Source organism: Hevea brasiliensis, chromosome 8 (genome assembly GCF_030052815.1).
Source record: "Hevea brasiliensis isolate MT/VB/25A 57/8 chromosome 8, ASM3005281v1, whole genome shotgun sequence".
In the NCBI taxonomy this organism is placed as follows: Eukaryota; Viridiplantae; Streptophyta; class Magnoliopsida; order Malpighiales; family Euphorbiaceae; genus Hevea; species Hevea brasiliensis.
This window is the reverse complement of record NC_079500.1, coordinates 67,773,020-67,845,108: the sequence shown is the minus strand read 5'-3', so window position 1 is coordinate 67,845,108 and position 72,089 is coordinate 67,773,020.

The window sequence follows — 72,089 nt, the reverse complement described above, 5'->3', positions numbered from 1 at the left end:
CTTTCCAATAAAAAAAACTTTATCTTATCATAACTGTACCAAAATAGATGCCGTTTGCAACTATTCTTATTCTTGTGTACTATTGGGTAGTATGTAGCTCTACACAATAAATCCCAAGTCAGTACTGTAATCTGCAGCTTACAGCACAAACATCAAGAATATTGCATAGTTACTATGATACATCCCAATAGAACAAACTTCCCTATATCTTATTTCTTTTGAGTTCACTAATATCTTGAACTTATTTTGATTATGTTACCCACTGACATCTATCAGCACTAACACCCTTACCCACATCTAAGGTAGCTATATTACTATAACTTACATTTAGGTTCTATTTCCTTACATAATTAGGCATACTAATTAACTTTACAAATTCTTGTGTGCTAGCAAATACTTTTCATTGACAAACTCTTCCAAAATTAATTTTAAAAAGACTAGTCACTAACATATCAAAATTGATTTTTTTTTTTTTTACACATATACATATCTCAGTTAAGAATTGAGAAAATACCAGCAACCATATGAGAAGTCTCATCCTTGTCCCTCTGTTGCACAGTGTATACTCTCACTGGAGCATCACCTTGTCCTGGTTGATTCACAGTGCTCTAACTTCCAGGTGTACTACCCCTACCTCTGCCTCTGCCTCTACCAACTGTTGGTAAACTCTTTGGGGTAGAAACTTGGGCTGATCCTTCTGCCGTGGTAAATGATCCATAACGGCATGGACTTATGCAATCCTTAGCAAAATAACCAGTCCCTCCACAAATGAAACATGCTCCTATAGCTCTATAACATACACCACTAAGAGGTTTACCACAAGTCTCACAAAGTCGATCCGATAGCACATTTCTGCCTCTCTGTTGAGTTTGCTAATCAGATTGGGATGGTTTCTCTCTAGAAGATATAACTCTACCTGATTCGCGCGACCCAAATCCTCCAAAATGTTTTCTTTTCCTAAAGTCACTCTCAGTAGCTTGACCAGTAACCTTTTCAGTTTCTCTTTCTCTTATGTACTCTTTTTCACTGCCCATTCTGATTCTATCCTTTCCAGTTTTAGGGCTTGTGAAATCAATTCAGAAAAATTCTAGTGTCGGAACCCTACCACTTGAAAGTCTTACGATCATATAGAAAGGAGAAATAAACGTATGACTATTGTAAGATGGCTACTGGGTAAAAATTTCGTGGACGAAATTTATTTAAGGGGGGGAGAATTGTAACACCCCTAAGTTCGGTAGTGCGTTCTCACATTGCTCAGTGAATCAGCCGACCGGACAGCTAGGATGCCTAGAACCACACTTCAATGAGAGTGAGGAGACATAAAATAATGAAATAAAAGAAAAGAAAGTACAAGAAAAACAAAGGAAAAATGATAGCAAAGAAATGTGATCAAGTTAAACGAGCCGGGAAACCTAACGATGGGTGACCGCACTGGGAAGTCACGGCGTGGACCGTTGATCGGCTCGATCATGGAACCCCGGAAAACATTTTTGGGAGATATATAGACCCTTGTTGAAGAATAAATATCATTAGAAATATCAAAGAAAAATTAAATAATTAGTACTAAGAAAAGTGAGAAATCGAAAAAGCAGACAAAACCCTAATACTGAAAAATCAGAATGCCACCCGAGCAGGCATTATGGTCATTTGACATCCCAAGTGTCTTTTGACCTAAATTTCCATTAAAAATAAATAATATTACACTTAGAAAATGAAATGAAAAATTAAATTGGTGGTACCTAAAGTAAATAGTGAGAATTAAGGGTTTAATGTGGGATTAAGTGAAAGTAACTTATAATATGAATTAATTAGAGTAAGTGGACCACTAAGAGAATAAAATAAACACATTATGGGGCTGATGTAAGTCCACTATGTCCAGCAGCCACTTCATCTTCTTCATTTACCATCCAAGCCGTGAATGAAGGGAGAGAAAACTCCATGGACATTTTCATGCAAGCTTGATCCCTCCTTCCATTTCAACTCCAAACACTTGAGTTCCTTCATTAAACTTTGTCTACACATCACAAGGAAGATATTGACACCCAATTTGAGAAGTTTGGTGAAGGTTTAGCAAGTTACAAATAAAGGTAAGTTTGCATTTTTGAGAAATCCTTTGTTAAAGTTTTTGTGCATGTTATGGGTATTAGTTTGGTGAAGGAAAATTTTAAGTTTGAAAGGTTATTGTTATTTTCATTTTGGACAGCCATGGGTCACGTTTATGATGAGGTATTTGTGCATATAATTGATGGGAAAGAATGTTAATAATGGTGATTTAGTAACTTAGTGAGTTATTGCATGTTTATATGGTGAATTATGCACTTTGATGGGAATTGGCATATGGTACGGCAATGTGATGTTGATGAATGTTTTGTGGCAGCTTGTGGACACTTGAGAAATGGTGTATATTGAAGGAAGAGTGGGCAGAATATTGACCTAGAAGGATTGATGATATGTATGTGAATGAATGTTGTAAAGTGTATGTAAAGTTTGTAATGTTTAGGTGTGGTTGTAATGGTATTTAGAAATTGTAATTGTGAATGATATTTGGTGTGTTGAGGGTGATTGGAATCTGCCCAAAATAATGCTAATGTAATGTAGAAAATGTTTTTGGTAATGTGCCAAAACAGTTTGGTAGGGTATGGAAGTAAACCTTGCAAGGTGAGTATGTGTTTGAAGTTGGGGTGTGAAATGCATATTGAGGGCAGTGAATATTTTAGCCTATAACCTTGAATGTGTAACCTCAATTGGTATGAGACCAATTTGGGGTGAAACTAGGCACAAAATGTGCCAACTTTCATTGAGAAACCATGCCAAAATTCTGCTTGCAAGGTGACCTAAAAAAATGACCAATTCGGATTAGGTGCAATTAGGACCTGAAAAATGACCAATTGGGCAGCAGTGAGTGTTTAGGCCATAACTCACTCAAACCAGGTCCAATTGACCTGAAATTTTAACCAAGAATAGTTAAGACCCATACCTACAAGTCTTATGAAGACACCAAATCCCAGAAATGACCATAAGCAAGTCAAACAACTTGCGCAAGTTCGGGTCCAAAAACTGGCCGAACCAGAATTGACCAATTTGACCTAAAATTGACCTAAAATGGTACCATTTGACCAGCAAGAGTGTAATGACCATAACTCGGTCTACTTAACTCGGATTGACCTGAAATTTTGCACCGCGGTCCATAAGACCTAAATCTACAAGTTTGTAGTTTCGACCGAGACCTGAAAACCGAGGGAACTAGATCGTCCGGTTAGGTCAAACCAGTGTCCCGGAATCCAGCAATTTGCATTAAAATGCACTAAGCAAGGAAATGACTTTGGTAAAACATACCAAACCTAAAACCCTATCAAATGTGACATATTAACGACGCTAAAACCTAATTTACCTAAAACGCAACGAGGGTCGGTATATTAGGTGATTAAGTGAATAATTGAGTTCAGTGCATTATTTACCAAACACCATCGATAGAGACAGTTTAAATTAGTACTGAAACACTTCAAATTGTGTTTCGCTACCAAAGACTCGTGAAAAGGGAAGGAAACACTGAGTCCGGATCGTGGGGATACCATCGAGGTTTGTGCACAACAACTGTTTCTTTTGAATTATTTTCAATGGAAATAAATATTGACTATTTGCATATCATTGTTTTAAATTGTGGAAATGTGTTTGGTGGACACTTATTGATTGAAAAACATTGTGAATGGTTTGAAACTGTGAAAAATTGTTTGAATGGTATTTGATGGATACTTATTGATTGAAAAGCAATCGTAAATGGTTTTGTGGAAATTGAATTGAATTACGAATTGTGTTGCCATTTTGTGAATGAAATTATAACTTTGGAAATTTATTGGATTCTTACGGATCATTTGAATAAAATGTTTGGAATTGTTTTGACTCACAATTGGCATGACACTGATAATATGTTCCTCCTCCATTAATGGGGTGAGTGTGATTATTCCTCCCTCTTTGACTTATTAGTCTGGGGTGAGTATGATTATGTTCCTCCCTCTTTGACTTCCCAGACTGAGGTGAGTATGGATGAGTTCTCATTATATAGCTAGCTTCCTCCCTCATTGATTTCGATTATTGGGGTGAGCATGTCTTGTCGTGGTGTACAACACGGCATATATGGAAAAATTGTGTCATGGCCTAAATTGTGTTATAGATTGGCAACACTGTATTCTTGATTATTTGATCGAATTGTGTTATTATGTATTGTGAGATTGTGAAATTGATTTAAACTCTTATTGACATATACTGTCTATTGAATTCAACCATGATCTGACTTATTGAAAATTATTGTGATATTAACAAATGGAGTTTAAATTCTTGTTGACATTTATTGTCTTGAATTTAACTATGGTTTTAAGTATCCACTATTGATATGATTTATGAATTGTGATTTAAAATTTGTATTTGGTAAATGTTGTGCACCATCGAGACATTGTCTCAAATGATAGCTTTTATTGCCGTCGCAGTAGAGAGACAGACAGGCGTGAGGCTAGGTCGCTAGTATCGCCAGTGAGAGAATTTTGGGTATAGTGATTATACCACAAGTGGCATTTTGTACTGAAATGTATATTCACTGTATGTATATTTTGTTCTTGGTTTTGAGCAGTTGTAAATTTAAGTTGTACAGTAAAGTTGTAAAATAATTATGAGTTATTTGGCTTGTAAAAATTGTGTTATATCTTTGTATCTTAGTCTTTGAAAATCACTGTGGATTTGACTTGAGAAATGTGTTGTGTTGATAAAAATGTTGGAGTTGAGATTTGAAAATATATTGAAGTGCTTTTTACAGGTTTTCTGAAGAACTGTTTTGTCCAAAATACAAATGGCACCTTGCCAAAATTTTTACAGATATTCCAAATAAATCAAATGAGTTAGTTGTTTCACTTTAGTTCACCAAAGTCTTTCACACCTGTAAATAGTGCTCACCACTGTAAAAGAAGTAAGAAAAGTTTTTAAAATCCCTTGTAGTGTATTTAATGGATTATCAGTAGACGGAGTTGGTAATTCATTAGGTATACTACGGGATCATGTTATGCCTTACAGAGGGGTAGGGTGTGACATGTTTTAGTGGTATCAGAGCAAAGTTTTTAAATTCTGTTTTCACCTGTCATTTGAATATTCTTTCTTCACAATACAACTGCTCAATATCATTATTTGATACATACAGTACATTACATTATAAATATGCACTAACGGGAGGAAATCTCCTTGTGTTATTGGTTTAGGAGATCTAAAATCCTCGCATTGACTATGGAAGAGGGTGATCGTTCAGTCGATCAATCTATTGAGGCTGAGGTGCAAGGGGATGCCCCATGCCTACATAATGTCAGTGGTTCAGTAGCACCAGCCCCTGCAGTACCGCAGTTCTCTGCTCAGTTCGCTCAGCAGACGGCTGCAATGTTCCAACAAATGGATGGTAATGTGCCTACTCAAGTCCCAATACAGACACCGGTGGTACAACCAGTCTTCTGCTAGACAATATGACAAATTGATGAAGTATGGGGCTACAGATTTCAAGGGACATAGATCCTCTAGAGGCGTAACAATGGTTAGAGAGGATGGATAGGGTATTCAAGAAACGCATTGTACAGAGGAGCTTAGATTTGAGTACTCAGATCTTTGCTATATGGTGATGCTTATGACTGGTGGAAAACCATCCCCCACAGTCTGATAGAACCTGCAGTGCTAACATGGAATGACTTCCTCAGGGAATTCAGGCAAAAATATGTCCCTGATGCTTATGTAGACCAGAAGCTGCAAGAATTCCTAAGTCTGAAACAGGGGGGCAGATCAGTGGCTGAGTATGAAAGGGAATTCTCCCGCCTAAGCCATTATGCAGTAAGTCTACTTTCTACCAGCAGGGAGAGATGTAAGAGGTTTGAAACCGGCTTGAAGCCTAGTATCAGATTACAAGTGGTCGGATTCAAACATAACAACTTCTCTGAACTTATTTCTCAAGCACTAGAATTAGAAAGAATTGAATCTGAAGCGGCTCTTGAGAAAAAGAAATCAGAGAAGGCAGAAAAAGAGGGAAAGTCAGCAGAACAGAGTTCTAGTGGTCCTACTGGAAAGAGGAAAAACTTTGGGGGATACGACAGAGATAGTAAGAAGTCCGGTAGAGATAGATCTTTTGGACAGAAACCACCTCGATCCGATCAGCCAACTCAACAGAAACCCAGAAATGCGCTGTCAGATCGACTTTGTGAAACTTGTGGTAAACCACATAGTGGGGTATGTTATAGAGCCGTAGGAGCATGCTTTAATTGTGGAGACTGGTCATTTTGCTAAGGATTGTGTAAATCCAGTCGCTCGATCATTTACTACACCAAAGGGATCAACCCAAGTTTCTACCCCAAAGAGTTCACCATCGCTAGTAGAGGCTAAGGTATAGGTAGGGGTAGTACACGTAGAAGTCGACTCATCGTGAATCAGCCAAAACAGGTGATGCTTCAACGAGTATATGCTATACGACAAAAAGAGACGAGACTTTTGACATCATTGTGGTAATTTCTCAATTAGCATCGAAGATATATATATGTATTGTTTGACCTGGAATTTTCATATTTTTACATTAGTGTTAGAACTATATGTTCTGTTGTTATTCGTTTACAGAGGAATAAATTTTGACGCATTAGTGATTAGCCCTTAAGATAAGGATTGTGATAATAAGTGAAATTAGTTTTGAAAGAGTTTATCGTAAAAGTATTTTCTAACACACCATAAATTATAAAGCTAATTAGTGAGCCTACTTAATGTAAGGCAAGAGGACGTAAAAGTAAGATGCAAGAATGGAATTGCTCTTGATAAGGGCAAGGAGGTTATCATAGAAATTGCAAATGGATATTGTAATCGTAATAAGATTCGAATATCGTTGAATTCAAAAAGAATAAAAGATAACAAAGTTTGATCTATTGGGATGTATCGTAGTAACTATGCAATGTTCTTGATGTTTATACCGTAGTCGCAGATTACATGCACTAACTTGAGATTATTGTGTAGAGCTACGTACTAACCGATAGTACACCTAGATGAGAATAGTTGCCAACGATCTGCTTTGGCATAGTTATGCCGTGACGTAATTTAATTGTTAGAAATAAGTTTGAAAATCCTACTTAGGGATCTAAAACTCAAAAGTTAAAATATCGAAAGGTTATAGTTCAGTAAAAAAGGAAGTAAGTTATAGAATATTGACAGATAAAAAGAGTTATGAAAGTAGAGAATTGAACAGTTGATTCATGTGTAACAAAGAAATATTACAAATGTGAGGAAGACTATGGACTAGAATGGTCAGAGGACCAATGACTGATGAATGATTCTAACATGATCTCAAGGGTCATTCAAGGAGCAACGTGAACTAAAATATTAGACAGCATAATAGTAAGAGGATATTGGTTTTATCCAAACAAATTAAACATTGTATTAGATTGTTGAAAGTCTTACGATCATACAGAAAGGAGAAATAAACGTATGACTATTGTAAGATGGCTACTGGGTAAAAATTTCGTGGACGAAATTTATTTAAGGGGGGGAGAATTGTAACACCCCTAAGTTCGGTAGTGCGTTCTCATTGCTCCTGAACTGCCGACCGGACAGCTAGGATGCCTAGAACCACACTTCAATGAGAGTGAGGAGACATAAAATAATGAAATAAAAGAAAAGAAAGTACAAGAAAAACAAAGGAAAAATGATAGCAAAGAAATGTGATCAAGTTAAATGAGCCGGGAAACCTAACGATGGGTGACCGCACTGGGAAGTCACGGCGTGGACCGTTGGATCGCCTGATCATGGAACCCTGAAAACATTTTTGGGACATAAATAGACCCTTGTTGAAGAATAAATATCATTAGAAATATCAAAGAAAAATTAAATAATTAGTACAAAGAAAAGTGAGAAATCGAAAAACAGACAAAACCCTAGAATACTGAAAAATCGTGAATGCCACCCGAGCAGGGCATTATGGTCATTTGACATCCCGAAGTGTCTTTTGACCTAAATTTCCATTAAAAATAAATAATATTACACTTAGAAAATGAAATGAAAAATTAAATTGGTGGTACCTAAAGTAAATAGTGAGAATTAAGGGTTTAATGTGGGATTAAGTGAAAGTAACTTATAATATGAATTAATTAGAGTAAGTGGACCACTAAGAGAATAAAATAAACACATTATGGGGCTGATGTAAGTCCACTATGTCCAGCAGCCACTTCATCTTCTTCATTTACCATCCAAGCCGTGAATGAAGGGAGAGAAAACTCCATGGACATTTTCATGCAAGCTTGATCCCTCCTTCCATTTCAACTCCAAACACTTGAGTTCCTTCATTAAACTTTGTCTACACATCACAAGGAAGATATTGACACCCAATTTGAGAAGTTTGGTGAAGGTTTAGCAAGTTACAAATAAAGGTAAGTTTGCATTTTTGAGAAATCCTTTGTTAAAGTTTTTGTGCATGTTATGGGTATTAGTTTGGTGAAGGAAAATTTTAAGTTTGAAAGGTTATTGTTATTTTCATTTTGGACAGCCATGGGTCACGTTTATGATGAGGTATTTGTGCATATAATTGATGGGAAAGAATGTTAATAATGGTGATTTAGTAACTTAGTGAGTTATTGCATGTTTATATGGTGAATTATGCACTTTGATGGGAATTGGCATATGGTACGGCAATGTGATGTTGATGAATGTTTTGTGGCAGCTTGTGGACACTTGAGAAATGGTGTATATTGAAGGAAGAGTGGGCAGAATATTGACCTAGAAGGATTGATGATATGTATGTGAATGAATGTTGTAAAGTGTATGTAAAGTTTGTAATGTTTAGGTGTGGTTGTAATGGTATTTAGAAATTGTAATTGTGAATGATATTTGGTGTGTTGAGGGTGATTGGAATCTGCCCAAAATAATGCTAATGTAATGTAGAAAATGTTTTTGGTAATGTGCCAAAACAGTTTGGTAGGGTATGGAAGTAAACCTTGCAAGGTGAGTATGTGTTTGAAGTTGGGGTGTGAAATGCATATTGAGGGCAGTGAATATTTTAGCCTATAACCTTGAATGTGTAACCTCAATTGGTATGAGACCAATTTGGGTGAAACTAGGCACAAAATGTGCCAACTTTCATTGAGAAACCATGCCAAAATTCTGCTTGCAAGGTGACCTAAAAATGACCAATTCGGATTAGGTGCAATTAGGACCTGAAAAATGACCAATTGGGCAGCAGTGAGTGTTTAGGCCATAACTCACTCAAACCAGGTCCAATTGACCTGAAATTTTAACCAAGAATAGTTAAGACCCATACCTACAAGTCTTATGAAGACACCAAATCCCAGAAATGACCATAAGCAAGTCAAACAACTTGCGCAAGTTCGGGTCCAAAAACTGGCCGAACCAGAATTGACCAATTTGACCTAAAATTGACCTAAAATGGTACCATTTGACCAGCAAGAGTGTAATGACCATAACTCGGTCTACTTAACTCGGATTGACCTGAAATTTTGCACCGCGGTCCATAAGACCTAAATCTACAAGTTTGTAGTTTCGACCGAGACCTGAAAACCGAGGGAACTAGATCTTCCGGTTAGGTCAAACCAGTGTCCCGGAATCCAAAGAATTTGCATTAAAATGCACTAAGCAAGGAAATGACTTTGGTAAAACATACCAAACCTAAAACCCTATCAAATGTGACATATTAACGACGCTAAAACCTAATTTACCTAAAACGCAACGAGGGTCGGTATATTAGGTGATTAAGTGAATAATTGAGTTCAGTGCATTATTTACCAAACACCATCGATAGAGACAGTTTAAATTAGTACTGAAACACTTCAAATTTTGTTTCTCGCTACCAAAGACTCGTGAAAAGGGAAGGAAACACTGAGTCCAGATCGTGGGGATCATCGAGGTTTGTGCACAACAACTGTTTCTTTTGAATTATTTTCAATGGAAATAAATATTGACTATTTGCATATCATTGTTTTAAATTGTGGAAATGTGTTTGGTGGACACTTATTGATTGAAAAACATTGTGAATGGTTTGAAACTGTGAAAAATTGTTTGAATGGTATTTGATGGATACTTATTGATTGAAAAGCACTGTCCAGGGAGTTTGTGGAAATTGAAGTGAATTACGAATTGTGTTGCCATTTTGTGAATGAAATTATAACTTTGGAAATTTATTGGATTCTTACGGATCATTTGAATAAAATGTTTGGAATTGTTTTGACTCACAATTGGCATGACACTGATAATATGTTCCTCCTCCATTAATGGGGTGAGTGTGATTATTCCTCCCTCTTTGACTTATTAGTCTGGGGTGAGTATGATTATGTTCCTCCCTCTTTGACTTACAATTCTTATGTGAGTATGGATGATTTCTCATTATATAGCTAGCTTCCTCCCTCATTGATTTCGATTATTGGTGTGATTATGTCTTGTCGTGGTGTACAACACGGCATATATGGAAAAAATTGTGTCATGGCCTAAATTGTGTTATAGATTGGCAACCTGTATTCTTGATTATTTGATCGAATTGTGTTATTATGTATTGTGAGATTGTGAAATTGATTTAAACTCTTATTGACATATACTGCTATTGAATTCAACCATGATCGACTTATTGAAAATTATTGTGATATTAACAAATGGAGTTTAAATTCTTGTTGACATTTATTGTCTTGAATTTAACTATGGTTTTAAGTATCCACTATTGATATGATTTATGAATTGTGATTTAAAATTTGTATTTGGTAAATGTTGTGCACCACTGAGACATTGTCTCAGCGATAGCTTTTTATTGCTATCGCAGGTAGAGAGACAGAGCGTGAGCTAGAGGCTGCTAGTATCGCCAGCGAGAGATTTTTGGGTATAGTGAGTATACCACATGTGGCATTTTGTACTGTAATGTATATTCACTGTATGTATATTTTGTTCTTGGTTTTGAGCAGTTGTAAATTTAAGTTGTACAGTAAAGTTGTAAAATAATTATGAGTTATTTGGCTTGTAAAAATTGTGTTATATCTTTGTATCTTAGTCTTTGAAAATCACTGTGGATTTGACTTGAGAAATGTGTTGTGTTGATAAAAATGTTGGAGTTGAGATTTGAAAATATATTGAAGTGCTTTTTCTGAGTTTTACAAGAACTGCTTTGTCCAAAATACAAATGGCACCTTGCCAAAATTTTCTGAGATATTCCAAATAAATCAAATGAGTTAGTTGTTTCACTTGATTCACCAAAGTCTTTCACACCTTTAAATAGTGCTCACCACTGTAAAAGAAGTAAGAAAAGTTTTAAAATCCCTTGTAGTGTATTTAATGGATTATCAGTAGACGGAGTTGGTAATTCATTAGGTATACTACGGGATCATGTTATGCCTTACAGAGGGGTAGGGTGTGACATGTTTTAGTGGTATCAGAGCAAAGTTTTTAAATTCTGTTTTCACCTGTCATTTGAATATTCTTTCTTCACAGTACAACTGCTCAATATCATTGTTTGATACATACAGTACATTACATTATAAATATGCACTAATGGGAGGAAATCTCCTTGTGTTATTGGTTTAGGAGATCTAAAATCCTCGCATTGACTATGGAAGAGGGTGATCGTTCAGTCGATCAATCTATTGAGGCTGAGGTGCAAGGGGATGCCCCATGCCTACATAATGTCAGTGGTTCAGTAGCACCAGCCCCTGCAGTACTGCATTCTACCTTTCGATTCGCTCGTGACGGTGCAATGTTCCAACAAATGGATGGTAATGTGCCTACTCAAGTCCCAATACGGACAGGTGGTACAACCACGATCTTACGCTAGACAATATGACAAATTGATGAAGTATGGGGCTCAGAGTTCAAGGGGACGATAGATCCTCTAGAGGCGAACAATGGTTAGAGAGGATGGATAGGGTATTCAAGAAAGCGCATTGTGCAGAGGAGCTTAGATTTGAGTACTCAGTATCTTTGCTACGGGGATGCTTATGGTGGTGGAAAACCATCCCCACGATCGATAGAACCTGCAGTGCTAACATGGAATGACTTCCTCAGGGAATTCAGGCAAAAATATGTCCCTGATGCTTATGTAGACCAGAAGCTGCAAGAATTCCTAAGTCTGAAACAGGGGGGCAGATCAGTGGCTGAGTATGAAAGGGAATTCTCCCGCCTAAGCCATTATGCAGTAAGTCTACTTTCTACCAATAGGGAGAGATGTAAGAGGTTTGAAACCGGCTTGAAGCCTAGTATCAGATTACAAGTGGTCGGATTCAAACATAACAACTTCTCTGAACTTATTTCTCAAGCACTAGAATTAGAAAGAATTGAATCAAGCGGCTCTTGAGAAAAAGAAATCGGAGAAGGCGAAAAGAGGAAAGTCGGAGAAACGAGTTCTAGTGGTCCCTCTTGGAAGAGGAAAAACTTTGGGGATACTGACAGAGATAGTAAGAAGTCCGTAGAGATAGATCTTTTGGACAGAAACCACCTCGATCCGATCACCAACTCAACAGAAACCCGTAAATGCGCTGCGGATCGACTTTGTGAAACTTGTGGTAAACCACATAGTGGGGTATGTTATAGAGCCGTAGGAGCATGCTTTAATTGTGGAGAGACTGGTCATTTTGCTAAGGATTGTGTAAATCCAGGTCGTTCTGGATCATTTACTACACCAAAGGGATCAACCCAAGTTTCTACCCCAAAGAGTTCACCATCAGTTAGTAGAGGCAAAGGTAGAGGTAGGGTAGTACACCTAGAAGTCAGACTCGTGAATCAGCCAAAACAGGGTGATGCTTCAACGAGAGTATATGCTATACGACAAAAAAGAGACTGAGACTTTTGACATCATTGCTGGTACTTTCTCAATTAGCAACTGAGATATATATATGTATTGTTTGACCTGGAATTTTCATATTTTTACATTAGTGTTAAAACTATATGTTCTGTTGTTATTCGTTTACAGAGGAATAAATTTTGACGCATTAGTGATTAGCCCTTAAGATAAGGATTGTGATAATAAGTGAAATTAGTTTTGAAAGAGTTTATCGGCGAAAAGTATTTTCTAACACACCATAAATTATAAAGCTAATTAGTGAGCCTACTTAATGTAAGGCAAGAGGACGTAAAAGTAAGATGCAGTAATGGAATTGCTCTTGATAAGGGCAAGGAGGTTACTGTTAGAAATTGCAAATGGATATTGTAATCAGAATAAGATTCGAATATCAGTGAATTCAAAAAGAATAAAAGATAACAAAGTTTGATCTATTGGGATGTATCGTAGTAACTATGCAATGTTCTTGATGTTTATACTGTAAGCTGCAGATTACAGTACTAACTTGAGATTATTGTGTAGAGCTACGTACTAACCGATAGTACACCTAGATGAGAATAGTTGCCAACGGCATCTGTTTTGGCATAGTTATGCCAGGACAGAATTTAATTGTTAGAAATAAGTTTGAAAATCCTACTTAGGGATCTAAAACTCAAAAGTTAAAATATCGAAAGGTTATAGTTCAAGAAAAAGGAAGTAAGTTATAGAATATTGTGAGATAAAAAGAGTTATGAAAGTAGAGAATTGAACAGTTGATTCATGTGTAACAAAGAAATATTACAAATGTGAGGAAGACTATGGACTAGAATGGTCAGAGGACCAATGACTGATGAATGATTCTAACATGATCTCAAGGGTCATTCAAGGAGCAACGTGAACTAAAATATTAGACAGCATAATAGTAAGAGGATATTGGTTTTATCCAAACAAATTAAACATTGTATTAGATTGTTGAAAGTCTTACGATCATACAGAAAGGAGAAATAAACGTATGACTATTGTAAGATGGCTACTGGGTAAAAATTTCGTGGACGAAATTTATTTAAGGGGGGGAGAATTGTAACACCCCTAAGTTCGGTGAGTGCGTTAACATTGCTGTAACCGGTCTGACTGACAGACTAGGATGCCTAGAACCACACTTCAATGAGAGTGAGGAGACATAAAATAATGAAATAAAAGAAAAGAAAGTACAAGAAAAACAAAGGAAAAATGATAGCAAAGAAATGTGATCAAGTTAAGCAGTAGGAAACCTAACGATGGGTGACCATGACTTGGGAAGTCACGGCGTGGACCGTTGGTATCGCCTCGATCATGGGAACCCTGGAAAACATTTTTTGGAAATAAATAGACCCTTGTTGAAGAATAAATATCATTAGAAATATCAAAGAAAAATTAAATAATTAGTACAAAGAAAAGTGAGCAATCGAAAAACAGACAAAACCCTGTACAGAAAAATCGTGAATGCCACCGAGCAGGGCATTATGGTCATTTGACATCCCGAAGTGTCTTTTGACCTAAATTTCCATTAAAAATAAATAATATTACACTTAGAAAATGAAATGAAAAATTAAATTGGTGGTACCTAAAGTAAATAGTGAGAATTAAGGGTTTAATGTGGGATTAAGTGAAAGTAACTTATAATATGAATTAATTAGAGTAAGTGGACCACTAAGAGAATAAAATAAACACATTATGGGGCTGATGTAAGTCCACTATGTCCAGCAGCCACTTCATCTTCTTCATTTACCATCCAAGCCGTGAATGAAGGGAGAGAAAACTCCATGGACATTTTCATGCAAGCTTGATCCCTCCTTCCATTTCAACTCCAAACACTTGAGTTCCTTCATTAAACTTTGTCTACACATCACAAGGAAGATATTGACACCCAATTTGAGAAGTTTGGTGAAGGTTTAGCAAGTTACAAATAAAGGTAAGTTTGCATTTTTGAGAAATCCTTTGTTAAAGTTTTTGTGCATGTTATGGGTATTAGTTTGGTGAAGGAAAATTTTAAGTTTGAAAGGTTATTGTTATTTTCATTTTGGACAGCCATGGGTCACGTTTATGATGAGGTATTTGTGCATATAATTGATGGGAAAGAATGTTAATAATGGTGATTTAGTAACTTAGTGAGTTATTGCATGTTTATATGGTGAATTATGCACTTTGATGGGAATTGGCATATGGTACGGCAATGTGATGTTGATGAATGTTTTGTGGCAGCTTGTGGACACTTGAGAAATGGTGTATATTGAAGGAAGAGTGGGCAGAATATTGACCTAGAAGGATTGATGATATGTATGTGAATGAATGTTGTAAAGTGTATGTAAAGTTTGTAATGTTTAGGTGTGGTTGTAATGGTATTTAGAAATTGTAATTGTGAATGATATTTGGTGTGTTGAGGGTGATTGGAATCTGCCCAAAATAATGCTAATGTAATGTAGAAAATGTTTTTGGTAATGTGCCAAAACAGTTTGGTAGGGTATGGAAGTAAACCTTGCAAGGTGAGTATGTGTTTGAAGTTGGGGTGTGAAATGCATATTGAGGGCAGTGAATATTTTAGCCTATAACCTTGAATGTGTAACCTCAATTGGTATGAGACCAATTTGGGGTGAAACTAGGCACAAAATGTGCCAACTTTCATTGAGAAACCATGCCAAAATTCTGCTTGCAAGGTGACCTAAAAAAATGACCAATTCGGATTAGGTGCAATTAGGACCTGAAAAATGACCAATTGGGCAGCAGTGAGTGTTTAGGCCATAACTCACTCAAACCAGGTCCAATTGACCTGAAATTTTAACCAAGAATAGTTAAGACCCATACCTACAAGTCTTATGAAGACACCAAATCCCAGAAATGACCATAAGCAAGTCAAACAACTTGCGCAAGTTCGGGTCCAAAAACTGGCCGAACCAGAATTGACCAATTTGACCTAAAATTGACCTAAAATGGTACCATTTGACCAGCAAGAGTGTAATGACCATAACTCGGTCTACTTAACTTGGATTGACCTAATATTTTTCACCTCGGTCCATAAGACCTTAATCTACAAGTTTGTAGTTTCGACCGAGACCTGAAAACCGAGGAACTAGATCTTCGGTTAGGTCAAACCAGTGTCCCTGAATCCAAAGAATTTGCATTAAAATGCACTAAGCAAGGAAATGACTATGGTAAACCATACCAAACCTAAAACCCTATCAAATGTGACATATTAACGACGCTAAAACCTAATTTACCTAAAACGCAACGAGGGTCGGTATATTAGGTGATTAAGTGAATAATTGAGTTCATTGCATTATTTACCAAACACCATCGATAGAGACAGTTTAAATTAGTCTGAAACACTTCAAATTGTGTTTCTCGATTACCAAAGACTCGGGAAAAGGGAAGGAAACACGAGTCGGATCGGGGGCGATCATCGAGGTTTGTGCACAACAAGCTGTTTCTTTTGAATTATTTTCAATGGAAATAAATATTGACTATTTGCATATCATTGTTTTAAATTGTGGAAATGTGTTTGGTGGACACTTATTGATTGAAAAACATTGTGAATGGTTTGAAAGCGTGAAAAATTGTTTGAATGGTATTTGATGGATACTTATTGATTGAAAAGCAACGTAAATGGTTTTTGTGGAAATTGAAGTGAATTACGAATTGTGTTGCCATTTTGTGAATGAAATTATAACTTTGGAAATTTATTGGATTCTTACGGATCATTTGAATAAAATGTTTGGAATTGTTTTGACTCACAATTGGCATGACACTGATAATATGTTCCTCCTCCATTAATGGGGTGATGTTGATTATTCATCCCTCTTTTACTTATTAGTCCGGGTGAGTATGATTATGTTCCTCCTCTTTGACTTCCCACCGAGGTGAGTATGGATGAGTTCTCATTATATAGCTAGCTTCCTCCTCATTGATTTCGATTATTGGGGTGAGCATGTCTTGTCGTGGTGTACAACACGGCATATATGGAAAATTGTGTCATGGCCTAAATTGTGTTATAGATTGGCAACACTGTATTCTTCAGTTATTTGATCGAATTGTGTTATTATGTATTGTGAGATTGTGAAATTGATTTAAACTCTTATTGACATATACTGTCTATTGAATTCAACCATGATCTGACTTATTGAAAATTATTGTGATATTAACAAATGGAGTTTAAATTCTTGTTGACATTTATTGTCTTGAATTTAACTATGGTTTTAAGTATCCACTATTGATATGATTTATGAATTGTGATTTAAAATTTGTATTTGGTAAATGTTGTGCACCATCGAGACATTGTCTCAATGATAGCTTTTATTGCCGCCGCAGTAGAGAGACAGATGTGGCAAAGAGCTAGGTCGCTAGTATCGCCAATGAGAGATTTTGGGTATAGTGAGTATACCACATGTGGCATTTTGTACTGTAATGTATATTCACTGTATGTATATTTTGTTCTTGGTTTTGAGCAGTTGTAAATTTAAGTTGTACAGTAAAGTTGTAAAATAATTATGAGTTATTTGGCTTGTAAAAATTGTGTTATATCTTTGTATCTTAGTCTTTGAAAATCACTGTGGATTTGACTTGAGAAATGTGTTGTGTTGATAAAAATGTTGGAGTTGAGATTTGAAAATATATTGAAGTGCTTTTTACAGGTTTTCTGAAGAACTGTTTTGTTCAAAATACAAATGGCACCTTGCCAAAATTTTTACAGATATTCCAAATAAATCAAATGAGTTAGTTGTTTCACTTCAGTTCACCAAAGTCTTTCACACCTGTAAATAGTGCTCACCACTGTAAAAGAAGTAAGAAAAGTTTTTAAAATCCCTTGTAGTGTATTTAATGGATTATCAGTAGACAGAATTGGTAATTCATTAGGTATACTACGGGATCATGTTATGCCTTACAGAGGGGTAGGGTGTGACACGTATGAGGTGAAGCAGCTACGGAATAAGCAAATATCGTTAGTGAAAGTTCTGTGGAACCATCATTCTGGCTAAGAAGCTACTTGGGAACGAGAGGAGGACATGAGGAGACAGCACCCACAGCTGTTCAGAGATTGATACCAGGTAAAATTTCGAGACAAAATTTATTTTAAGGTGGGGAGAATTGTAACACCCCTATTTGTATAGCCTGGTACATTTCACTATTCCAGTGACCGGTGTCTATCCGGACAATTAAGGAGATTAGAACCACACTTAAGACAACTAGAGAAGCCATAAACACAAATAATTAGTAATGTCTAATTAGTTAAGTATAAATAAAAAAAAGCAGAACATAAGAAGTTAAACGAGTCGAGAGTCACAGCAATAGGTAACCTTCTCGGGAATGACTGCGAAGTCATTTTAAACTCAAATTTCGAAACGTAAAATGTGACGTTGCGGTCCTTAGGACCCTTATAAACACAGTGGAAAAGAGAAAAATCATGAAAAAGAACTGTTAAGCCAATCAAATAATTAGGTCAGGGAGCCAAAAGAAATATTAGATTATTTGCAAACCGGGATGAACTGGGGAGGGGCATTTTGGTCAATTGACCCCGAGAGCTGACTCCTGGCCTAACTGTCAAATAAAATCAGAGAAAAGAAAATTTCAGAATCATGAATTAAATAAAAGAACAAATAGAAAAATAAAAAAAAAGAAAAATGGAAAAGTTAAAAAGTGATGACATCATGCATGACCTCATGCACAATGCCATAAAGAATAAAATTAATTTATTTACTTATTTAGATTTTTGGGTCTTCCATAAGGATAAAAACAAAAAAAAAACAAAAGAAAAATAAAAATCAAAGTCTTCTTCGACCAAGCTTGCCGCCCTCACACACTCTCTCTCTCCCTCACCATTGCAAACTCCATTAAAGCTTGTCTTCAAGCTTTGAAACCCTCACTAAACCTCAACTTCTCCCATACTTGTTTCACAAAAACTTGTTCTAGTCACTTGGGAAGGATCTTGACAACAAAAAGAAAAAGAAAGGAAGAAGTTTTGAAGAAAAAGAAATTCTACATAAAAGGTTAATAATAAAATTTGATAATTTGAGTTTGATTCTTACATTTCTAACTTATTGAGCTTGTAAATAAACTTAAAATGGAAAGAAAATTTATTGAGGGATTATATAGAATTTTGGACAGTTAAGGTTTGGTTGGACAAAGTATAAATTTGTTTGAGCTAAATATGTTAGGAAGCTTAATTGAGTTAAGGGAGCATGTTTATAAGTGTTTAATTAGCTAAATGCAACAAATGACATGAATTAGGGTTTTCAGCATTAGGTTTTAGAGACCAAAAAAGTGAAGAAGTGCTAAATGATGTCTTTGACATAGTTTAAGGGAAGAAATGGTCATTTGTGACCTAATTAAGTGTGTTAGAAGTGTTTAAATCAATGCCAAATTCGGATTGGGTATGAAGCATGACCAAAAGTCAACTTTGAGGGACCAAAAATGAAATTTTACAAGTCCAATTGATATGGGACTAATTGGAAATGAAAATAGGCACTAAATGACACAATTTTCATTTAGGAAGCATACCCAAAAAGTGACTAAAACCTAGTGAACAAATTGACCAAAATTGGAAAATTGTAGGCTGCCCTGTATAAACTGATCAAATGAATAGTATTTGTTCATTTGGTCATAACTCGAGCTAGGCAGGTCAAAATGACCTGAAATTTTACCAGTGGTTAGATGAGGTATAGACCTAAAACTTTCACGAAGAACACAAACCCAAATTATGCCATTAACCAAATCAAATTATTGAGCAAACTTGAGTTACTGAATCTACAGAACTGCAGATTTCCCATATGAACAGTAAAGTTTCAATGGCTATAACTCTCTCTAGAAAACTCTGATTTAGGTTATTCTTGAACCGATAGAAACCTAAGACATAGTAGAACATTTCATATGAAGAAAATTAGACCCAATTATGGACTTAACTTGATCAAATTGCGAAATGAAGTTGGAGCAATAAATCTGCAGAACTAAATTCTACAGCATAAATAGTAACTGTATTTTGGCTATAACTTGAGCTACAAAACTCTAATTGGAGTGATTAAAAATGGAGAATAAACTTAAGACAATAGGGAACATTTTCTATGAAGAAAGTTTTGCCAAATTCCAACAGTAAAAGGACCAATGGAATAGTGCAATTTAGGACTCCAAAACTGAAAATTGGCAATTTTGCCTAAAAGACCTAAGTTTTGAGAAAATGACCAAAACCAACAAATTTCGTGACCAAAATGTGGTATGTGGGTGAAGTTGGAGTTCCCATACCTATTAAGCCTTAGAAAGTCAACAATTTGACTAGAATAGTGTAGTGAATAGTAACTCGAAACACAAAAATTTCAAGAACGTCGAGTTTAGCACGTTAGAGTTAGGTAAAAGTGAAGCTAAATTTATTTTGGGTTTATGTTAAGTTCTAGTACTAAAATATTGTAAAATTGTGTGTTTCAGTTGGAAAGAATACCGGGAAAGAACCCGAGAAACCGAGTTGAGGCAAAGAGGCGACTCGCTTGAGGTTTGTGCACAACGTGTAATTTTTGTAAATTATTTGCTGCATATTATTTTGAATGATTTGAAAAAGTGAATTGAGACATTATTTATGATGCTTTGATGGAAATTGTTGAAAGTTAGTTGTGTATATTTGAAATGACAATATTTAGCAAAGTGTTAAGATAAGTTTTGAAACCACAGTGTCATGACCATATATTTGAACACCTCACTAGCACGACTAGTGGAGGTAATTAGTTTCGAATTTTGATTCCTTCTCTGGAGAAGTGTTGAGGTGTGCCAGTAGAAGAGGATGTGAATGGATATCCATATATTTGAGCTAGCTAGCCTTGTGATGTGATTTCTCTTTAGCCTTTAGCTATTAAGATTCTATTTGTTTCAAATGGCATGATCTAACTGTGGGTTTTATGAAATGTGATTTAATACTTCAAAATGAAATTGTTTGGGATTAAAATCTCATAATGCATCATTTGTATTTAATACTCATGTCCAGTCAAAATTTTGAGTAAATGTGATTTAAGTTCTGCATAAAGATTATTTTAGTATGTTGTGCACCACTGACTCCTAGTACTCAGCGATAGCTTCTATTGCTGTCGCAGATACGGAGACTAGAGGAGCAGCAGACTAAGCTATTAAGGATTAAGGATCATTCGGCTAGAAGTTATCGAGTATAATTTATACCCTAATTATAAATATTTCTTTTGATGTATGTATTGCATATAAATGTATGGACATGTAAATGGGTCTTGAGCAGCTTATACAAAATTTATATGAAGTTGTAATAAAGTTTAGTTTGTATTTCTTTTGATGTAAATTTTGTAAGGATGTATATAAATTGTTTTGTCTCTAATGAAATGATTGTGGAGTTGTTGAAATAGATTGAGTTTGATTGTGAAATTGAAGTAGTTATTGAGAAAAAATTTTAGAAGTGCTTTTTATGGGTATTTGAAGAACTGGTTTCTCAAAATACAGAAAGAATTCTGTCAAAATTTTTATAAAATTCGCGGAAAAATAAAAGGGACCAAAAATATTAACTAGTTTTAATTTTAACTAAATGTTTTAAATACTTATTAGAAAATGCTCACCACTTATCAAAAAATAAGAAAATTGTTTAAAATCCCATGTAGGGTACTTAATGAGTTATCGGTAGGTGAAGTTCGGTAGTTCATTACGTATTCTACGAGATCATGTTATGCCTTACAGAGGGGTAAGGTGTGACATTAATTAAATATATTAATTATTATATTTATGGCATCATGCATGATGTCATGCATGATGTCATCTCTCTTAACTTTTTCATTTTATTTTCTTTTATTTATTTATTTTTCTATTAGTTCTTTAATTTAATTCTCGGCTCCGAAATTTTCTTTTCTCCGATTTTATTTGACAGTTAGGTCACGAGTCAGCTCTTAGGATCAATTGACCAAATTGCCCCTCGCTAGTTCAACCCTGTTTGCAAATAATTCAATACTCCTTCTGGCTCCCTGACCTAATTATTTAACTGTCTTAACAATTCTTTTTTGTGATTTTCTCTTTTCCACTGTGTTCGTAATAGTCCTAAGGACAGCAGCGTCACATTTTACGATTCGAAATTTGAGTTTAAATCGACTTCACAGTCGTTTCCGAGAAGGTCACCCATCGTTGTAACTCTTGGCTCGTTTCACTTCTTATGTTCTGTTCTTCTTATTTATACTTAACTGATTGACAATTACTAATTATTTGGGTTTAAGGCTTATCTAGTTGTCTTAAGTGTGGTTCTAATCCCCTTAATTGTCCGGACTGACTCTGGTCACCAGAATAGTGAAATATACTAGGCTATACAAATAGGGGTGTTACAACAAATACCTCCATGTAGCTTACCATAAACATGGCAGAAACGGGCATAATAGGAACTTCTGGTTGTTCGACGACTAGATCTTGGTGTTCTATGCCCTGATGATTCGCCTCTGTCATATCCCCGAGCTCGGGGCTCCTCAAATTCTTTTCTCTTCCCCAAATTACTGCTTGAGTTTTGACCCGTAGATTTCTCCCACTTCTCTATTTCACACTGCCCTTGTTGGGGTTGGGTTCGTGTTTGAGCTTGAGCTGACAGTGTATCAACCATTTGTTAAAAGAAAGTGGCCATTTATTGGGCCATTTGTGCAGTAATTTGTACCGGTAAAACTGATACAGTCGGCCCTTCGACACTTTGTAGAGCTGGGGCATCAACTTGTACTTCTGCCATCGCAGACTGCTCTATTATCTCATTCTTCTCTTCCATATCTCTTCACAGGATTTTCTATTCCTGCACAACCAACACAAGGAGATTTCTCTCCATTAGTTCATATTTATGATGTAAATGTACTATATGTATTAAACATTTGAGCAGTTGTAGTTACCGACAAAAAGATTTCAAATTCATAGTTCGAAATTTATTTTAAAATCATTGCTCTGATACCGATAAACATGTCACACCCTACTTCTCCGTAAGATGTAACATGATCCCGTAGTACACCTAATGAATTACCGTATTTCGCCTACCGGTAACCCATTAAATATACTACTAGGGATTTTAAATCAATTTTCGTGAAATTTAAATCATCGATTAAAATCTGGTGTTATAAAAATTTTTCAAAATTTCGGCAGAGTGCCGGCTGTATTTTGAGAAAACAGTTCTTCAAAACCTGCAAAGAAACACACTCCCAATGTGTTTTCTCAAATACAACCCCAATAACTTCATTTCAACTCACAATTCAAATCTCAATAATCAAATCAATTCATTTTCAAACCAATCTCATCATAAAAGAAACATTTCATTGATTATAAGACTCAAAATTTATATTACAAAACTATTCAGGTAAATGAAATTTCAAATTTATATTTATAATAATTTACATTTAATTACATACCAAAATATTTTACAAGAGTTTTTACACAATTGCTCAAATAATTTACATACATATTATTACATGCATACATCAAAACCAGTGTATATGGGTAAACCTGGAGCTGATCTGAATGTCTCTTCAAAGGAGCTTACTCAATTGCTCTATGCTCTTTTCACCTGCGACAGCATACAAAGCCATCGCTGAGTGGTGAACTCAGTGGTGCACAACTATAATTTAAAACATAAAACAATATACTTTAACAAAAGTACAGCAAATAAATTGGAGATCTGGATACTCATCAAATTCCAAAACTCAAAATATTCATTACCAATAATATAAATCATTTGTATAAAATGACTTTGATTACAAAATTCAATTTATCAAATCATAACTGTCGCAATGGGATTTTGCGGTCGCCTGGACGATCACTCACCGAAGTGGGAAAGAGTGAGGAGTCGCCACCTTAGTTTTGAGGGAAACTAAAGAAAACCATTTGAGAAGTTAAATTAAAAATGAAACCACTTTAAAACAGAGATTCTAAGTTCGGGGTCCGTAAACGGGTGGGGAAGGTGTTAGGCACCCCACCTCGTCCCTTAATAAGGGTAAGTAGATTTAATTCTGCGTCCTTTACAAATTAGTTAGAAGGGCTTATGCGGCAATGTTAATCCTTTTGGTAGAAGGAATATTTGATTTTTCACTAAATTTGGATCACCCAGATACATAAGTAAATGAGACAACCTTAGTGAACGGGTGTGAGAATCGGATAAGAACTCTCCTCCGATCTTTTTTGTTCATTAAAATTTTGAGGGGAGACCGGATAAGAACCCTCCTCCGGTCTCTTTTAAATTATTTATTTGAAGTTTTGAGGATGAGACCGGATAAGAACTCTCCTCCGATCTCTTTCAGATGTTTATTAAAATTTGAGGTTGAGACCGGATAAGAACTCTCCTCCGATCCCTATTTAATGTTTATTAAAATTTGAAGGGAGACCGGATAAGAATCCTCCTCCGATCTCCTTTAGAGTTATTCGTTAATGTTTTGAGTTGAGACCGGATAAGAACTCTCTTCCGATCCCTACTTAATGTTTATCAAAATTTTGAAGGGAGACCGGATAAGAACCCTCCTCCGATCTCCTTTAAGAGTTGACTTAAAACTTTTAGGCAAGGATAGGATAAGGACTCTTCCGACCCCTTCTATTTTGATGAGACTCGGACAAAGACTTTTCCGACCTTTAAAAAATTTAACCACAGCTACGGGTCTTAAGAACCTAAAACTAAGAATTCTGACCTTCAAAATGCCGGGATAAGGTTTCTGGATACCCTGTGGCTGAACGGGGAACACTAGACTTGATTCACTGACCTTTTCATGTAGTCATTTTACCAATATCTATTAACATCCGATCTATTCTGTTATGTTTACTTTGGTTCTATTTATGACATCTTGCCGAATTGTCGCACGCCACCTAATAGTTCGGCTATCTTCTGGCGTGTTATTCGTGTCCTCTTTTAAAGGAGACCTCTAAGTTGCAACTACCTACGTTTACCCAACCATTTACATACTACAAAGAGTTAAAAAAACTGGTTTTCGAAATTACGAGATCAATAAAATGAACCGATCACTAAAAAAATGATTTGAGAGTGACTTTCTTTGGGATTGCTTGTGCAGAAATGGTCTAGGCGTAAGAAGAACAAGGAAAATGCGGAAATAAACGTAGACGCTTAATAAAACAAGAACATGAACTCTTATAACAATATTTTCTCTTGGGTTCTCTTGTACAAAATACCCTTGAAGAAAGTTGCATGTATGAAGAACAAAGGAAGGGCAGAAACAAACGTAAATGAGTGTGAACTCTACCGTGAGGAGCCAAATATATTGAAATAAGCGTGAAGTGGTAAACAGAGATGGCGGATTGATCACCGAGAGTTGATGTCCATCGTGAAACCGAGAGATGCTTTAGCTAAAAGGTAACCGGCAAGAACCAGTGAAAGGAAGTTGAGCTTGAGCAGAGGAAAGGAAAGCAGAGATGATGAGAGTATGACCAGATAATGAACAAACCGGAAATGTAGAGTTCCAATATTCAAAATCTTTTCAAGAAAACACTCCAAAACTAGTTTCAAAAGTATTTTTAATCACTACAAAACAAAGCAGAGTAACAAATGAATGAAGTTTGAGTTCCTCCACGATAATAGCGACCTCTTGCCTATATTTTTGTCCGCTTTTTCGTCCCTTGAACAGTTTTCATGCGGTATTTATAGGAATCGGGTGCTCCCATGAAGGGTCGATTCATTTTGAGGAGATGGAGGGTCGATTTTAAAGTACATGATCGGATGTTCAGAATTAAAGAGAATCAAAACGAATGGTCGAGATCGCTTCTCAAAGTATTTGTCCTTTTCCTCTTTTAATCCGACGGTCTTGAATCCTCTTGTCCGAACGATCCGAGGGCCGAGTGAAAAACGCTGGTATTGTCATCTTCTTTTGATCCAAGGGTTCGGATTCATCCTTACAAGTGAGATCAACGGTGGAGATTGGGATGTACTGGATGTCATGACATACCACGGCACTGTCGGACGTGCGGGCGATTCTTAGGCGTGCGGTGGAGATCTCGTGCCTGCGCTTTAACTACCTCGGCTCTGATTACGGCGGCGGTTATTGGGATTTGTCTTATTCTTTTGTCATCCGATCCTCCTAGCTCCTATTCCGATCTCTCATGATGATCTCCTATCTCCCGATCTCTTTTATCCATTTATCATTCTGGATTCGGTCCAAGCATTAATTACATCTCGATTTTGAGCGTCCGCCGTTTTCCTTCGACATTAAATGCCCATTTTCCCTATATATACCCCTGTTGATAGTGGCATTTCCTTCATTCGATTTTCTCTCTTTCTCCTTGTTTCTTGGTTCTAGCATTCGGGAAAGTTCCGCTACAATCGTGGTTTTGATCCTCTTCCGATGGAATTCCTATTCCTCATTGAAAATTCTGATCCGGTGATTGGATGGTCCTAATTGACGATGGTGAGAGAACTGGATCTGACCGATCCGCATTGCGGGCTTTGGTTGTACCGATCTCGAGTTGCTCAACTGAGTTCATTCGGCTTCTCATCACATTGAGTGTTCCGACAGCGATTCTGATCCACATTGGGTGTTCCGACAGCGGATGAAGCATCCGGTCGGCAATATCCTTGGGATCAGTTATAAACTGATCCTTGGAACACCTGGGAGTATCCTTGGAATTAGTTATAAACTGATCCATGGATCTCCTGGGAGTATCCTTGGGATCAGTTGTAAACCGATCCTTAGATCGGCCTTTTGATATACTCAGATCTCCAATGTATTCCGATCCTTAGAGATCGCCAAAATGATGTAGTCTGTCAATGTAATCAGATCTCTAGAGATCACTCAAATGATGTAGTTAGTCCTTTATTGTAATCCGATCCCTAGAGATCGCCCAAATGATGTAATCCGATCTTTTTGGAAATAAAAGACTTTATTTTGCAGTTATCATCTTATTATTTTTGCATTGATTATTTTCCGATCTAAGGTGGTTATCCGACTGGTTCTTTACTTGAATGACACTTGACTGATCCTTTATTCAAAATATTTAACTTATTATGCCGATCTCCAATTAACCGATCTCTGAACATTCGGATATTTGAGAGAAGTGTCAGAACAGCTGTCGAGTCTCACCAATCGATGCGCCGCCTAGAACCTCGCGAGCATTAAATGCTCGGACTAGTATAAATAGGGGAGGGTTAGCCAGTTGTTCTCTCATTTCATTTTCAGTCTCCTGCTCATAGCTTCGAAGTTCTCTCATTTTCTCCAGTTTCTCCGACGCCGATTAGACTCTGGTAAGGACTTTGATCTTCTTTTTTTGTTTAAGTTCTTTGTTTCTTTTGAAAATGAGCGGTCTGAAGGTCGGAGAGCGCGAGCCCTCCTTCCATTGAGTTCTCTTGGTCATCGTCGATGAAGAAGAGGCGATCGACAAGCGCGCAACCTGGACCCCTTAGGGTCTCTGCTCCAGGTCGGGGTCGGGTCGTACCATTAAGGCGTACGCGCCCTTCTTCAAGGAGAGAGACCCTTCCCATAGACGAGCTTCCATCGGTTCTTCGGGAATCCGATCTGCAATCGTTTGTTCAAGAATACAACATTTGTCCTGATTCATATGAGCTGATCAAGTGCCATGGCGATCTTCGTGTCGATCATTCTTTTGAAGAGGATGACATGGTCATGGTGTATGAAGAAACGATTAAAGGCGATCGAGGTTCCCTCTAGCCGATTTCTATAAGGAGGTCCTAAAATTACACCGAATATCAAGTGTTCAAATCCACCCCAACTAGTGGCGGATCTTGGTTGATTTCCGATGTCTATGCCGAGCTAAGGAATCGGACCTCTGACTAAAGTGTTCGCCAAGCTGCACCGGCTAACTCACCGAAAGGACGATGACCACTGGTTCTTTCAGGCGAAGCCTAATTGCGGGCTCTTTTCCGATCTGCCCTCGTCTCTTAAGAACTGGAAGAATCGTTTCTTCATTGTGAGGAGCAAAGATCCGAGCCGTTTGAGATTTCCCCATGGTGGTGGTACGGGGACCCTTGCTTCGAACCATATTACCACTGAGCGAAGAGGAAAGTTTGATAGTGATGGATCTCAAGAGTGAGGCTGCCACTAAAAGTATTCTTGTTTGGATTCGGTGGCCGAAATTGCACCATTGGGTGTTCAGCGCTCCTTTGGCCAAGACCGCGAGCTTCCGCTCTCTAACCTCGGCATCGGTATTTTCTATACCTCAGATCTCAGGACCTTAGCGATCTCACTAACCTTTTCTTTGTGCAGGTATGGCGGGTGGTGAGGTTCAAGGAAGCGGAAGAAGGAGAGAGAGATCTCGGAAGATAAAGGAGATAAAGCGTTGAACGACTCCAAGCGCCGGTCACGAACCTGGGGAGATACAAAGTGATCCTCCCCAACCTTCGGGTCCGCCGATCACTGAAGCTACCCGATCTCCTCCTAGATCGGAGGAGCAGCCTCCGACTCTTACAGTTGTTCCAAGCAGGGAAGAGGGGCCTTCTCAAGCTTCAGGAGGACCTCTTCTCGGGCGCTCAAGTCTTGATCATCGCTTGAGGAATAACCGGTGTCAAGGAGAACTCGATTTCGCCAAAGTCACGGGGTCTACCATCTTCTTTCGGGAGGATCGGGACAGCTATCCCGAGAATGGTCTCGGCGACATATTGACTCGGACCATGAGCTTAAGCGTGGAGTGTGCAGTGAACCGGACCATGATCGGGAGAGGATTCAGCGCTGGGTAAGGAGATCGGGAAGAAGAATCGGAGGTGGATTCCTCCGATCCCAACTCTCATCCGCTCGGGATTATATATCTCAAGTCGAGGGACGGGCAAAGCTCCATGAAGACCGGTTGGCGAGCAGAATCGTGCTTTGGATGAGAGGACCGTGCTCTTAAGGAAGTCAGTGCTTCATGCCAACGGCCGCTCGGGTTGCTCAACTTATAGAGGAACTTGAGGCGAAGGATAAGGAGCTTAAGGAGAAAGATAAGGAGCTTAAGGAGGGATGAAGAGATGGTGGCCGGAATGGCGAGGCCTATGTGAAGGCTCACAAGGATCTCTTGGCCGCACTCCGGGGCGTTACCAAGAAGACTTTTCTTGGATGGCGATGTGGCTCCACGAGGACAATGATGAAGACAGTGAGGATGAAGCCGAGGGTGAGAGGGAGAGGGAGTGATCCAAATGTAGATCAGTGGGGTGATCCCCAGTAGAATAACTGTACAAATTATGACATGAAATGAAATGCCTTTTGTTCAATGAATGATTGTGATCGGAAAATTTTAAACCATTATTTGTCTGAGTATTTGATTGTATGAGCACAGCAAAACAAAAACTAAATGTGATTATTAATCTAAGTATGAGAGATCGGAAAGCACTTTGAACATGAGATCGGTAGGGAAGAAATGATGAACAGAACTTGACCGAAAATTTAACTCGAACACTTAAGATCGGAATCGAACCAAAACTTTAGCTCTTAAACTTTCGGAAAGGAGGTCGGCAATAAAACTGGTAAGAAAAGATCTAGTGCCCGTTCATTTTATTCATCAACAGAGATCAGGAATATTCTTGACAGGTCCGGAAATCCGACATCGGGTTTGAGAGGTCGGTAAAATGATTTTGAGAGATCGGCGAGGTTTTAATGAATGTGAGGACTTAGCATTGATTCAATTCTCTGTGAGGAGAGATCGGAAATGTGACCGCCTATCAAGGAGGGACCGGAAACGTGATTAGCTGTTCAAAGAAAAGATTTTTTATTGATTCTAGGGATCGGCCAAAATATGGTGTCGACAGCTGCCCCTCTTTACATAATTTCAATTAAAGGAAAAATTTCCGTATAGGAATTATGTAAAGATTCCGACTCATATTTTGGACGATTAGGTATTTGAAATTAGGGAACTAAAGCACACCTAAATTAATGACCTAGAGAATTAAAATCAACTTGGATCTAGAAACCAGAGGTTGATAACAGGAATGTAAATTGCATGACATTAAAATCAACTTGGATCAAGGAACCAGAGGTTGATAGCAGAAATGTAAATTGCATGAAATTAAAATCAACTTGGATCAAGGAACCAGAGGTTGATGGTAGAAATGTAAATTGCATGAAATTAAAATCAACTTAGATCAAGGAACCAGAGGTTGATGGTGGAATTGCATGAAATTAAAATCAACTTGGATCAAGGATCCAGGTCGATAATGAAATGTAAATTGCATGAAATTAAAATCAACTTAGATCAAGGAACCAGAGGTTGATGGTGGAATTGCATGAAATTAAAATCAACTTGGATCAAGGATCCAGAGGTCGATAACAGAAATGTAAATTGCATGAAATTAAAATCAACTTAGATCAAGGAACCAGAGGTTGATGGTGGAATTGCATGAAATTAAAATCAACTTGGATCAAGGATCCAGAGGTCGATAACAGAAATGTAAATTGCATGAAATTAAAATCAACTTAGATCAAGGAACCAGAGGTTGATGGTGGAATTGCATGAAATTAAAATCAACTTGGATCAAGGATCCAGAGGTCGATAATGTAAATGTAAATTGCATGAAATTAAAATCAACTTAGATCAAGGAACCAGAGGTTGATGGTGGAATTGCATGAAATTAAAATCAACTTGGATCAAGGATCCAGAGGTCGATAATAGAAATGTAAATTGCATGAAATTAAAATCAACTTAGATCAAGGAACCAGAGGTTGATAGCAGAAATTTAAATTGCAGGAAATTAAAATCAACTTGGATCAAGGAACCAGAGGTTGATAGCAGAAATTTAAATTGCAGGAAATTAAAATCAACTTGGATCAAGGAACCAGAGGTTGATAGCAGAAATTTAAATTGCAGGAAATTAAAATCGACTTACAAGGCGAGTCTAACCCTGACACATGAAGTTCTTTCCCTGAAGAAGTGTACTTAACAAGATAACGAAGGCGGATGATTAATGGAGGAGGAGTTGCAAGACCTGACCTATGATCTCATTCTTTCGGATGCCCCTTTTTCATTCCCGACTTTCTTCTTATTCTTCGGAAAGCGCCCTTGCGGGTTTTCACTTTCTCTTCGTCCATTCGACCAGAAGCGCCCTTTCGGGTTTTCACCTCTAGAAGTTTTTTTTTTTTTTTTTTTTTTTTTTTGAAGGCTATTTCCTGCAAATCTCATAATAAAGTACGTGAGGTTATCAATTTTCAAATTCAAATCTTATGGCAAAAATTTTAACTAATTAATAGCGCATTAAACAAAGAGAAAGGATAGCATGGGGAAAATAACAACAGAAGGAATGAAGTATAACTTTATTAGAAAGAATAGACTTTCAAAGGAAAAGGGCATAAGGTTAGATCTCACATATTCCTTATGGTTAGTTTTTGAAGTCTTTTAACTGCCATTATTTCGAGTCCTCTGAAGCCTCATGCCGTAACGATCTCTTCTCTACCCGTGGTTTCATGCCCTCTTCTCCATTTCGGTTCTTGGGACGCCCTTTTGGGTTTTCACCCCAATAATTTTTTTTTTTTTTTTTTTTTTTTTTTTTTTTTGGACGCCCTTTCGGGTTTTCATCCTTTCCCCTTTTTATGCATAGTATCTCTTGACAGTGTCGGCATTGACTGGTCTCGGGAATTCTTCACCGTCCATGTGGGTCAAGATCAAGGCTCCTCCGGAAAATGTCTTTTTAACCGCATAGGGTCCCTCGTATGTTGGTGACCACTTGCCCCGAGGATCGTTTTGGTTCAGCAGCACTTTCTTCAGAACTAAGTCCCCAGGTTGGAATTCCCGTGGGCGTACATTTTTATCAAATGCTCGGGCCATCCTCCTCTGGTATAATTGCCCGTGACATGCTGCGGTTAACCTCTTCTCATCCAGCAAGTTTAGCTGATCCAACCTTGACTGGATCCATTCTGACTCATCGATCCCTGATTCCTTCAAAATCCTTAGGGACGGGATTTCAACCTCAATAGGCAATACAGCTTCCATCCCGTAGACCAGTGAGTATGGAGTTGCCCCGGTCGAGGTTCTTACGGAAGTCCGGTATGCGTGAAGAGCGTAGGGAAGCATATCATGCCAATCCCTATATGTGACCGTCATTTTCCGGATTATTCTCTTGAGGTTTTTGTTTGCAGCTTCCACCGCTCCATTCATCTGGGGACGGTATGGGGAGGAATTGAGGTGTCGGATTTTGTATTGATCACATAATTCCTGAATCTTCGGACCATTCAAGTTCTTGGCATTATCAGTGACAATTTCATTCGGGAGACCATGCCGGCAGATGACATTGCTTCTGAAGAATTTGAGAAACGTGTTCTGCGTGATGTGAGCATAGGATGTCGCCTCGACCCACTTGGAGAAATAGTCGATGGCTACAAGGATGAATCTGTGCCCATTGGATGCCTTGGGATTGATGGGACCAATCACATCTATGCCCCACATTGCAAAAGGCCACGGTGAGACGAGATTGAACAGCTTGTGAGGTGGCACATTTATCGGATCTGCGTAAATCTGACACTTGTGGCACTTCCGGAAATACTCGATGCAATCCTTTTCCATTGTGATCCAAAAATACCCACGTCGCATGATTTGCTTCGCCATCATGTGTCCATTGGCGTGAGTGGCACAATTTCCCTCATGAGTTTCAAAAAGGATTTTCTTTGCTTCCTTTGCATCTACACATCTCAACAATTCTCCGTTGGGGCTCCTCTTGTATAGGGTCTCTCCACTGGGAAAGTACCCTAATGCTAACCTCCGAATCATTTTCTTTTCATTTTTGCTTGCCCCTGAAGGGAATTCTCTGGTTCTACAGTAGACCAGGATGTCATGATACCAAGGCTTTCCGTCGGGCTCTTCTTCAATCATGAAGCAATAGGCTGGCTCATCCCTTACCTTAATCTTCAACGTCTGAAACATCTGCCCTTCTTCGATTTGAGCCATAACAGCTAGAGTAGCTAAGGCATCAGCAAATTGATTCTTGTCTCTACTCAGGTGTGTGAAAGAGATTTCTTCGAATTTCTTGATCAACTCCATGAAGTACTTCGATATGGGATCAACTTGGGATCCTTAGTTTGCCATTCTCCTTGACTTGATAGATTATCAGAGCCGAGTCTCCGTACACCTCCAACTTTCTGATTTTCATCTCTATAGCGGCATGTAGACCCATTACACAAGCTTCATACTCTGCGACATTGTTGGTACAGTCAAATCCCAACTTAGCAGCTATTGGGAAGTGCTTTCATTCAGGGATACTAGTACGACTCGATTCCATTTCCCGATAAATTGACTGCTCCATCAAAATACATCTCCCATACATCGGTTGGCTCATCTTCTTCGTGGTCTACTTCATTGATATGTTCATCAGGGAACTCAAAATCTAGAGCTTCATAATCCGGGATAGGGTTTTCTGCTAGGAGGTCAGCAATCACGCTACCTTTCACCGCTTTTCGGGTCATGTAGACTATGTCGTATTGGGAGAGTATAACCTGCCACTTGGCTATCCTTCCTGGCACGAATGGGCTTTCGAATACATATTTGATAGGATCCATCCTGGAGATAAGCCATGTCTTGTGATTCAACATATAGTGCTTGAGGCGATTTGCTGTCCATGCTAACGCGCAGCAAGTCTTTTCTAAGAAGGAGTACCTCGACTCACAATCATTGAACTTCTTGCTCAGGTAATAAATGGCCCTCTCTTTTCGGCCGGTATCATCATGCTGTCCCAAAACACACCCCATAGAATTCTGTTGGACTGCCAGGTACAGGATCAAAGGCCTGCTTGCCACAGGCGGGACCAATACTGGTGGATTTGACAAATACTGCTTGATTGTTTCGAAAGCCTTTTGACAATCCGAATCCCATTGGGTAGGGTTGTTCTTCCGGAGTAATCTGAAAATAGGCTCAGCTTTGGCAGTGAGATTAGAAATAAACCTCGAAATGTAGTTCAGCTTTCCCAGAAAACTGCGCACCTCCCTTTCTGCTTTTGGGGATAGCATTTCTTGAATAGCTCGAACTTTGTCTGGGTCCACTTCTATTCCCTTCTTGCTTACTATGAATCCCAACAGTTTTCCCGATCTAGCTCCGAATATGCACTTAGCAGGGTTCAGCTTCAACTGGTATTTCCTGAGCCTTTCAAACACCCTCCTTATCACCTGAACGTGGCTCTCCTCTCCCCGGGATTTGATGATCATATCATCAACATACACCTCCACTTCTTTATGCATCATATCGTGGAATAATGTGACCATTGCGCGCTGGTAAGTAGCCCCGGCATTTTTCAACCCGAAAGGCATGACCCGATAGCAGAATACCCCCCATTGGGTGATAAAAGCAGTTTTATCCTTGTCTTCCTCGTCCATTGGGATCTGATTGTACCCTGATGCCCCATCAATACACGAACATCTGCCCAAACCCGCAGCATTGTCAACTAGCACATCAATATGGGGGAGAGGGAAGTCGTCTTTCAAGCTAACTTTATTAAGATCCCGGTAGTCAACGCACACCCTGACTCTCCCGTCTTTCTTCATCACCGGGACGACGTTAGCCACCCATTGGGGATATTTGACCACTTCTAAGAACCCGGCGTCATACTGTTTCTTGACTTCGTCCCGAACCTTAAGCAGTGTGTCGGGATTCATTCTCCTTAGCTTTTGTTTTACCGGGATTGTCCCCGGGATCAAGGGAATTTTGTGCGTTGCTATCTGAGGGTCCAAACCCACCATATCATCATAGCTCCATGAGAATACGTCGAGAAATTCCTTAAGCAGATCGATCATATCTCCCAATTCGTCACTCTCTACTACCTTAAGTTCCCTTTTTACTTCTTCCGTGCCTAAGTTTATTGTGCGCGTTTCATCTTCACAAGGCACGAGGGAGGGTTCATCTTTTTCATTGCTTTCCTCTGTAAGGTCTTCCTCAGAATTACTTGAAGTAATGGCAGTTATGGGGATTTCAAAATTAACCAGAGGAATTTCTGAGTCTATTGGATTATTAGGTGTTAATTGATGAATGGTCCTGAATGAATAAAGAATAGAACATGTTATAAGGATGGAATTAAAAAGGAAAGAAAAAGAGTATTGGATTAAAAATGCGCTATTAATTCATTAATATTAATGCCATAAGAAAAGGTCCATTTACAGTATTACACTTGTCACCATGGACAAAGTGATCAAGTGTAGATAACCAGAGGTACTTTACTCGAGATTGAGTACAGGGATATCCTCCGTTGTCCAGTTGTCAAGCTCCTGCTCCTCAGCCATTGGCGAAACTAGGGCCTCATACAAGGAATCTAGTTGGATGACATCTATGGATGGATCATCGGGTGATTCTTCTATATTTGCCGGATGTTGAATGACCGGTTTGGTGAAGATTTCCGTGATTCTCGACTAGTCTTATTTTTCCCATTTGCTGGTCGAACCTCCGATCCCAAGCATTTTCCTCATCCGAATCGCCCATCCATAAGGGCATCCTCCTCATACCCCAAACCCTATCGGCCTATCTTCTGAATGGCCGGTATAGGCTCGACAATCCCTTGTAATGTGGCGCCTAGGCCCTTACCTTCTTCATACCCGCTTCTTGACATTACTTTGGCCACCATAGCCATGGCCCCCTCCTTCCCAGTATCTTGTAACTCAAGGGCCTGGAAAGAGCTTTCCAATGACTCCTCGGCTGCTTCCACATAAGGGAGTGATTGCGGCTTGGTGACCAGGATGGCCTCTTCGCCTCACCGTGATGATTTTGCCGTCCTTAATGTATTTGAGCTTCTGGTGCAAAGTCGAAGGAACATCATTCGCAGAATGGATCCATGGCCTCCCTAACAGCATGTTGTAGGCTGGCTCAATTTTCATCACGTGAAACTTGATCTTGAAAGTACATGCTCAGACCTTGATTGGCAAGTCAATGTCCCCCAGCACCTCTCTCCTTGTTCCACAAAAGCTCTCACCACCATAGCACTTTGACGTATGTCCGATTGGTCAACCGCAATCTAGCCAAGGTAGCGCTAGGCAGTACATTGAGGGCTGATCCGTTATCGATGAGGACCTTGGCCACTATTCAGCCTTTACATTTCACCGTTAGATGCAGAGCTTTATTATGCCGTATGCCTGCAAGGTCTACCTCATCTTCAGTACAGGCTACAGAGCTGGATGCCTGGATTTGTCCCACTAACTTCTCAAAGCGCCGAGTAATGTCGGGGTTGACAAAGGCTGATCCAGATTCTCTGTAAGGCTTGTCGGTGCACTTCCGAACTCAAAATCAGCGATACAATGAAATCCGAGCGGTGTCTTTCTCAACTGTTCCACCACGTCATACTCGCTCTGCTTCATTATTTGGAGCAACAGCTTCTTCATCTTCTCTATGCTCAACAGCTCTGCTTCCTCGCTTTCTCAACCTCCTCTTCCGTGTTTCTTGATGACTCTCCCATCTTTACTTTCCCTTTTCTCTTTTCTCTTCCTCGTTCAGTAACACCTCCCACTTGGGTTATAAACTCGACTTCTTGCTCAGTGGAGAGGGTTTTATTGCAATAACAGTGAGGACTTGTTTGGGAGTAATCTTCTTGGCAGTCCAGATAAGTCATCTGAAGTGCTCGTGAGGAGCGAAACATGGCTTTGGTGGTGCCGGAGGTGAGGCAAGGCTAGGAGCGGATGTGCTGCTTGACGCTCCCTGAGTAAAAACTTGGAAATTATAGTTCCAAGGGACAGCATGAGTGTTGGTGATGGGAGCCGAGGTGGAGTCCAATAATCAAGCATCGTGGTGAGGCTCTGGGGTGAGAAGGTGATTCGGGTTTGGAGGTAGAGGCGTTACGCCGTATCCGGTGGTGTTCACTCCTTTTTCCGCTTTTAGCTTTGTCTGTATCTCGGAACCACGAGAGACAATAAGTTCGACTTCTTGCACGAACCTCACAATCTCGCAGCTCATGGTCAGCTGCCCCTCCATGGTAAGGACACCTCGCACTTTCCTCAGCTCCCGCTACCTGAGAGGAAAGATAACCTTCCCTCATTGCTATGGCAAAAATCTCCTCAAAGTAAGGAACCAGCTTATCCACTTCAGGTGTTGATCCCTCTCCCTTAGACTCAATCATATTTACACCACTACCCGCATTATGGTTGGGCAGTGGATTTGAGGTGACATTGGGGAGGGAACCATTCCCCTCAATCTTCAACCACCCGTTCCGGATTAAAGCGTGCACTCTCCCTCTGAGTGCCCCGCAGTTATCGGTTGAATGCCCCTCCATGGTACTCACACCGGGCAGTGGCATCATACCACCTGGGATACGGTGGCTGGATTGGGTCCAAAGGGACTGGTACGATTTGGTTTATACCGACAAGGTATCGGTATATTTCACTGAGAGGGAGGGGAAGGGGTGGATCAGGATTCCTTGGAGGTCTCGGGTTATTTTGTGGTGGTCGTGGTTGAGTTGGTGGAGGAGGTGGTCTTGGTTGGAAATTTGTGGGTGGGGCGTATTGTGGGCGTGATTGTGGATAATTAGAGAAAGGAGGTGGAATGTTGGCGATGGTTTGGCCATGAGAGGGGGAATATGGCCGGTAGTTATTTTGGGGAAATTGGGGGTAATTATTTGGACGGGTGACAGAGTGTACATCACCTTCCTTCTTTTTGCCAAAATTGGCGGGCTTCTTCACAGGGTTTTCAGCCAACTCCTGTAGTCTTCCTATTCTCAGATTAGCTTCAATTCTCTCACCGGCTTGGATGATATCTGAGAAGCTATTGGAGGTATTGCCAATCATCAGGTTGAAGTAGGGAGCCTTTAATGTTTCGATGAATAGGGAGCAAAGTTCATTGTCGGTCACTGGAGGATATACTTCTGCAGCCTTCTCCCTCCATCGTTGGGCATACTGCTTAAAACCTTCCCGTCTTTTCTGCACTGTTCGGAGGTCCCTCCTTGTGGGTGCCGCATCACAATTGAATTTGTACCGCTTAAGAAAGGTATCGGCTAAGTCCTTCCAGAGTGCGACTTGCTCTGTCCAATTGTATGCACCATCTCGTAGCCGCTCCAGAGGCTCTCGTGAAAGAAGTGAATGAGAAGTCTATCTTCTCATTAAGGCGCATTTTGGCAATGTAGGTTGCCGTGGATGCGGGATCTGAGTTTCCGGTGTACTTGTCGAAATCCGGAACCTTGAATTTGGGTGGTACAACCACATCCGCACCAATCTCAAGCGATTTATACATCGACTGAGCCATACATGTTCAGCCCCTCTATTGCTCTCAGTCTTTCTTCTAGAGCCGATAGTTTCTCGTTCTCTCTTGCCCTATGTTCTCCTTCCACCGCATGATACACTCCTCCAACCGGGAGCTGAGGGGTGGAGTAAACTGGAGGGATCGGGATTGAATGGTGAGGCTCGACATTTGAGACGGCCGGGTAATAGGAAAAAGGTGGGTCATTATTTATGGTCACCGGATTGACAGTGATTGTCGGGTCCGGAATGGGAGACTGAAAGGTAAAAGAGGTTGAAGCTTGCTGAGGATCATTTGTTGTAGGAGGCGGAGGAGGTAATGGTGGGCTAGGTTACAAGGTGTTTGCTCTGAGACATTTCCTTCATTAGTCTCATAATTTCAGAAAGCTGATCCTTCAACTCGGAGACCTGTCCCTGTAGGTTCTGTACTTGCTCCTGATTTTCCATTATCTTCCTCGTTCGAGATCTTGTTAAGTACACTCGCTTGGGTTGGATCGTGTGCTTGGTCAGACTTGCCTTGTTTGAATCAATATTGATTTCCTGTGAGGATAAAAAAAATTTAAATGAATTTGAGTTTTGCAAAGAAACTAAAAGTCCTGGTCTGGACGAAGGATACAGTGGCATTTGAGAGCCAGGTTGGAATCGCAATAGGATAACCGCATCAACTTTATCATGGCATCGTTTGATAGTCTGACTGTGAATGACGGGATTGAATGTGCATTTATGATACCTGTTCATATAGCGCACTCAATTTTTCACATAACCCTAGCGAGGGAGTTCCTACGGGAGTCATATTATTCATTCACAAATTCGCTTAAACAATGGCCCAAAAATCATTTCATTAATCAATAATTAAATGCAGATATTCTTTACATCGGCCTAGGTTCTGGGAGGTTCTTTATAATGAGATGACATTTTCTGAGATACTCGTATAACCTTTCCTCTTGTTTGGCAGGATCGAACACTTTCAGAGCATATTCGGATTCAGGTAATAGTTCCTTTTTTCCTTGTGCTATCATTTTCTCCAACTGGTCCACATTTTCTTTCAGTCCTTGATAGAGGGCAGCTTGTTTCTCTTTCTCTTTCCTTTCTTTAGCACACTCTTTCAAGATGTCGTTGATGAGGAGTGCTTGTTCTTTTAATTCAAGCTTCTTCTTCTTGTTTTCCTGTTTATACTCTTCAACGAGTACCTCTTGGTACTTCATCATTTCCTGAAGCTTACTATTCTGCCCTTTCATCTCTTTGACCTCAGCTTGGAGAGAGTTTCTTTCTTTTTCCCACTGTACCTCTTGCTCTTCGAACCCTATCCTTTCGGCCCTTGCCTCTTCCTTGAGCTTTCTTACCCTTCTCTTAAGTTTCTGCTGTTGGTCCTCCAATTGTGTCATTCGTTCTTGCAGCTGTGAGTTTTCGGTATCAACCAGGCGATTATTAGCTTCCTCTAATAGGGCGTCTTGGCGAGGGTTGTCGTCCTTGAATTCTATGGTAAAGCATTCTTGGTCCCTATCAGCTCTCCATTTAAGGTAATCGTCCGAGGCACTCGGGCCTTTGGGTGATCTCTCCATTAGAGTGATGTTTTCCCAGGACTTGCGAGCCATTTTCAACCCTTCTTCTTCCTTGAGCTCGTGGTAGAAGTGACCTTGGTGGTATTCTTTAATGTTGAACATGGACTGTGTTGAGCCAAACTGCCTCATTACGGTCTTTGAGTGTAACTTGTATACCCGGTTATTCCAATTAGGGACACCGACTGAATACCTCCTGTACCAATCAAGACGGGTTGGCTTGACGTCCACAGCTTCCTCCAACAGTAATCATGGCTATTGAAACTCAGAATCCGTTCCCGCCACTGTTTTTCATTCTTCGGGCTGATCACTAACCGGGTCATCTTCTCAATGGGAGGCTGGTCAAGGTACCAAGTCAATCCTTTTGTCTCCACAGGACACATGTGACTGATAGTCCAGAGGTATAATAACTGAGAGCAACACTTAATGGACCCTTTCCCCTGTTGTCTGCAGTAAGTTAGGGTTAACAAGGTTTCGGCAAGGATTGCCAGACGGATTGATCCTCGCTTTTCATCGTCCAAAATACCTCCATCACACAAGCTAGTGATGATCCCCAATGGCCCCGGGAACAGGATCAGACCATAGATTCCCAAGGCGAGTGCCATGGAAGCTTGATCCCACTGTTTCTCTTGGAGGTAATGATCTAACCGCTTCTCAAGGTACGTCCAATACCATCCATGCGTGTTCCCTTTGACTGTTTCTCTGGACTTTACTTCTTCTGGGGGAGAACCCAACATATGTGCCAACCGTTTCCAGGTCTGCCTATGCTCGAGGTGTAAGTAGATCCGATTCTGCAATGAGTATGGGATCCCCAGCAATGCCTGATATTCTTCCATAGTGGGGACCGTGTCAATGTCATTGAAAGAGAATACTCCGTACTTAGGATTCCAAACCGACAACATGGCTCTTAATGCCGGGATATGGACCTTGACTTGCATTAAGGTTGCAATCCTTCCGTACTTTTCTTCAAACTGTACCTTGACCTGATCGGGAAGCGACCTCCATCTACTAGACAGACCCTCGAGGTTGTTTATTTTGACTTCTATTTTATCCAGATCCAGTGAAGGTATTGAGCTAATGTGTGCCTCGGAAACATCGTTTTGCGAGGATACCGACCAATGAGATGATTTAGACCAAAGTTTAGCATGCTGAGCTTCTTCTGCCGACTGACTCGAGGATGCCATGATAAAAATGATGCCTATCCTTCTACAGACCTTTGATTTGGTAACGCCTGCGGAAAAATTCGTTAGTAAAACAAACTAGGGTAATTTTGAATCATATCATTATGAGTGACACGTACACATTTATCAAAGTAGGAAAATGTGTAGGTGTTTCAGTAGAATTCAAGATTACCCTCACAAAATGAACGAAAAGGAAATCAAAAGAGAGCAAGGTAAGAGTAAACATGTCCCTTTTGTCCTATAATAGGGAGACTCCTGATACCGGATAAGCGCTACCTATTTGGGATAGTTCTATCTTATGAGGTAGTTTACTACTGACTTTCATTATCGTGACGTTTAGCTCAGATCTAATTTTCTAATAGCCACGTGTTCCCAAATTGCCCCTCATCAGAACAGTAGAGCCCCATTCTACCCCCATGATATTGTCGGGAAAATTCCACGGGTATCACGGTAAATAGAACGAGTTTCAATTTGAGCAGAAGCCTTCACGGATACTAACGGGGTAAAACCCACGGGCACCGCTACATGACCCCCTCCTACTTTCCTAAAAGGGTAAGAAAGCCCGGGTTAGGACCATAGTGTGTGAGGACATCGTGTAAGTGTTCAGTGTGTGAAGGGACACTTTTACCTCTTCCCAATTCAGGGGGATTTTATTTTTCCATTTTTTCTTTTTTCCCTTTTCTTTGAAATGAAGAGCACTGTAGGAGATAGAACAGGCAAAACAAAATAGTTAGTAGCAATAATAATTAGCATATAAGACATCGCCGAGTGAGCCCCTCTAAATATAATTTGATCGGACAAAAATTAAGCCTACTTTTGGACCTCTAGACTGGGGGTTGGGTCAATATTATCCCCAGTGGAGTCGCCAAGCTGTCGCAATGGGATTTTGCGGTCGCCTGGACGATCACTCACCGAAGTGGGAAAGAGTGAGGAGTCGCCACCTTAGTTTTGAGGGAAACTAAAGAAAACCATTTGAGAAGTTAAATTAAAAATGAAACCACTTTAAAACAGAGATTCTAAGTTCGGGGTCCGTAAACGGGTGGGGAAGGTGTTAGGCACCCCACCTCGTCCCTTAATAAGGGTAAGTAGATTTAATTCTGCGTCCTTTACAAATTAGTTAGAAGGGCTTAGGCGGCAATGTTAATCCTTTTGGTAGAAGGAATATTTGATTTTTCACTAAATTTGGATCACCCAGATACATAAGTAAATGAGACAACCTTAGTGAACGGGTGTGAGAATCGGATAAGAACTCTCCTCCGATCTTTTTTGTTCATTAAAATTTTGAGGGGAGACCGGATAAAAACCCTCCTCCGGTCTCTTTTAAATTATTTATTTGAAGTTTTGAGGATGAGACCGGATAAGAACTCTCCTCCGATCTCTTTCAGATGTTTATTAAAATTTGAGGTTGAGACCGGATAAGAACTCTCCTCCGATCCCTATTTAATGTTTATTAAAATTTGAAGGGAGACCGGATAAGAATCCTCCTCCGATCTCCTTTAGAGTTATTCGTTAATGTTTTGAGTTGAGACCGGATAAGAACTCTCTTCCGATCCCTACTTAATGTTTATCAAAATTTTGAAGGGAGACCGGATAAGAACCCTCCTCCGATCTCCTTTAAGAGTTGACTTAAAACTTTTAGGCAAGGATAGGATAAGGACTCTTCCGACCCCTTCTATTTTGATGAGACTCGGACAAAGACTTTTCCGACCTTTAAAAAATTTAACCACAGCTACGGGTCTTAAGAACCTAAAACTAAGAATTCTGACCTTCAAAAATGCTGGGGATAAGGTTTCTGGATACCCTGTGGCTGAACGGGGAACACTAGACTTGATTCACTGACCTTTTCATGTAGTCATTTTACCAATATCTATTAACATCCGATCTATTCTGTTATGTTTACTTTGGTTCTATTTATGACATCTTGCCGAATTGCTGTTTACGTCAGCCTAATAGTTCGGCTATCTTCCTGGCGTGTTATTCAGGTCCTCTTTTTAAAGGAGACCTCTAAGTTGCAACTACCTACGTTTACCCAACCATTTACATACTACAAAGAGTTAAAAAAAAAACTGGTTTTCAGAAATTACGGAGATCAATAAAATGAACTGATCACTAAAAAAAATGATTTGAGAGTGACTTTCTTTGGGATTGCTTGTGCAGAAATGGTCTAGACGTAAGAAGAACAAGGAAAATGCGGGAAATAAACGTAGACGCTTAATAAAACAGTAACATGAACTCTTATAACAATATTTTCTCTTGGGTTCTCTTGTACAAAATACCCTTGAAGAAAGTTGCAGATGTATGAAGAACAAAGGAAGGGCAGGAAACAAACGTAAACAGTAGTGTGAACTCTTACCTGTGAGGAGCCAAATATATTGAAATAACTGTGAAGTGGTAAACAGAGATGGCGGATTGATCAGCCTGAGAGTTGATGTCTGTCGTGAAACCGAGAGATGCTTTAGCTAAAAGGTAACCGGGCAAGAACCAGGTGAAAGGAAGTTGAGCTTGAACAGAGGAAAGGAAAGCAGAGATGATGAGAGTATGACCAGATAATGAACAAACTGGAAATGTAGAGTTCTAATATTCAAAATCTTTTTCAAGAAAACACTCCTGAAAACTAGTTTCAAAAGTATTTTTAATCACTACAAAACAAAGCAGAGTAACAAATGAATGAAGTTTCGAGTTCCTCCACGATAATAGCGACCTCTTGCCTATATTTTTGTCCGCTTTTTCGTCCCTTGAGCAGTTTTCATGCAGTATTTATAGGAATCGTGCTCCCCATGAAGGGTCGAGATTCATTTTGAGGAGATGGAGGGTCGATTTTGAAGTACATGATCGGATGTTCAGAATTAAAGAGAATCAAAACGAATGGTCGAGATCGCTTCTCAAAGTATTTGTCCTTTTCCTCTTTAATCCGACGGTCTTGAATCCTCTTGTCCGAACGATCCGAGGGCCGAGTGAAAAACGCTGGTATTGTCATCTTCTCTTTTGATCCAAGGGTTCCGGATTCATCCTTACAAGTGAGATCAACGGTGGAGATTGGGATGTACAGATCACATGACATACCACGCACTGCACAAGATTGCGGGCGATTCTTAGGCGTGCGGTGGAGATCTCGTCGCAACGCTTTAACTACCTCTACCGATTCTCGACGACGGTTATTGGGATTTGTCTTATTCTTTTTGTCATCCGATCCCTCCCCTAGCTCCTATTAAGATCTCTCATGCTGATCTCCTATCTCACGATCTCTTTTATCCCTTGATAAGAATGGATTCGGTCCAAGTATTAATTACATCTCGATTTTCAAGCGTCAACCGCTTGCTTTCCGCCACATTAAATGCCCATTTTCCCCTATATATACCTCGTTGATAGTGGCATTTCCTTCATTCGATTTTTCTCTCTTTCTCCTTGTTTCTTGGTTCTAGCTGTTCCGGGGAAAGTTCCGGCTACAACTGTGGTTTTGATCCTCTTCCGATGGAATTCCCTATTCCTCGACTGAAAATTTACGATCCCGGTGATTGGATGGTCCTAATTGACGATGGTGAGAGAACTGGATCTGACCGATCCGCATTGCGGGCTTTGGTTGTACCGATCTCGAGTTGCTCAACTGAGTTCATTCGGCTTCTCATCACATTGAGTGTTCCGACAGCGATTCTGATCCACATTGGGTGTTCCGACAATGATGAAGCATCCGGCAATATCCTTGGGATCGATTATAAACCGATCCTTGGAACACCCGGGAGTATCCTTGAATTAGTTATAACCTGATCCATGGATCTCCGGGGAGTATCCTTGGGATCAGTTGTAAACCGATCCTTAGATCGGCCTTTTGATATACTCAGATCTCCAATGTATTCCGATCCTTAGAGATCGCCAAAATGATGTAGTCTGTCAATGTAATCAGATCTCTAGAGATCACTCAAATGATGTAGTTAGTCCTTTATTGTAATCCGATCCCTAGAGATCGCCCAAATGATGTAATCCGATCTTTTTGGAAATAAAAGACTTTATTTTGCAGTTATCATCTTATTATTTTTGCATTGATTATTTTCCGATCTAAGGTGGTTATCCGACTGGTTCTTTACTTGAATGACACTTGACTGATCCTTTATTCAAAATATTTAACTTATTATGCCGATCTCCAATTAACCGATCTCTGAACATTCGGATATTTGATAGAAGTGTCGAAACATTGCCGAGTCTCACCAATCGATGCGCCGCTAGAACCTCGCGAGCATTAAATGCTCGGACTAGTATAAATAGGGGAGGGTTAGCTTGCTTGTTCTCTCATTTCATTTTCGCCTCTCTGCTCATAGCTTCAAGTTCTCTCATTTTCTCCGTTTCTCGACGCCGATTAGACTCGTAAGGACTTTGATCTTCTTTTTTGTTTAAGTTCTTTGTTTCTTTTGAAAATGAGCGGTGCCAAGGTCGAGAGCGCGAGCCCTCCTTCCATTGAGTTCTCTTGGTCATCGCCCGATGAAGAAGAGGCGAGCCAAGCGCGCAACTGGACCCCTTAGGGTCCTCGCTTCCAGTCGTATGGTCGTACCATTAAGGCGTCACGCGCCTTCTTCAAGGAGAGAGACCCTTCCCATAGACGAGCTTCCATCGGTTCTTCGAATCCGATCTGCAATCGCTTGTTCAAGAATACAACATTTGTCCCGATTCATATGAGCCGATCAAGTGCCATGGCGATCTTCGTGTCGATCATTCTTTTGAAGAGGATGACATGGTCATGGTGTACGAAGAACGATTAAAGGCCGATCCGAGGTTCCTCTAGCCGATTTCTATAAGGAGGTCCTAAAATTTCACCGAATATCCAGTCTACAAATCCATCCCAACTCGTGGGGGATCTTGGTTGCTTTCCGAGGTCTATGCCGAGCTAAGGGAATCGACCTACACTAAAGTGTTCGCCAAGCTGCACCGGGCTAACTCACCGAAAGGACGATGACCATCGGTTCTTTCAGCGAAGCCTAATTGCGGCTCTTTTCCGATCCGCCTCGTCTCTTAAGAACTGGAAGAATCGTTTCTTCATTGTGAGGAGCAAAGATCCGAGCCGCTTTGAGGATTTCCGCACTGGTGGTACCAGGGACCCTTGCTTCCGAACCATATTAACTTGAGCGAAGAGGAAAGTTTGATAGTGATGGATCTGAAGAGTGAGGCTGCCACTAAAAATTATTCTTGTATGGATTCGTGATCGCCGAGCCGCACCATTGGATCGTTCAATCGCTCATCGCCAAGACCGCGAGCTTCCGCTCTCTAACCTCGGCATCGGTATTTTCTATACCTCGATCTCGTGACCTTAGCGTTCTCACTAATCTTTTGTTTGTGAAGGTTTGGCGGGTGGTGTGTGTTCAATGAAACGTAAGAAGGAGAGAGAGATCTCCCGGAAGATAAAGGAGATAAAGCGTTCGGAACGACTCCAAACGCCCGGTCACGAACCTGGGGAGATACAAAGTGATCCTCCCCAACCTTCGGGTCCGCCGACCACTGAAGCTACCCGATCTCCTCCTAGATCGGAGGAGCAGCCTCCGACTCTTCTGATTGTTCCAAGCAGGTAAGGGGGGCCTTCTCAAGCTTCTGGGAGGACCTCTTCTCGGGCGCCAAGTATTGATCGATCGCTTGAGGAATAACCGATCACAAGGAGAACTCGATTTCGCCAAAGTCCTGGGGTCTACCATCTTCTTTCAGGAGGATCGGGACAGGCTATCCCAGAATGGTCTCGACGACATATTGACTCGGACCATGAGCTTAAACGTGGAGTGTCCGGTGAACCAGACCATGATCCGAGAGGATTCAAATACCGGGTAAGGAGATCGGGAAGAAGAATCAGGAGGTGGATTCCCTCCGATCCCAACTCTCATCCGCTCGGGATTATATATCTCAAGTCGAGGGACGGGCAAAGCTCCATGAAGACCGGTTGGCCGAACAGAATCGTGCTTTGGATGAGAGGGACCGTGCTCTTAAGGAAGTCCAGGTCGCTCAACTTATAGAGGAACTTGAGGCGAAGGATAAGGAGCTTAAGGAGAAAGATAAGGAGCTTAAGGAGAGGGATGAAGAGATGGTGACGGGAATAGCCGAGGCCTATGTGAAGGCTCACAAGGATCTCTTGGCCGCACTCCAGGAGCGTTACCCAGAAGAAGACTTTTCTTGGATGGCCGATGTGGCTCCTGAGGACAATGATGAAGACAGTGAGGATGAAGCCGAGGGTGAGAGGGAGAGAGTGAGTGATCCAAATGTAGATCAGGCTGGGGGTGATCCCCCAGCCGAATAACTTGTACAAATTATGACATGAAATGAAATGCCTTTTGTTCAATGAATGATTGTGATCGGAAAATTTTAAACCATTATTTGTCTGAGTATTTGATTGTATGAGCACAGCAAAACAAAAACTAAATGTGATTATTAATCTAAGTATGAGAGATCGGAAAGCACTTTGAACATGAGATCGGTAGGGAAGAAATGTGAATGTAACTTGACCGAAAATTTAACTCGAACACTTAAGATCGGAATCGAACCAAAACTTTAGCTCTTAAACTTTCGGAAAGGAGGTCGGCAATAAAACTGGTAAGAAAAGATCTAGTGCCCGTTCATTTTATTCATCAACAGAGATCAGGAATATTCTTGACAGGTCCGGAAATCCGACATCGGGTTTGAGAGGTCGGTAAAATGATTTTGAGAGATCGGCGAGGTTTTAATGAATGTGAGGACTTAGCATTGATTCAATTCTCTGTGAGGAGAGATCGGAAATGTGACCGCCTATCAAGGAGGGACCGGAAACGTGATTAGCTGTTCAAAGAAAAGATTTTTTTATTGATTCTAGGGATCGGCCAAAATATGGTGTCGACAATAACTAACCATTTAAGGTAATTCTAACAAAATCAATTATACATAAATCATAATTAAAATCACAATTCTTTATCTCAAAAACCATTCTTGATCTCAAAAGCCATTCTTTATCTCAAAAACCATTATTTATCTCAAAAACCATTATTTATCTCACTAACTATGCAAGACTAATACGAAAGGGCCATCTTCAGGGTGATTCTAACTCCCTATGGTCAGGGAGGTCGAATCATCGTGTAAAGTACACATCACAATAATGAATCTTCCAAAAGGGCCATAACATAAAACTTAGATCTAATCTCTAATAAGAGGAGAATCTAAGCCTGTGAACGTACTATGGTAATAAAAACACAACTAACTCTATTGTCTTCTCAACAAATGAGAGAGACGGGTAATAACCTAGTCAAGCATCTATAGTGAGATATAAAACAATATCACTATCCTTTTTGTGAGCATAAATCACAATACAATTCGATTTAAAGTTAATTCCAATATCCAATAATTTTTATGCCCATCACAATTCAAATCATAAATTTGCATTTTTCCATGCAAATTGACCATCAGAATTCAAAATATGTTCTATCACAATTTTCCAAAACATAATTTATTCAATTCACAACAATGCTTAACACTTGTGGAAATACGATTTCAAAAAGCTAGATTCATGCATACTATAATAATTTCAATAATCATTGAATTAAATCCAATGCTTGTTAAACATAATACATAAGAAAAATATGTCATTTAATCATATGAAATATTCAAAACAAAATCAGTTAAAAACTAGTTGTGCACAAACCTCTGATAATTGTCTCTTAGCCCTGACTCAGTGTTTCCTTCCCTTTCCCTGAGTCTTTGCTAACTGAGAAACACAATTTGAAGCGTTTCAGTACTCATTTAAACTGTTTCTAACAATAAGGCTTAATACTTAATTTATTGAATTCTATTATTTCCTTTAGTCAACCTAAAATGTTGATCCTCGATGCACTCTAGGTGAATTACATTTTAATGTTACCAAAATGTCATATTTTATGGCCTTTTAGTGTTGGTACATGTTACCTAATTCATTTTCATGTATAGTGCATTTTATTGCAATTTGTCAGATTCTGGTATACTAATTTGACCTAGCCGGATAACCTAGTTCCCTCAGTTTTTGGGTTTCAGTCAAAACTACAAACTTGTAGATCTATGTCTTATCGCACGCCGGGAAAAATTTTAGGTCATTCTGAGTTATGTAGACCAAGTTATGGTCAATCTACCCATGCTGGTCAGAATGCATTAAAATGGTCACTTTAGGTCATTTTTAGGTCACTTTTGGTTCGGCCAGTTTTTGGACCCGAACTTGTGCAAGCTATTTGACTTGCTTATGGTCATTTCTGGGTGTTGGTGTCTTCATAAGAGTTGTAGATATATGTCTTAAATATTCATGGTAAAAATTTCAGGTCAATTGGACCTGTTTTGAGTGAGTTATGGCCAAAACACTAACTGCTGCCCAAATGGTCAATTTTCAGGATTTCAAAGCACTAATCCGGATTTGGTCATTTTTCAAGTTACCTTCCAAGTAGAATTTTGGTAAGCTTCCTTCATGAAAGTTGGCAAATTTTGTGCCTAGTTTCACTTCCAATTGGTCTCATACCAATTGGAGCCGCACACTTAAGGTTTCTAGCCAAAACATACATTGCCCTATACACACTCTTCATCACATACCAAAGGACACATTCAACACTTACCAAGTTATTTCCTTCATGCCATTTCTGTTTTGTACCATAAAATAAACACGTTTAGCAACTCATTTTTGGTCATTTTGGAAGCTTATAACCACACTCAATATGCACATTATAGTCCAAAATTTTTCAAGTCCAATTACAAATAATTAACCACATAACATAGCTCATTTACATGTCCATACTCAAACCTTTATACACATATACATGCTGCCACAGCAAGCACCATAATTCAACAATATAATTCCATAAACCAAACCATGAAACAACACATTTTGGTTCACACTTCAAGTTTGCCGAATTGTACATTTCCTTCCATTAGTTTCCAAGCTTCCAAAATCAAGTGTACTATCACATACATCTAGTATACATTATCCAATTTATTCCTATACACATAAATACTTACATCAACACTTTAATCTACCATTTACATGCAAAGATAAACTACTCTCATTGAAGTTCCATGGCTGCCAAAAATGTACCTCTCCCTTAACTCATCAAACTTCAAAAATCCTTCCACAATTCAACTACCCATAACATCCCTTCAAGGTTTAATGAAACAAGCGTAAAAAATATATACTTACCAATTTTGAAACTCTTCAAAACCTCACCAAAACTTGATTTTCTTGCTGCCTATCTACTGCCCAAGTTGTGTAGAACAACTTTAGTGAAGGAATCAAGTGGAAAAATGGCTTGGATCATGGGAAATGGAAGCTTGGCCATGACGGCCATGGAGGATTTTCTCAAGAAAATTTTCGGCTGGTTTTTTGGGAGGGTTGAAGAAGATGAAGTTTCTATCCAAATGAAGGTGTAGTGGTCCACTTAAGTGGAGTAAGTGGAGCACTAAGTGAGGGTTAAATATTTATTTATTCTAAAGTTTCAAATTCTCACATTAAGCTCCTATCTTTTGCTATTTGAATTAGGTACCACTAATTTAATTTTTCATGACATTGACCAAGTGTAATATCATTTATTTTTAATGGACATTTAGGTCAAAAGAAAACTCAGGGTGTCAAATGACCACAATATCCCTATTTGGGTTGCATTCCCAATTTTTCGATAACACCGAGTTTTGTCGTTTTCTTGATTTCTCGTTTTTCTTTGTATTAATTAATTAATTTTCTTTGATATTTCCAATGATATTTATACTTCAATAGATGTTTATTTAAGTCTTAAAAATATTTTCCAGGGTTCCCTGTGGTCCAGGGCTAGTCAACGGTCCACGCCGCAACTTCCCGGTGTGGTCACCCATTGCTAGGGTTCTCGGCTCGTTTAACTTGGTTACATTTCATTGCTATTATTTTTCCTTTGTTTTTCTTGTATTTTCTTTTCTTGTATTGCATTATTTTATGTCTCCTCACCCATAACTAAGTGTAGTTCTAGGCATCCTAGCTATCCAGACAACACTGGCCACAGGAACAGTAGAACGCACTACCGAACATAGGGGTGTTACATGGCTTAGCAATTTACTAAACATTTATTGCCAATTCAAACACATATAATTAAACTTTGAAAAATTTAAGTCAAAAGCATAATATACATTTCAATCACCAATTTGCAATATAAGTAAATCACAATTCATTTCATGCACTTTGCAAAGGAATTTTAAAGAATATTTATGTTGTGCATAAACATTGTACGAGTCGCCTCTTGGCCTTGACTCGATGCCTCGGGTTCTTTTTCGATATTCTTTTTGACTGAAACACACAATTTTATAGTGTTTCAGTATCATAATTTATCATAAGTCCAAAAATAAATTCAAATCTATTTATATGTAGCTTTAATATGCTTAACTTGACTTTCTTTAAAATTTATATTTCAGGATTACTATTCACGATACTATTCAAGTCAAATTGTTGACTTTCTCATGCTTAATAGATATGGGAATTTTAATTTCACCCACATACCACATTTTGGTTACCTAATTTATTGGTTTTGGTTGTTTTCTCAAATTTTAAGTCTCTTAGGTGAAATTTCTAAATTTTAGATTTGGTATCCTGTTTTGCATTGTCCCATTGGTTAAGTTGCTGTTGAAATTTCACTAAGTTTTCTTCATAGAAGTTGTTTCGTATTGTCTGAACTTTATTTCAATTCTTGAATCACTCTATTTGGAGTTTTCTAACCTAAGATATGACTATTTGAATTAGGCAGGCCGAATTTGGTGTTATCCAGAATTCTGGCCATTTTCTAGATATTGGTAGTTTTGGTATGTTGATTGTAAGTAACTTTTTGGATAGGTTATGGTCAAACTTTGGGTTTTTTTTTTCTTCATAAAAGTTGTAGGGCTATGTTTCAGCTTTCTATCGGGATAAGATTCAGGTCATTTGGACCTTCCTAGACCAAGTTATGGTCATTTAAGTAACTACTGTTCATTTAGTCATTTTTGTACAAGACAGTGTGTCCAAATTTGGATTTGGCCTAATTGTTCACTAAGTTATGGTCATTTTCTGGGCATAATTCCTAAATGAAAAATGATCCATTTGTGTCTAGTTTCATTCTCAATTGGCCTCACACCAATTGGGTTGGAAAATTTTCAAGTTTGGTCCCTGAAAGGGACCTAGGTCAAGCTGTCAGCATACTAACCCTAGCCAATTCGAATTGAAACTTGGTTCTAACAATTCACAAACACTACAAATGGTCACAATTGACTATTTCTCAACTCAAATAAGGTCAACTACATTAACTGACAAATTCTCAACTTTTTCTCTAATTTTTAAAAATGCTAAAAACCCTAGTTACACATTTGTGTAATTCAATGAAATCAAAGTGTACATCTAATGTCTATACACCTAATTCACCTCAAACAACTATTCAAATATATCAAAATCATTCATTTCAAACCCTAACATAAGCTGGCCAAAATTTCATATTACTCCCCCAACAAGTGTTTTCTTTTGATTTTAAGTTAAGATCTAAGCTACTTACACTAAAAACATAAGTATTAAACATAAATTTTCAACAAGCCACTAACCTTTCTTCGATGTTCAACTCTTAAATTTCCCTCCTTGTTTCTTCTTTCTTTCTTGCCCAATCACCTTCTTAAGTGAGTTTATCAAGTTATAATGGATTAGTTTGGCGTCAAAGAAGATTTAAGTGGTTAGAATCAAGCATGGATTCAAGCTTTCATGGTGGTTCTTCAATGGTGTAGAGAGAGAGGAGCAAGCCGGCCACTTGGGGAGAAGAAAAGAAAATGATTTTTCTTTTCCTTTTTTTAGGTATTTTATATGTAATTAACTTTAATTAACTTGGTCAAAAATTGTAGGAAAATTAAAATGAGTTTTGACATTATGATGATGCCATCCAATGATGTAAATAACTTTTTCAATTTTCTTTTTCTTTTGCATTTATTTTTCCATTAGTTCATTAATTTAATTCCCAATTCTGAAGTTTTTTTTTTTCTCTAATTATATTGGACAGTTAGATCAGGAGTCAACTCTAAGGGTGAATTGACAAGATTACCCCTCGCTGGTTCAATCCGATTTGCAAGTTATTCGATATTTCTTCTGGTTCCCTAACCTAATTATTTTTCATGATTTTCTCTTTTCCACTGTGTTCACAATAGTCTTAAGGACCGCTGCGTCACATTTTCTGGTTCAAAATTTGAGTTAAGACTGACCTGGCAATCATTTTCTGGTAAGGTCACCAATCGCTGTGACTCTCGGCTCATTTAACTTTTTATGCTTTGTTTATACTTAACTATTTGGTAATTACTAATTATTTGCATTCAGGGCTTATCTAGGTGTCTTAAATGTGATTCTAATCTCCTTAATTGTCTGGACCGATACCAGTCATCAGAATAGTAAAATGTACCAGGCTATGCAAATAGGGGTGTTACAATTCTCCCCCCTTAAAATAAATTTCGTCTAGAAATTTTACCAAGTATTAATCTCTGAACAACTGTGGATGCTATCTCCTCATGTCCTCCTCTCGTTTCCAAGTAGCCTCCTGGCTCGAATGATGGTTCCACAACACTTTTACCAATGGTATCTGCTTCTTCCGTAGCTACTTCACTTCATAAGCCAAAATCTCTATGGGTTCTTCTTCATATGTGAGGTCTGGATTTACTTCAATTTCTTCCACTGATAACACATGAGATGGGACAGATTTGTACCTCCTCAACATAGGCACGTGGAAGACGTTATGTATTTTCTCCAACTCTGGAGGTAGTGCCAAACAGTATGTCAAAGGATCCACTCTTTCAAGAACCTCAAATGCCCCGATGAAACGAGGACTCAGTTTACCCTTTCTGCCGAATCTCATAATTTTCTTCCAAGGGGAAACCTTGAAGAATGCTTTGTCACCCACTGTATACTCAATATCCATTCTCTTCAGATCAATATAGGACTTCTGATGGTCTGATGCATCTTTGAGTCGATCTATGATTAATCTAATTTTCTCCTTAGTCTGTTGAACAATTTCGAGCCCAATCATCTTTCTTTCACCCACGTCATCCCAACACAACGAAGTTCTACACTTCCTGCCATACAAAGCTTCATATGGAGGCATTCTAATGCTTGATTGGTGGCTGTTGTTGTAATCAAACTCAATCAAAGGCAAGTGTGTGTCCCAATTGCCCTCAAACTCAATCACACGAGCTTCGGTATTATTTGTTAAGAAGAAAGATGGGACACTGAGGTTATGTGTTGACTACTAGCAGTTAAACAAAGTAACAGTGAAGAACAAGTATCTCTTGCCTAGAATTGACAATCTGTTTGGTCAGTTGAAGGGAGTCAGTGTGTTTTGTAAGATTGCTCTCAGATCATGTCACACCCTACCCCTCAGTAAGGCATAACATGATCCCGTAGTATACCTAACGAATTACCAACTTCATCTACTGATAACCCATTAAATACACTACAAGGGATTTGAAAACTTTTCTTACTTCTTTTTATAGTGGTGAGCACTATTTACAGGTGTTAAAAACCTTTTTGAACTGAAGTGAAACAGCTAACACATTTGGACTATTAATAATTTCTGTAAAAATTTTGGCAGAGTGCCATCTGTATTTTGGACAAAATAGTTCTTCAAAAACCTGTAAAAAGCACTTCAATATTTTTCTCAATCTCAAACTCCAACATAATTCAACACAATATGTTTTTCAACTCAAATTCACAATAATTTTTCAAAGACTGAGATAAAAGAAATACAGTACAAATTTTTCAAGCCAAAATACTCATAATTTATTTTACAACTTCAATGTACAATTTTAATTTACAACTGCTCAAAACCAAGAACAATATATAAATACAATGAACATACATTACACTACAAAATACAAAACGTGGTATACTTAATATACCCGATGATCTCTCAATGTAGTACTAGCAGCCTAGTCTGCTGCCCTGTCAGTCTGTCTACCTGCGACAGCAATGAAAAGCTATCGCTGAGTAAAATTTACTCAGTGGTGCATAATAACCATTTGAAATGCGATATATAAATCTTTTATTGACAGTTCACAAATCAAATGATTCACAATTCCATTTCACAATTTACAAAATTCATCTAACACAAATTTGATCAAATAACTGAGTAACACAGTTTTGCCAATCAATAACACAATTTGATCAAATAACTGAATAATATCGTTTTGCAAATCAATAACACAATTCGATCAAATAACTGACTAATATCGTTTTGCAAATCAATAACACAATTCGATTAAATAACTGAATAATACAATGTTGCCAATCGATAACATAATTTAGGCCATGACACAATTTTTCCACACATGCCGTGTTGTACACCACGACAAGACACACTCAACCCAATAATCGAAATCAATGAGGAAGGAAGCTAGCAGAATAATGAGTACTCATCCACACTCACCTCAGACTGGCAAGTCAAAGAGGGAGAAACATAATCACACTCACCCCAGACTGATAAGTCAAAGAGGGAGGAGTATATCACACTCACCCCATAAATGGAGGAGGAACATAGTAACAGTGTCATGCCAAGTGTGAATCAAAACAATTTCAAATCACAATATTTCATACAAATCATAAATCACATTTTATCTCAAAATTCCCATTTGCAAAGTTGGCAACACAATAAGTTCCAAATAATATTCCCAAAAATAAAGCAATTAAAAATTATTCATAACTCATTTCTCCAAATAAATCTGCTAGTAAAAGCAGTGAATATAAAAGTATTGTGCACGGACACAATTTAAAACAATATCATACAAATAATCATAATTTATTTCAACTGAAAAATTCAGAAGAAATAGCTATTGCGCACAAACATAATTTAAAACAATAACATACAAATAATCATAATTTATTTCAATTGAAAAATTCAAAAGAAATACTTATTGTGCACAAACACAATTTAAAACAATAACATACAAATAATTATAATTTATTCCAATTGAAAAATTCAAAAGAATTAATTATTGCGCACAAACACAATTTAAAACAATAACACATAAATAATCGTAATTTATTTCAATTGAAAAATTCAAAAGGAATACTTATTGTGCACAAACCTCTGCTAACTGTATCTTGGCTCTGACTCAGTGTTTCCTTCCCCTCCCTGAGTCTTTGCAAACTGAGAAACACAATTTGAAGTGTTTCAGTATTCATTTAAACTGTCTCTAACGATAATGCTTGATAATTAATTCACTGAATTCATTTATTCCCTTAGTCAACCTACTATGTCGACCCTTGGTACATTCTAGGTAATTTAGGTTTTAATGTCATTAATATGTCACATTCGATAGTCTTTTAGGGTTGGTACATGTTACCAAATTCATTTCCCTGTATACTGCATTTTCTTGCGATTTGCTTGATTCCGGGATACTAGTTTAACCTAGCCGGACGACCTAGTTCCTTCGGTTTTCGGGTTTCGGTCAAAACTACGAACTTGTAGATCTATGTCTTATGGAATGCGGGGCAAAATTTCAGGTCATTCTGAGTTATGTAGACCAAGTTATGGTCATTTTACTATTGCTGGTCAAATGGCATCAAGTTTGGTCATTTTAGGTCAATTTTGGTCAACTTTGGTTCGGCTAGTTTTTTGACCCAAAATTGTGCAAGCTGTTTGACTTGCTTATGGTCATTTCTGGGCTTTGGTGTCTTCATAAGACTTGCAGATATGGGTCTTAACTACTCATGGTTAAAATTTCAGGTCAATTGGACCTGTTTTGAGTGAGTTATGGCCTAAACACTAACTGCTGCCCAAATGGTCAATTTTCAGACCTTATTTGCACTTAATCCGGATTGGTCATTTTTCAAGCTACCATGCAAGTAGAATTTTGGCAAGCTTCCTTTATGAAAGTTGGCACATTTTGTGCATAGCTTCACCTCCAGTTGGTCTCATACCAATTAGAGCCACACACTTAAAGTTATAGGCATAAAACACAAACTGCCTTATTGCAATTCTTGCATACATATCAAACATCACTTTTAACACTCACCAAACTTAACATTCAAACTAATTCTAGTTGTACCATGACCTAAACATAATTCACAACACATTATAGGTCATTTTGGCAGCTTACAATTACATTCAATGTGCACCAACAAGTGCAGAATTTGCCCAACTCAATTTACAACAATTTAACTCCATAACTAAGCTCATTCACATGTCCAACCTTCACACCACTATACATACATTCAAACTGCCATAACAACCAACACATTTTAACATCATTATTCCATAAACCAAGCATGAATTCCAGCATACTTCAAGGGTTAGCAAACTGCCACAATGGTACACTTACATTCCATTACTTTCCAAGCTTTAAATTTCATTTTACATTTACATATACTAAGTATACATCACCTAAACAATTTCCTACACAATATACATTTAATCAATCATTTAATTCACCATTTACAAGCAAAAATAAACTGCCCTTAAAGAGTTTTCATGGCTGCCAAAAATAAACATCACCATTAGAACATCAAACTCCAAAATTCTTCTCACAATTCAAGTACCCATAACCTCCTTACTAACTTTAATGAAGCACTAACCAAAAACTCAAACTTACTACTTTGGAAACTCTTCAAAACCTCTCCAAAACTTGGTCTTCTTGCTGCCTATCTACTGCCCATGGTGTGGTGGTCAAGTTTAATGAAGAAACCTTAACCATTGGGAGCTTGGATCATGGACGCATGGAGGTTGGAGCTTGGACGGCCATGGGAGAATTTGGGAGCTTTTTGGCTTGGCCATGGGAAATTTTGAGGAAGAAGATGGCTGTGCAGAAGTTAGTGGAAGATGACAGGTTTTTAATTGATTTACAAGTTGTTAGTGGTCCACTAATGTAGAAATAACATTATTTTAATCAAAGATTTTATTTTCCCACATTAAGCTTCCCATTTTTTGCTATTTACATTAGGTACCACTAATTTAATTTTTCATGACATTTTCCAAATATAATATCATGTGTTTTCAATGGAAATTTAGGTCAAAAGACAACTTGGGGTGTCAAATGACCACAATGCCCCTGTTCGGGTTGCATTCCAGATTTTTCGATAACACTGGGTTTTGTCCATTTTTCGATTTCTCACTTTTCTTTGTACTAATTATTTAATTTTTATTTAATATTTCTAATGATATTTATACTTCAATAGGTGTCTCTTTAAGTCTTAAAAAATATTTTCCAGGGTTCTCCGCGGTCCAGGGCTAGTCAACGGTCCACGCAGTGACTTCCCCGTGCGGTCACCCATCGCTAGGGTTCTCGGCTCGCTTAACTTAGTTGCATTTCTTTACTATTATTTTTCTTTTATTTTTCTTGTATTTTCTTTTCTTGTATTTCATTATTTAATGTATCCTTACTCATATTGAAGTGTAGTTCTAGGCATTCTAGCTGTCCGGATAACACTGGTCACCGGAACAGTAGAACGCACTACCGAACTTAGGGGTGTTACAATTCTCCCCCCCTTAAAATAATTTCCTCCATGAAATTTTACCCAATAGCCATCTTACAATAGTTATACGTTTATTTTCTCCTTTCTATACGATCGTATAATCTTCTTTCTCTCGAATTTGTATAAAACTTTTAACAATCTAATACAACATTTAATTTGTTTGTATAACACCAATCTTCTCTTACTATTGTCCTGTCTAATATTTCGATTCATGTTCCTTCTTGAATGACCCTTGAGGTCATGTTAGAATCATTTATCTAGTCATTGGTCCTCTGACCATTCTAGTCCATAGTCTTCTTCACATTCGTAACATTTCTTTGTTATATTTGAACCAACTGTTCGAATTTTTACTTCCATAACTCTTTTTATCTGTCAATATTCTATAACTTACTTTCTTTTGTACTGAACTATAACCTTTCGATATTCTAACCTTTGAGTTTTAAATCCCTAAGTAGGATTTTCAAACTTATTTCTAACAATTAAATTCTGTCCTGGCATAACTATACCAAAACAGATGCCGTTGGTAACTATTCTTATCTAGGTATACTATCGGGTAGTACGTAGCTCTACACAATAATCTCAAGTCAGTACTGTAATCTGCAGCTTACAGTATAAACATCAAGAACATTGCATAGTTACTACGATACATCCCAATAGATCAAATTTTCCTATCTTTTATCCTTTTCGAATTTACTGATATTCGAATCTTATTCTGATTACAATATCCATTAGCAATTTCTAACAGTAACCTCCTTGCCCTCATCTAGAGCAATTCCATTACTGCATCTTACTTTTACGTCCTCTTGCCTTCCATTAAGTAGGCTCGCCAATTAACTTTATAATTTATGGTGTGTTAGAAAAAACTTTTCGCCAATAAACTCTTTCAAAACTAATTTCACTTATTATCACAATCCTTATCTTAAAGGACTAATCACTAATGCATCAAAATTTATTCCCCTGTAAAGGAATAACAACATAACATATAGTTCTAACACTAACATAAAAGTATGCAGACCCCCTGTCTAACAATAGATATATATATCTTAGTTACTATTTGAGAAAGTACCAAGAATAATATCAAAAGTCCAAGTCTCTTCTCTCTCTCACAGATAGCGTATACTCCACCGAGCATCACCTGCTCGCCGATTCACAAGATTCGACTTCTAGGTGTATTACCCCTACCTCTACCTTTGCCTCTACTAACTGATGGTGAAGTCTTTGGTGTAGAAACTTGGGTTGATCCCTTTGGTGTAGTAAATGATCCAGAACGACCTGGATTTACACAACCCCTAGCAAAATGGCCAGTCTTTCCACAATTAAAACATGCTCCTACGGCTCTATAACATACCCCACTATGTGGTTTACCACAAGTTTCACAAAGTCGATCTGACAGCGCATTCCTGGGTTTCTGTTGAGTTTGCTGATCGGATCGAGGTGATTTGGCCCGTAAGATCTATCTCTACCTGACTTCTTACTATCTCTGTTGTATCCCCAAAGTTTTTCCTCTTCCAAGAAGACCACTAGAACTCGTTTCTACCGACTTTCCTCTTTTTCTGTCTTCTCCGATTTCTTTTCTCAGAGCCGCTTGATTCAATTCTTTCTAATTCTAATGCTTGAGTAATTAGTTCAGATAAGTTGTTATGTTTGAATCACCACTTGTAACTGATACTAGGCTTCAAGCCGGTTTCAAACCTCTTACATCTCTCCCTACCGGTAGAAAGTAGACTTATCGCATAATGGCTCAGCAGAAAAATTCCTTTCATATTCAGCCACCGATCTACTCCTGTTTGCACTTAGGAACCCTTGCGCTTCTCGATCTACATAAGCATCGTGGACATATTTTTGTCTCAATTCCCGAGAAAGTCACCTGTGTTAGCACTGCAGGTTCTACCAAACTGTGGGGAATGGTTTTCCACCAGTCATAAGCATCCCCCTGTAGCAAAGATACTGAGTATTTAAATCTGAGCTCCTCCGTGCAATGCAGTTTCTTGAATACCCTATCCATCCTTTCTAACCATTGTTCAACCTCTAGAGGATCTACTGTCCCCTTGAACTCTGTAGCCCCATATTTCATCAATTTGTCATACTGCCTTGCAGAAGACCGTGGTTGTACCACCGTGTCTCAGATTGGGACTTGAGTAGGCATGTTACCAGCCATCTGTTGGAACATTGCACCATCTACCGAGCAACCGACTGTGGAATCGTGGTATCATGGGGTCTTGTCACAACCACCGACATTATGTAGGGTCAGCATCCCTTGCACCTCGCCTCTATAGATTGATCGACTGAACGATCACCCTCTTCCATAGTCAATGCGAGGATCTTAGACCTCCTGAACAATTAATACAAGGAGATTTCCTCCCGTTAGTGCATATTTATAATGTAATGTACTGCATGTATCAAACAATGATATTGAGCAGCTGTACTATGAAGAAAGAATATTCAAATAACATGTGAAAACAGAATTTAAAAACTTTGCTCTGATACCACTAAAACATGTCGCACCCTACCCCTCTGTAAGGCATAACATGATCCCGTAGTATACCTAATAAATTACCAACTTCGTCTACTGATAACCCATTAAATACACTACAAGGGATTTTAAAACTTTCTTACTTCTTTTAATAGTGGTGAGCACTATTTACAGGTGTTAAAAACCTTTTTGAACTGAAGTGAAACAACTAACACATTTGGACTATTAATAATTTCTGTAAAAATTTTGGCAGAGTGCCATCTGTATTTTGGACAAAACAGTTCTTCAAAAACCTGTAAAAAGCACTTCAATATTTTTCTCAATCTCGAACTCCAACATAATTCAACACAATATGTTTTTCAACTCAAATCCACAATAATTTTTCAAAGACTGAGATAAAAGAAATACAGTACAAATTTTTCAAGCCAAAATACTCATAATTTACTTTACAACTTCAATGTACAATTTTAATTTACAACTACGCAAAACCAAGAATAATATATACATACAGTGAACATACATTACAGTGCAAAATACAAAATGTGGTATACTCAATATACCCGATGATCTCTCAATGTAGTACTAGCAGTCTAGTCTCACGCCTGTCACCATTTCACTGCAATAAAGAATGAAAAGCTATCGCTGAGTAAAATTTACTCCGTGGTGCACAATAACCATTTGAAATGCGATATATAAATCTTTTATTGACAGTTCACAAATCAAATGATTCACAATTCCATTTCATAATTTACAAAATTCATCTAACACAAATTTGATCAAATAACTGAGTAACACAGTTTTGCCAATCAATAACACAATTTGATCAAATAAATGAATAATATCATTTTGCAAATCAATAACACAATTCGATCAAATAACTGAATAATATCGTTTTGCAAATCAATAACACAATTCGATTAAATAACTGAATAATACAATGTTGCCAATCGATAACATAATTTAGGCCATGACACAATTTTTCCACACATGCCGTGTTGTACACCACGACAAGACACACTCACCCCAATAATCGAAAGCAATGAGGGAGGAAGCTAGCAGAATAATGAGTACTCATCCACACTCACCTCAGACTGGCAAGTCAAAGAGGGAGGAAAATAATCACACTCACCCCAGACTGATAAGTCAAAGAGGGAGGAGTATATCACACTCACCCCATAAATGGAGGAGGAACATAGTAACAGTGTCATGCTAAGTGTGAATCAAAACAATTTCAAATAACAATATTTCATACAAATCATAAATCACATTTTATCTCAAAATTTACATTTGCAAAGTTGGCAACACAATAAGTTCCAAATAATATTCCCAAAAACAAAGTAATAAAAAATTATTCATAACTCATTTCTCCAAATAAATCTGCTAGTAAAAGCAGTGAATATAAAAGTATTATGCACGGACACAATTTAAAACAATATCATACAAATAATCATAATTTATTTCAATTGAAAAATTCAGATGAAATAGTTATTGTGCACAAACATAATTTAAAACAATAACATACAAATAATCATAATTTATTTCAATTGAAAAATTCAAAAGAAATACTTATTGTGCACAAACACAATTAAAAACAATAACATACAAATAATTATAATTTATTCCAATTGAAAAATTCAAAAGAATTAATTATTGTGCACAAACACAATTTAAAACAATAACATATAAATAATCGTAATTTATTTCAATTGAAAAATTCAAAAGAAATACTTATTGTGCACAAACCTCTGCTAACTGTATCTTGGCTCTGACTCAGTGTTTCCTTCCCCTCCCTGAGTCTTTGCAAACTGAGAAACACAATTTAAAGTGTTTCAGTATTCATTTAAACTGTCTCTAACGATAACGCTTGATAATTAATTCACTGAATTCATTTATTCGCTTAGTCAACCTACTATGTCGACCCTTGGTACATTCTAGGTAATTTAGGCTTTAATGTCATTAATATGTCACATTCGATAGTCTTTTAGGGTTGGTACATGTTACCAAATTCATTTCTGTGTATACTGCATTTTCTTGCGATTTGCTGGATTCCGGGATACTAGTTTGACCTAGCCGGACGACCTAGTTCCCTCGGTTTTCGAGTTTCGGTAAAAACTACAAACTTGTATATCTATGTCTTATGGAACACGGGGCAAAATTTCAAGTCATTCTGAGTTATGTAGACCATGTTATGGTCATTTTACTATTGCTGGTCAAATGGCATCAAGTTTGGTCATTTTAGGTCAATTTTGGTCAACTTTGGTTCGGCCAGTTTTTGGACCCGAACTTGTGCAAGCTGTTTGACTTGCTTATGGTCATTTTTGGGCCTTGGTGTCTTCATAAGACTTGTAGATATGGGTCGTAACTACTCATGGTTAAAATTTCAGGTCAATTGGACCTGTTTTGAGTGAGTTATGGCCTAAACACTAACTACTGCCCAAATGGTCAATTTTCAGGCCTTATTTGCACTTAATCCGGATTTGGTCATTTTTCAAGCTACCTTGCAAGCAGAATTTTGGCAAGCTTCCTTCATGAAAGTTGGCACATTTTGTGCATAGTTTCACCTCCAATTGGTTTCATACCAATTGGAGCCACACACTTAAATTTATAGGCCTAAAACACAAACTGCATTATTGCAATTCTTGCATACATATCAAACATCACTTTTAACACTCACCAAACTTAACATTCAAACTAATTCTGGTTGTACCATGACCTAAACATAATTCAAAACACATTATAGGTCATTTTGGAAGCTTACAATTACATTCAATGTGCACCAACAAGTGCAGAATTTGCCCAACTCAATTTACAACAATTTAACTCCATAACCAAGCTCATTCACATGTCCAACCTTCACACCACTATACATACATTCAAACTGCCATAACAACCAACACATTTTAACATCATTATTCCATAAACCAAGCATGAATTCCAGCATACTTCAAGGGTTAGCAAACTGCCACAATGGTACACTTACATTCCATTACTTTCCAAGCTTTAAATTTCATTTTACATTTACATATACTAAGTATACATCACCTAAACAATTTCCTACACAATATACATTTAATCAATCATTTAATTCACCATTTACAAGCAAAAATAAACTGCCCTTAAAGAGTTTTCATGGCTGCCAAAAATAAACATCACCATTAGAACATCAAACTCCAAAATTCTTCTCACAATTCAAGTACCCATAACCTCCTTACTAACTTTAATGAATCACTAACCAAAAACTCAAACTTACTACTTTGGAAACTCTTCAAAACCTCTCCAAAACTTGGTCTTCTTGCTGCCTATCTACTGCCCATGGTGTGGTGGTCAAGTTTAATGAAGAAACCTTAACCATTGGGAGCTTGGATCATGGACACATGGAGGTTGGAGCTTGGACGGCCATGGGAGAATTTGGGAGCTTTTTGGCTTGGCCATGGGAAATTTTGAGGAAGAAGATAGCTGTGCAGAAGTTAGTGGAAGATGACAGGTTTTTAATTGATTTACAAGTTGTTAGTGGTCCACTAATGTAGAAATAACATTAATTTAATCAAAGATTTTATTTTCCCACATTAAGCTTCCCATTTTTTGCTATTTACATTAGGTACCACTAATTTAATTTTTCATGACATTTTCCAAATATAATATCATGTGTTTTCAATGGAAATTTAGGTCAAAAGACAACTCGGGGTGTCAAATGACCACAATGCCCCTGTTCGGGTTGCATTCCCGATTTTTCGGTAACACTGGGTTTTGTCCATTTTTCGATTTCTCACTTTTCTTTGTACTAATTATTTAATTTTTATTTAATATTTCTAATGATATTTATACTTCAATAGGTGTCTCTTTAAGTCTTAAAAAATATTTTCCAAGGTTCCCCACGGTCCAGGGCTAGTCAACGGTCCACACCGTGACTTCCCCGTGCGGTCACCCATCGCTAGGGTTCTCGGCTCGCTTAACTTAGTTGCATTTCTTTACTATTATTTTTCTTTTATTTTTCTTGTATTTTCTTTTCTTGTATTTCATTATTTAATGTATCCTTACTCATATCGAAGTGTAGTTCTAGGCATTCTAGCTGTCCGGACAACATTGGTCACTGGAACAGTAGAACGCACTATCGAACTTAGGGGTGTTACAGATCAGGGTATCATTAGCTAAGAGTTGGGGATGCAAATGTACCTAAGACTACGTTTAGAACCCGATATGGGCATTATGAATTCCTGGTGATGCCATTTGGGTTAACAAACGCTCCAATAGTATTCATGGACCTTATGAACCGTATCTTCCATCCATACTTAGATCGGTTTGTAGTGGTCTTCATTGATGATATCCTAGTGTGTTGCAAGGATAAAGTAGAACATGATGAGCATTTGAGAATTGTTCTGCAGTCTCTAAAAGAGAAGAAACTGTATGCTAAATCATCCAAGTGTGAGTTCTGGTTGAATGAGATTGCATTCCTTGGACATGTAGTATCAGCTGAAGGGATTAGAGTGGATCCCAAGAAGATTGAAGCAGTGATGGAATGGAAGCCTCCCAGAAATACAACTGAGATCAGAAGTTTCTTGGGGTTAGCTGGATATTATAGAAGATTTGTAAAGGGATTTTCCCTGATAGCTGCTCCAATGACTAAATTACTACATAAGAATATGAAATTTGACTGGAATGATAAGTGTCAAACCAGTTTTGAGAGGCTAAAGGCTATATTGACAGAGGCACCAGTGTTAACATAGCCAGTGTCGAGAAAAGACTTTGTAGTCTACAGTGATGCCTCACATAATGGGTTAGGTTGTGTACTCATGCAAGAAGGGAAAGTGGTCGCATATGCCTCCAGACAGTTAAGGCCACATGAAAAAAATTACCCTACTTATGATTTGGAGTTAGCAGTAATTATCTTTGTATTAAAGATATGGAGGCATTACTTGTATGGAGAAATATGCTTGATACACATAGACCATAAGAGTCTGAAGTATCTGCTAACCCAAAAGGAACTTAATTTGAGACAGAGGCGATGGATTGAATTCCTGAAAGATTATGATTGTGTGATTGACTAAAACCTTGGAAAGGAAAACGTAGTCACTGATGCCTTAAGCAAAAAATCTATTATAGCATTAAGATCTCTGAATGCCCAATTGTCCTTAACTCATGACGGAGTTATTTTGGCTGAGTTGCAAGTGAAGCCGAATCTGTTACAATAGATACAGGATGGGCAGAAGATAGATGAGAAATTAATGGCTGTTATGGGCAAAATCACAGAGGGAAAGGAAACTGAATATGAAGTGAAAGAAAATGGGTTCCAATACTATAAAGAAAGAGTATGTGTACTAGTTGATAAAGAGTTAAAAACCAGTATTATGAGAGAAGCACATAATAGTGCGTTTGTTATGCACCCACAAAGCACAAAAATATATGATGGCCTGAAACTTCGATACTAGTGGCCAAGTATGAAGAAGGACATAGCTGACCATGTAACTAGATGTTTGACATGTCAACAAGTCAAAGCAGAACATCAAGTTCCATCAGGTTTGTTATAGCCCATAAACATACCTAAATGGAATGGGACCGAATCACTATGGACTTTGTCAGTGCTCTACCTCTCACTCAGAAGAAGCATGATGCGGTATGGGTGATTATGGATAGGTTGACCAAATCAGCACATTTTCTGCTAGTCAAAACTAACTACTCACTGGAAAAGCTAGTAGAATTGTACATCAGTGAGATAGTTAGACTACATGGAATTCCACTTTCCATTATATCTGATAGAGACCAGAGGTTTACATCTAGATTTTGGAAGAAATTATAAGAATCCTTGGGCACACAACTCCATTTTAGTACGGCTTTTCATCCTCAGACAGATGGACGGTCAGAAAGAATAATCCAGGTAAATTCTGAAACTCATTGAGTTATTACAAACAATAAATTAAACTGATAATGATAATAGTAACCGAACATATGTGATAGGTCCTCGAGGATATGCTGAGGAGTTGTGTTATTGAGTTTGAGGGAAGCTGGGATAGATACCTTCCACTGGCAGAATCTGCATACAAAAATAGCTATCAAGCTAGTATACAAATGGCACCCTATGAAGCACTGTATGGGAGAAAATGTAAAACACCTGTATGTTAGACTGAATTGGGTGAAGATAAGCTAGTAGGGCCAAACCTGATAAAACAGGCAGAGGAAAATGTGAAACTGATAAAGGCCAATCTGAAAGTTGCCTCAGACCTATAGAAATCTTATGCTGACTTGAAAAGAAAGGGCATTGAGTATGAACTTGGCGAGAAGGTATTTATCAAAGTATCATTGTGGAAGAAAGTGTTAAGATTCGGGAAAAAGGGAAAATTAAGCCCTAGGTTTATTGGCCCATATGAAATTATTGAACGTGTGGGACTAGTAGCCTACAGATTAGCCTTACCACCTGAGCTGGACAAGATACATAATGTGTTCCATGTCTCGATGCTCAAAAGATACAGATAAGATCCTTCACATGTCATCCCAGCAGAAGAAATTGTGGTACAACCTGACCTGACATATGAAGAAGAACCGATTAAAATCTTGGCGTGAGAGGTAAAAGAGCTCAGAAATAAGACAATTCCACTAGTGAAAATCCTATGGAGGCACCATAACACGGAAGAGGCAACATGGAAGAGCAAGGAGACAATGAGGCAACAGTTCTCTCAGCTCTTCACATCAGGTAAATTTTGAGGTTGAAATTTTTATTTAGAGGGGAAGAGTTGTAACATCCCCACTGTACGTGTTTTATACGTTCTGTTGCTCCAGTGACCTAATGTCAGTCCGGGCAAGTTAGAAAGTCTGGAACTACACTTTGGTGATAGTGAACATACATATAATGATGAAATAAATAAAAATAAAATACAAGAAAAATTAAAGGAAAATAAAGGAGAGAAAATGAAACTAAGTTAAACGAGCCGGCACCGCAGCGATAGGTAACCACACCGGGAAGGCCGTTGCCGACCCCTGAACCGCGGGGAACCCTCAGAATTAAATTTTGGGACATAATTAAAGGTTTATTGAAATGTAATTGACACTAGAAATATCAAAGAAAAATTAATAAATTAGTAGAAAGAAAAATGAAAATTCGAGAAACAAACAAAAATCAGTGTTACCGAAAAATCGGGAATATAACCCGAAGTGGGGCATTTTGGTCATTTAACACTTAGAGTTGCCTTTTGACCTAAATTTCCATTAAAAATAAGTGGTGTTAAATTTTAAAAATCACATGAAAAATGAAATTATATATATGTAATGTAATTAAGGGAAATAAAGTGGGTATAATTAGAAATACTAAAACTTGATTATTATAATAATATTACCATTATTAGTGGGGGTATAAATACACGTGTTAAGGTAGATTTCTCCACTAACTAACTCATTTCCTTCAAGCTTCCAACAATGGCCGATTGATCACTCCCAATTCTCCATGGAAAATTTTCCGTGCAAAGCTTAATTCCCTCCCATTTTTAACAAAAAACCATAAATTCTCTTCATTAAACTTGGTTCACACATGAAGGAGATAGGCAGCAAAAAGGAGGAGATTTGGTGAGATTTTATAAAGCTTAAAAAAAGGTTAATGTCCAATTTTCCATCCTTGCTTAGTTAAATTTTGAATTAAGGTTATGGTGAGTTGAATTGTTGAGAAATTGGGAGAATTGGATGAGTATTTGATGGGCTCAAATTCGGCAGCCATGGAAGACTATGAGAGTTTACTTAATTCTACATGTAAATGATGATTAGGCATGTTGATTTAAGTAAATAAATGTATTAGAGTTTATTGGCTTGTGTGTGTTTCAAAAGACAATTGAATTAAGGGTTTGAAAATGAGACTTTGATACTTTGGTAAACTACCATGTTTGCAGCCTATAATGTTATGAATTTGTATGTGAGTTTATGTAATTTATTAATGAGATGTGATGGTATTAAATTATGGGCAGCATGTGTAGTTGCCATGGAAGAGTATGTGTAATATTGGTGTTGAGGTATGTTGAATTTCGATTGAAGTAAATGTTGAACTTTAATGGTGTATTGTGTACATTGAGCACTCGAGTGTTCTGCCCAAAATGCTTGCTGAAATTGTATACAATATATATAGAAGTGCCATGATTGAAGAGGATTGTCAAAATTGAAAGTGAAATGTTCAAATGCAGGTTGTGTGTGTTGGTAGTACCTAAATTAGGTTATAAGTGCAAAACTGTGAACCCAATTGGTATAAGGCCAATGGGGGGTGAAACTAGACACTAAATAGGCCAACTTTCATGTAGAAATGTTGCCAAAATTCTGCCTAGAAACTGACCTTAAAAATGACCAAATTCGGAATTAGTAAGTGCAGGCCCAGATTTTTTACCATATGAACAGTAGTATTTAGGATGACCATAACTCACTCAAAACAGGTCAAAATGACCTGAAATTTTTACCATGGATAGCTTAGACATAGAGCTACAATTCTTATGAAGACACCAAAGCCCAGAATGGCCAGAACCAAGTCAAATTACTTGCACAAGTTCGGGTACTAAAACTGCCAGAACTAAATGTGACCTAAAATTGATCAAATTTTGCACTAAAGGTTCAATCTGTCCAGCTTTAGTAAATTGACCATATCATGGTCTATACAACTCAGAATGACCTGAAATTTTGCTAAAAGTTCAATAAGACATAGAGCTACAATTTTTCTTGTTTGACCAGAAGCTAAAAACCAAGAGAAATAGGACATTAAGCTAAACTAATCTAGCACACTAAAACTGAAATTTGACATTTACATACAATGATACTTGAAGTAATTTGGCAATGAATGCCAACTTGTACAAATGGTAAATTGCACTATATTGGTAGCATATTGAATTACAGTTTGTGACATGTTGATGTTAAAATTAACTTATCCATATTACCTAAAAAGGTTAACATATGCATTGACTTGTGAATTACATGATAACTAGCAAACTCAAAAAAATGAGAAATTAAACAATTAATTTGTAATGTGCCCTAGTTTGCCTAGTTCACTAGTTTGGATAGTTTGGCATGCCAATAGGATTCTGACAGCTATTCTGTGAATGGCTTTACGCCATAATGTGTTTTTACGGCATATTATGCCGCACTGTGACTTTAATAGCCTACAGCTATATGCATTGTGTTATTATACTTGGCTTATCACTGGATTGATTATATGGCTTTTTAGCCACATTATTTGCACACCGGGAGACACTTTGTGACTGATGGTGTGACAGCCCGAGATACTAGGCACCCAGTACCAGTATATCCATTTATCTAGTCTGGTCAATGTATAGGCTACACAGGTAATTAATTTAAGCATTATTAAATTCAAATAGCTAAATTCAGTTCATTGACATGCACCACCACCAAAATTAGTAAAAATGAAAGGTTAGCAAATAAAAGTAGAATCAACAACTGTAAAGAATATCGATGTCATAAATTCATAAACAATTCATTTACTTTATTTTAGTGTATATTTCTTTATATTTGGCACTACTAAGCAAAATTGCTTAGCGCGTTGCTTTTATAACACGTAGGTATTGGAGACACAGCTGGGGAGCCTAGCAGACCTACGATCGGGTGAGACATCAGATATGCATAGGAGTCTAGAGTCATCTGCACTACACTGCATACATGGTAGGACTTAGGATCTTGTGTAATGACTATCAGTTGTATTTTGACATTTTGTTATGTAATATAAATAAATATCATAAAACTTTAAAGTTTGTAATAATTTGTATATATTAAACTCCTATGGATAGTGCTTTGATGAATGTAAAATATGATGGACTGTATTTTGAAATTATGAAATTGTGAGACTTAAAAATTAGTTGGATGGTTGAGATTATCATATTGAACTATTTTTAACAGGTTTAGAAGAACATTTTGTTTGAAATACAGACGGCATCTTGCTGGATTTTTCTTACCATTTTTGAAACACTGATTTTATTAAAGTATGAAAATAGTATCAGCATGATATGAATATTGTTAGTAGTATGCCCTAGAGCATATCATTTAGTATGTATCTTGTACATATTTTTATTAATAAAAGGCATTTCCACTTTTCCGTTTACATAATATATTTATGTGTAATAGAAAAGGTCCATTGATATTTTGTTAGAAATTCTATTCTTAAGTTGTTAAGAATATGATTGACAGTATTTCTAGCACAAAGTATCATAAATAGGTTCACAATCGAGGATACTTCATAATAAGGACATGACTTATCCAGAAAATTGTTTTCATGTTTGTTACCAAGTTATTTATATGAGATATAAATAAGATGGAATGGTAAGTCTCATGCCATATGACAAACATGATAGGCACTTATAAATGATAAGTAGGCCGAACCAGTGACACTTATGACAAGCACATGGAGTTTACTCTTGTCAATGTTTTGTCATAAATCATATCAGTGCATATAATCTTTAGACCTGAGATAGCACAGTTATCTTGTATATAGGTAGTTTGAGTTTGATACTGCTTTCATACTTGTACTATGTATGAGTATATGGGCGTGTGTTAGCTCCTACTAGTTATATATGGAGGTAGGTGTTGATCAAGATGGAATCTGTTCCTCTAAGGAAATAGAGATAAAATCCTATGTTCATTTAAATGTTCTTGATGTTTCAAGATCCTAGCCAGAATAGATAGATTTATTCAGAAAAGAGTTTCTAGTGAGAAAATCTTTTAATCAAGAACTGGAATTAAAAGAGAACATAATATTCATAGCAAATGGAGTTTGACATAAACCATGACTCCAGCTTGAGTTGGGATTTTGTAACAGAGAGATTCTAGTGCATGGTAACATATGATTATAGGTTCATTTAAGATAAACCTTCTTTCTAATTGGGTGGCCATGGCATGCTATGCTAGGTGTTAACCATGGTCTATGAGGTTCATAAAATGATTTAGAGAAATCATTTATGGTAAGAACTTGAATTTCTAATTAATAGAAAAAGCTTTAGAAGCTGTTCAAAGGCTGCCATAGGTGTTCTTGGTATGGACAAGCTAGAGGGACAACATTTGGTGTCCTGAAGACGAATCTCAAAGGCGCAGACACGCTGCAGTGCATCAAGAGGTTAGTGTAAACGTTTTTTATTTAATCTAGGGTTTTAAAATTAATCTGATTAATTTTAAAATCTTAAAAGGCAAATACAGATCCAAGAACATATTAAAAGAGTTTTAATATGTTGTTTATCATTGAAATCAAATTGATAAAAATAAATCTTGCATGATGCATGTGACCCTAGGTGAAAATTTTTGAATTCAATGGTTTAAACTTGTGTTTTTCACGCTTCCGTTCCTTCAATTGGTATCAGAGCCACTATATTTGCCTTTTAGATTTTTTATTATATGGTTTAATTGTGTGATTTGATCATGAGATGATTGATCCATTGCTGGTTGCAATGGATGTGTGGTGGCACACATGGTGAAGCCACCTTTGGTGGCGGCAACAATGGTTGTTCAAGGTGGCACAAGGTTTGCTTTTTAATTTATAATTGTTGTATGATCTAAAAGCTCATCCTATGTCTAGTTAAATTGTTTAATTAGAATTTTAATCA